Below are 71,749 nucleotides of genomic sequence, written 5' to 3' on the forward strand. Positions count from 1 at the left end.
GACGCGCCCCCGCTTCCTATACACAGAGACAGACGCTCCCCCGCTTCCTATACAGACAGACGCGCCCCCGCTTCCTATTACAGAGACAGACGTGCCCCCGCTTCCTATGCACAGAGGCAGACGTGCCCCCGCTTCCTATGCACAGAGACAGACGCACCCCCGCTTCCTATACACAGAGGCAGACGCGCCCCCGCTTCCTATACAGACAGACGCGCCCCCGCTTCCTATACACAGAGACAGATGCTCCCGCGCTTCCTATACAGACAGACGCGCCCCCGCTTCCTATACACAGAGACAGACGCACCCCCGCTTCCTATACACAGAGACAGACGTGCTCCGCTTCCTATACAGAGGCAGACGTGCCCCCACTTCCTATACAGAGGCAGACGCGCCCCCGCTTCCTATACACAGAGACAGACGCGCCCCCGCTTCCTATACAGAGACAGACGCGCCCCCGCTTCCTATACACAGAGGCAGACGCGCCCCCGCTTCCTATACAGACAGACGTGCCCCCGCTTCCTATACACAGAGGCAGACGCGGCCCCGCTTCCTATACAGAGGCAGACGCGCCCCCGCTTCCTATACAGAGGCAGACGCGCCCCCGCTTCCTATACAGAGGCAGACGCGCCCCCGCTTCCTATACAGAGGCAGACGCGCCCCCGCTTCCTATACAGAGACAGACGTGCCCCCGCTTCCTATACAGAGACAGACGCGCCCCCACTTCCTATACAGAGGCAGACGTGCCCCCGCTTCCTATACAGAGACAGACGCGCCCCCGCTTCCTATACACAGAGACAGACGCACCCCCGCTTCCTATACACAGAGACAGACGCGCCCCCGCTTCCTATACACAGAGACAGACGCGCCCCCGCTTCCTATACACAGAGGCAGACGCGCCCCCGCTTCCTATACACAGAGGCAGACTCGCCCCCGCTTCCTATACAGACAGACGCGCCCCCGCTTCCTATACACAGCGGCTGACGCGCCTCCGCTTCCTATAGAGACAGACGCGCCCCCGCTTCCTATGTACAGAGGCAGACGCGCCCCCGCTTCCTTTACACAGAGGCAGACGCGCCCCCGCTTCCTATACACAGCGGCAGACGTGCCCCCGCTTCCTATACAGACAGACGCGCCCCCGCTTCCTATACACAGAGACAGACGCTCCCCCGCTTCCTATACAGACAGACGCGCCCCCGCTTCCTATGCACAGAGGCAGACGTGCCCCCGCATCCTATACACAGAGACAGACGCGCCCCCGCTTCCTATGCACAGAGACAGACGCACCCCCGCTTCCTATACACAGAGGCAGACGCGCCCCCGCTTCCTATACAGACAGACGCGCCTCCGCTTCCTATACAGACAGACGCGCCCCCGCTTCCTATACACAGAGACAGACGCTCCCCCGCTTCCTATACAGACAGACGCGCCCCCGCTTCCTATGCACAGAGACAGACGCACCCCCGCTTCCTATACACAGAGACAGACGCGCCCCCGCTTCCTATACAGACAGACGCGCCCCCGCTTCCTATACACAGAGGCAGACGTGCCCCCGCTTCCTATGCACAGAGACAGACGCGCCCCCGCTTCCTATGCACAGAGACAGACGCACCCCCGCTTCCTATACACAGAGGCAGACGCGCCCCCGCTTCCTATACAGACAGACGCGCCTCCGCTTCCTATACAGACAGACGTGCCCCCGCTTCCTATACAGACAGACGCGCCCCCGCTTCCTATACACAGAGACAGACGCTCCCCCGCTTCCTATACAGACAGACGCGCCCCCGCTTCCTATACACAGAGACAGACGCACCCCCGCTTCCTATACACAGAGACAGACGCTCCCCCGCTTCCTATACAGACAGACGCGCCCCCGCTTCCTATGCACAGAGACAGACGCACCCCCGCTTCCTATACACAGAGACAGACGCGCCCCCGCTTCCTATACACAGAGACAGACGTGCCCCCGCTTCCTATACACAGAGACAGACGTGCCCCCGCTTCCTATACAGAGGCAGACGCGCCCCCGCTTCCTATACACAGAGACAGACGTGCCCCCGCTTGCTATACAGAGACAGACGCGCCCCCGCTTCCTATACACAGAGGCAGAAGCGCCCCCGCTTCCTATACAGACAGACGCGCCCCCGCTTCCTATACACAGAGGCAGACGTGCCCCGCTTCCTATACAGAGGCAGACGCGCCCCCGCTTCCTATACAGAGACAGACGCGCCCCAGCTTCCTATACAGAGACAGACGTGCCCCCGCTTCCTATACAGAGACAGACGCGCCCCCGCTTTCTATACACAGAGGCAGACGGCAGACGTGCTCCGCTTCCTATACAGAGGCAGACGCGCCCCCGCTTCCTATACAGAGGCAGACGCGCCCCCGCTTCCTATACAGAGGCAGACGCGCCCCCGCTTCCTATACAGAGGCAGACGCGCCCCCGCTTCCTATACAGAGACAGACGCGCCCCCGCTTCCTATATAGAGACAGACGCGCCCCCGCTTCTTATACAGAGACAGACGCGCCCCCGCTTCTTATACAGAGACAGACGCGCCCTCGCTTCCTATACAGAGACAGACGCTCTCCCGCTTCCTATACACAGAGACAGACGCACCCCCGCTTCCTATACACAGAGACAGACGCTCCCCCGCTTCCTATACAGCAGACGCGCCCCCGCTTCCTATGCACAGAGACAGACGCACCCCCGCTTCCTATACACAGAGACAGACGCGCCCCCGCTTCCTATACACAGAGACAGACGCGCCCCCGCTTCCTATTACAGAGACAGACGTGCCCCCGCTTCCTATGCACAGAGGCAGACATGCCCCCGCTTCCTATGCACAGAGACAGACGCACCCCCGCTTCCTATACACAGAGGCAGACGCGCCCCCGCTTCCTATACAGACAGACGCGCCCCCGCTTCCTATACACAGAGACAGATGCTCCCGCGCTTCCTATACAGACGCGCCCCCGCTTCCTATACACAGAGACAGACGCACCCCCGCTTCCTATACACAGAGACAGACGCTCCCCCTCTTCCTATACAGACAGACGCGCCCCCGCTTCCTATGCACAGAGACATACGCACCCCCGCTTCCTATACACAGAGACAGACGCTCCCCCGCTTCCTATACAGACAGACGCGCCCCCGCTTCCTATGCACAGAGACAGACGCACCCCCGCTTCCTATACAGAGACAGACGCGCCCCCGCTTCCTATACAGAGACAGACGCTCCCCCGCTTCCTATACACAGAGACAGACGCACCCCCGCTTCCTATACACAGAGACAGACGCTCCCCCGCTTCCTATACAGACAGACGCGCCCCTGCTTCCTATGCACAGAGACAGACGCACCCCCGCTTCCTATACACAGAGACAGACGCGCCCCCGCTTCCTATACACAGAGACAGACGCTCCCCCGCTTCCTATACAGACAGACGCGCCCCCGCTTCCTATTACAGAGACAGACGTGCCCCCGCTTCCTATGCACAGAGGCAGACGTGCCCCCGCTTCCTATGCACAGAGACAGACGCACCCCCGCTTCCTATACACAGAGGCAGACGCGCCCCCGCTTCCTATACAGACAGACGCGCCCCCGCTTCCTATACACAGAGACAGATGCTCCCGCGCTTCCTATACAGACAGACGCGCCCCCGCTTCCTATACACAGAGACAGACGCACCCCCGCTTCCTATACACAGAGACAGACGTGCTCCGCTTCCTATACAGAGGCAGACGTGCCCCCACTTCCTATACAGAGGCAGACGCGCCCCCGCTTCCTATACACAGAGACAGACGCGCCCCCGCTTCCTATACAGAGACAGACGCGCCCCCGCTTCCTATACACAGAGGCAGACGCGCCCCCGCTTCCTATACAGACAGACGTGCCCCCGCTTCCTATACACAGAGGCAGACGCGGCCCCGCTTCCTATACAGAGGCAGACGCGCCCCCGCTTCCTATACAGAGGCAGACGCGCCCCCGCTTCCTATACAGAGGCAGACGCGCCCCCGCTTCCTATACAGAGGCAGACGCGCCCCCGCTTCCTATACAGAGACAGACGTGCCCCCGCTTCCTATACAGAGACAGACGCGCCCCCACTTCCTATACAGAGGCAGACGTGCCCCCGCTTCCTATACAGAGACAGACGCGCCCCCGCTTCCTATACACAGAGACAGACGCGCCCCCGCTTCCTATACACAGAGACAGATGCGCCCCCGCTTCCTATACACAGAGACAGACGCGCCCCCGCTTCCTATACACAGAGGCAGACGCGCCCCCGCTTCCTATACACAGAGGCAGACTCGCCCCCGCTTCCTATACAGACAGACGCGCCCCCGCTTCCTATACACAGCGGCTGACGCGCCTCCGCTTCCTATAGAGACAGACGCGCCCCCGCTTCCTATGTACAGAGACAGACGCGCCCCCGCTTCCTTTACACAGAGGCAGACGCGCCCCCGCTTCCTATACACAGCGGCAGACGTGCCCCCGCTTCCTATACAGACAGACGCGCCCCCGCTTCCTATACACAGAGACAGACGCTCCCCCGCTTCCTATACAGACAGACGCGCCCCCGCTTCCTATGCACAGAGGCAGACGTGCCCCCGCATCCTATACACAGAGACAGACGCGCCCCCGCTTCCTATGCACAGAGACAGACGCACCCCCGCTTCCTATACACAGAGGCAGACGCGCCCCCGCTTCCTATACAGACAGACGCGCCTCCGCTTCCTATACAGACAGACGCGCCCCCGCTTCCTATACACAGAGACAGACGCTCCCCCGCTTCCTATACAGACAGACGCGCCCCCGCTTCCTATGCACAGAGACAGACGCACCCCCGCTTCCTATACACAGAGACAGACGCGCCCCCGCTTCCTATACAGACAGACGCACCCCCGCTTCCTATACAGACAGACGCGCCCCCGCTTCCTATACAGACAGACGCGCCCCCGCTTCCTATACACAGAGACAGACGCTCCCCCGCTTCCTATACAGACAGACGCGCCCCCGCTTCCTATACACAGAGGCAGACGTGCCCCCGCTTCCTATGCACAGAGACAGACGCGCCCCCGCTTCCTATGCACAGAGACAGACGCACCCCCGCTTCCTATACACAGAGGCAGACGCGCCCCCGCTTCCTATACAGACAGACGCGCCTCCGCTTCCTATACAGACAGACGTGCCCCCGCTTCCTATACAGACAGACGCGCCCCCGCTTCCTATACACAGAGACAGACGCTCCCCCGCTTCCTATACAGACAGACGCGCCCCCGCTTCCTATACACAGAGACAGACGCACCCCCGCTTCCTATACACAGAGACAGACGCTCCCCCGCTTCCTATACAGACAGACGCGCCCCCGCTTCCTATACACAGAGACAGATGCTCCCGCGCTTCCTATACAGACAGACGCGCCCCCGCTTCCTATACACAGAGACAGACGCACCCCCGCTTCCTATACACAGAGACAGACGTGCTCCGCTTCCTATACAGAGGCAGACGTGCCCCCACTTCCTATACAGAGGCAGACGCGCCCCCGCTTCCTATACACAGAGACAGACGTGCCCCCGCTTCCTATACAAAGCCAGACGCGCCCCCGCTTCCTATACACAGAGGCAGACGCGCCCCCGCTTCCTATACAGACAGACGTGCCCCCGCTTCCTATACACAGAGGCAGACGCGGCCCCGCTTCCTATACAGAGGCAGACGCGCCCCCGCTTCCTATACAGAGGCAGACGCGCCCCCGCTTCCTATACAGAGGCAGACGCGCCCCCGCTTCCTATACAGAGGCAGACGCGCCCCCGCTTCCTATACAGAGACAGACGTGCCCCCGCTTCCTATACAGAGACAGACGCGCCCCCACTTCCTATACAGAGGCAGACGTGCCCCCGCTTCCTATACAGAGACAGACGCGCCCCCGCTTCCTATACACAGAGACAGACGCACCCCCGCTTCCTATACACAGAGACAGACGCGCCCCCGCTTCCTATACACAGAGACAGACGCGCCCCCGCTTCCTATACACAGAGGCAGACGCGCCCCCGCTTCCTATACACAGAGGCAGACTCGCCCCCGCTTCCTATACAGACAGACGCGCCCCCGCTTCCTATACACAGCGGCTGACGCGCCTCCGCTTCCTATAGAGACAGACGCGCCCCCGCTTCCTATGTACAGAGGCAGACGCGCCCCCGCTTCCTTTACACAGAGGCAGACGCGCCCCCGCTTCCTATACACAGCGGCAGACGTGCCCCCGCTTCCTATACAGACAGACGCGCCCCCGCTTCCTATACACAGAGACAGACGCTCCCCCGCTTCCTATACAGACAGACGCGCCCCCGCTTCCTATGCACAGAGGCAGACGTGCCCCCGCATCCTATACACAGAGACAGACGCGCCCCCGCTTCCTATGCACAGAGACAGACGCACCCCCGCTTCCTATACACAGAGGCAGACGCGCCCCCGCTTCCTATACAGACAGACGCGCCTCCGCTTCCTATACAGACAGACGCGCCCCCGCTTCCTATACACAGAGACAGACGCTCCCCCGCTTCCTATACAGACAGACGCGCCCCGCTTCCTATGCACAGAGACAGACGCACCCCCGCTTCCTATACACAGAGACAGACGCGCCCCCGCTTCCTATACAGACAGACGCACCCCCGCTTCCTATACAGACAGACGCGCCCCCGCTTCCTATACAGACAGACGCGCCCCCGCTTCCTATACACAGAGACAGACGCTCCCCCGCTTCCTATACAGACAGACGCGCCCCCGCTTCCTATACACAGAGGCAGACGTGCCCCCGCTTCCTATGCACAGAGACAGACGCGCCCCCGCTTCCTATGCACAGAGACAGACGCACCCCCGCTTCCTATACACAGAGGCAGACGCGCCCCCGCTTCCTATACAGACAGACGCGCCTCCGCTTCCTATACAGACAGACGTGCCCCCGCTTCCTATACAGACAGACGCGCCCCCGCTTCCTATACACAGAGACAGACGCTCCCCCGCTTCCTATACAGACAGACGCGCCCCCGCTTCCTATACACAGAGACAGACGCACCCCCGCTTCCTATACACAGAGACAGACGCTCCCCCGCTTCCTATACAGACAGACGCGCCCCCGCTTCCTATGCACAGAGACAGACGCACCCCCGCTTCCTATACACAGAGACAGACGCGCCCCCGCTTCCTATACACAGAGACAGACGCTCCCCCGCTGCCTATACAGACAGACGCGCCCCCGCTTCCTACACAGACAGACGCGCCCCCGCTTCCTATGCACAGAGACAGATGCACCCCCGCTTCCTATACAGAGACAGACGTGCTCCGCTTCCTATACAGAGGCAGACGCGCCCCCGCTTCCTATAAACAGAGACAGACGCGCCCCCGCTTCCTATACAGAGACAGACGCGCCCCCGCTTCCTATACACAGAGACAGACGCGCCCCCGCTTCCTATACAGAGGCAGACGCGCCCCCGCTTCCTATACACAGAGACAGACGCGCCCCCGCTTCCTATACAGAAACAGACGTGCCCCCGCTTCCTATACACAGAGGCAGACGCGCCCCCGCTTCCTATACAGAGACAGACGCGCCCCCGCTTCCTATACACAGAGACAGACGTGCCCCCGCTTCCTATACAGAGGCAGACGCGCCCCCGCTTCCTATACACAGAGACAGACGCGCCCCCGCTTCCTATACAGAGACAGACGCGCCCCCGCTTCCTATACACAGAGGCAGACGCGCCCCCGCTTCCTATACAGACAGACGCGCCCCCGCTTCCTATACACAGAGGCAGACGTGCCCCGCTTCCTATACAGATGCAGACGCGCCCCCGCTTCCTATACAGAGTCAGACGCGCCCCAGCTTCCTATACAGAGACAGACGTGCCCCCGCTTCCTATACAGAGACAGACGCGCCCCCACTTCCTATACACAGAGGCAGACGTGCTCCGCTTCCTATACAGAGGTAGACGCGCCCCCGCTTCCTATACAGAGGCAGATGCGCCCCCGCTTCCTATACAGAGTCAGACGCGCCCCCGCTTCCTATACAGAGACAGACGCGCCCCCGCTTCTTATACAGAGACAGACGCGCCCTCGCTTCTTATACAGAGACAGACGCGCCCCCGCTTCCTATACAGAGACAGACGCTCCCCCGCTTCCTATACACAGAGACAGACGCACCCCCGCTTCCTATACACAGAGACAGACGCTCCCCCGCTTCCTATACAGACAGACGCGCCCCCGCTTCCTATGCACAGAGACAGACGCACCCCCGCTTCCTATACACAGAGACAGACGCGCCCCCGCTTCCTATACACAGAGACAGACGCTCCCCCGCTTCCTATACAGACAGACGCGCCCCCGCTTCCTATTACAGAGACAAACGTGCCCCCGCTTCCTATGCACAGAGGCAGACGTGCCCCCCTTCCTATGCACAGAGGCAGACGCGCCCCCGCTTCCTATACAGACAGACGCGCCCCCGCTTCCTATACACAGAGACAGATGCTCCCCCGCTTCCTATACACAGAGACAGACGCACCCCCACTTCCTATACACAGAGACAGACGCTCCCCCTCTTCCTATACAGACAGACGCGCCCCCGCTTCCTATGCACAGAGACATACGCACCCCCGCTTCCTATACACAGAGACAGACGCTCCCCCGCTTCCTATACAGACAGACGCGCCCCCGCTTCCTATGCACAGAGACATACGCACCCCCGCTTCCTATACACAGAGACATACGCACCCCCGCTTCCTATACACAGAGACAGACACGCCCCCGCTTCCTATACACAGAGACAGACGCTCCCCCGCTTCCTATACAGACAGACGCGCCCCCGCTTCCTATACAGACAGACGCGCCCCCGCTTCCTATGCACAGAGACAGACGCACCCCCGCTTCCTATACAGAGACAGACGCGCCCCCGCTTCCTATACAGAGACAGACGTGCTCCGCTTCCTATACAGAGGCAGACGTGCCCCCACTTCCTATACAGAGGCAGACGCGCCCCCGCTTCCTATACAGAGACAGACGCGCCCCCGCTTCCTATACACAGAGGCAGACGCGCCCCCGCTTCCTATACAGACAGACGTGCCCCCGCTTCCTATACACAGAGGCAGACGCGGCCCCGCTTCCTATACAGAGGCAGACGCGCCCCCGCTTCCTATACAGAGGCAGACGCGCCCCCGCTTCCTATACAGAGGCAGACGCGCCCCCGCTTCCTATACAGAGACAGACGTGCTCCCGCTTCCTATACAGAGACAGACGCGCCCCCACTTCCTATACAGAGACAGACGTGCTCCGCTTCCTATACAGAGGCAGACGTGCCCCCGCTTCCTATACAGAGGCAGACGCGCCCCGGCTTCCTATACAGACGCGCCCCCGCTTCCTATACACAGAGACAGACGCGCCCCCGCTTCCTATTACAGAGACAGACGTGCCCCCGCTTCCTATACAGACAGACGCGCCCCCGCTTCCTATGCACAGAGGCAGACGTGCCCCCGCTTCCTATACAGACAGACGCGCCCCCGCTTCCTATACACAGAGACAGACGCGCCCCCGCTTCCTATACACAGAGGCAGACGCGCCCCCGCTTCCTATACACAGAGGCAGACGCGCCCCCGCTTCCTATACACATTGACAGACGCTCCACCGCTTCCTATACACAGAGACAGACGCTCCCCCGCTTCCTATACATAGGCAGACGCGCCCCCGCTTCCTATACACAGAGACAGACGCGCCCCCGCTTCCTATACACAGAGGCAGACGCGCCCCCGCTTCCTATACAGACAGACGCGCCCCCGCTTCCTATACACAGAGGCAGACGTGCCCCGCTTCCTATACAGAGACAGACGCGCCCCAGCTTCCTATACAGAGACAGACGTGCCCCCGCTTCCTATACAGAGACAGATGCGCCCCCGCTTCCTAAACACAGAGGCAGACGTGCTCCGCTTCCTATACAGACAGACGCGCCCCCGCTTCCTATACACAGAGACAGACGCGCCCCCGCTTCCTGTACACAGAGACAGATGCTCCCGCGCTTCCTATACAGACAGACGCGCCCCCGCTTCCTATACACAGAGACAGACGCACCCCCGCTTCCTATACACAGAGACAGACGTGCTCCGCTTCCTATACAGAGGCAGACGTGCCCCCACTTCCTATACAGAGGCAGACGCGCCCCCGCTTCCTATACACAGAGACAGACGCGCCCCCGCTTCCTATACAGAGACAGACGCGCCCCCGCTTCCTATACAGAGGCAGACGCGCCCCCGCTTCCTATACAGAGACAGACGCGCCCCCACTTCCTATACAGAGACAGACGTGCTCCGCTTCCTATACAGAGACAGACGCGCCCCCACTTCCTATACAGAGGCAGACGCGCCCCCGCTTCCTATACAGAGGCAGACGCGCCCCCGCTTCCTATACAGAGGCAGACGCGCCCCCGCTTCCTATACAGAGACAGACGCGCCCCCTCTTCCTATACAGAGACAGACGCGCCCCCACTTCCTATACAGAGACAGACGTGCTCCGCTTCCTATACAGAGGCAGACGTGCCCCCGCTTCCTATACACAGAGACAGACGCGCCCCCGCTTCCTATACAGACAGACGCGCCCCCGCTTCCTATACACAGAGGCAGACGCGCCCCCGCTTCCTATTACAGAGACAGACGCGCCCCCGCTTCAGTGTCAGTGGTCAGAGCGCAGCAGCGTAATCTCATCCTGTGTGATACACAGTATCTCATCCCAGAGTAGGATACAGTCCATGTATCTAATGCCATCATGTGATACAGAGCAGCCCAGCGCTAACAGACTCCGCTGCCCCCCGTCCTGCAGTCACCAGTGATGTGTCTGCTCTGTGATTGGACACAGATACAGGTACAGATAGGGGGGCACCTAGGTAATAGCGATCATAATATTATCGACTTCAAAATGCCCTTCAGTAGGGTTATCAATAAGGGAACAACTAAAACATTAAACTTTAGGAGGGCGAAGTTTGATCAGCTGATAGAAAACCTTCAACTTATAGACTGGGACAAAGTTCTTAATCAAGGAAATACGAATAGTAAATGGGAAACCTTCAAAAGAATTCTGAATACTCAGTGCGAGAGGTATATACCGTATGGGAATAAAAGGGCCCGAAATAAGAGGAAACCAATATGGATGAATAAGAACGTAAAAGGGGCGTTAAATAGCAAAAAAGAGGCATTCAAGAGATTAAAACAGGAAAACAGTAAGGAGGCACTAATGTGTTACAAGGAAAAAACGAGAACCTGTAAAAAACAAATAAAAATAGCGAAGGAGGAAACAGAGAGACGTATTGCTAGGGAAAGTAGATCAAATCCCAAACTGTTCTTTACGTATATAAATAGTAAAAGGATTAAATCGGATAATATTGGACCGATAAAAAGTGAGGAAGGCAAAATCATAGAGAAAGATGAGGATAAAGCTAATCTATTAAATCATTTTTTTTCGTCAACTTTCACAAAGGAAAAAGAACTAACAGGAGAAATGAGAAATGACAAGCTTAATCCTCCACTAAGTATGACAAATCTAACCCAAGCTGGGGTACAGAAACGCCTCAGTAACATTAAAATAACCAAATCACCAGAACCTGATGGCATACACCCACGGGTACTAAGTCATGTGATAGACAGACCCTTATATCTTATATTTAAGGACTCTGTTGAGACTGGGTCTGTGCCACTTGATTGGCGACAGGCGAATGTAGTGCCAATATTCAAAAAGGGAGCGAAAAGTGACGCCGGAAACTATCGGCCGGTGAGTCTGACGTCCGTTGTGGGCAAAATTTTTGAAGGCTTTTATTTGAGGCAATTACGGAGCATCTTGATGCTAATAATCTATTAACCCCGAACCAACATGGATTCATGAGGAATCGCTCCTGCCAAACAAACCTGATTGACTTCTACGAGGAGGTGAGCTCTCGAGTAGATCAGGGGGAACCAGTGGATGTCGTGTATCTCGACTTCTCAAAAGCGTTCGATAGCGTGCCACATAATAGGTTGGTATACAAAATGAGAATGATGGGGCTGGGGGAAAATGTCTGCAAGTGGGTAGCTAACTGGCTAAAGGATAGAAGGCAGAGGGTGGTTATAAATGGAATATACTCAGATTGGGTAAGCGTCACTAGTGGGGTACCACAGGGGTCTGTACTAGGCCCAATGTTATTTAATATCTTTATTAACGACATAGTCAACGGGATAAATAGTAAAATATCAATATTTGCAGATGACACAAAGTTATGTAAAACAATTAATACAAAAGAGGACAGTGCAGACCTACAGAGGGATTTGGATAAGCTGGGTAGGTGGAGCATTAAATGGCAAATGAGGTTTAACGAGGAGAAATGTAAGGTCATACATATGGGAAGGAAAAATGGAAGTCACCAGTACTCACTGAATGGGAAACCATTGGGGAATTCAGAGATGGAGAAGGACTTGGGCATCTTGATTGATAGCAAACTAAATTGGAGTGCCCAAAGTCAGGCGGCTGCTGTAAGGGCAAACAGGGTAATGGGATGTATCAGAAGAGGTATAGCTGCAAAGGATGAGAACATTGTTCTTCCAGTGTACAAAGCTCTGGTCAGACCACACTTGGAATACTGTGCTCAGTTATGGGCCCCAATATATAGAAAGGATATAAATGAGCTTGAAAAGGTACAAAGGAGGGATATTACGGTAACAAGAGGGCACTCACTAAGACTGGAAGAGAAAAGGTTTCAGCACCAGCATAGGAAGGGGTTCTTTACGGTAAGAGCAGTGAGAATATGGAATTCACTGAGTGAGGAGACGGTAATGTCGGATTCACTACACCAGTTCAAGCGGGGACTGGATGCTTTTCTAGATACCAGGCAGATTTCAGCGTATACTCAAAAATAAAATAAAATAGTAGGTTGATACAGGGATTTATTCTGACTGCTGGTTTCAGAGTCGGGAGGGAATTTTTCCTCAGGTGAAGATTGGTCAAATCATTTGGGGTTTTTGCCTCCTCTGGATCAACTTTAGCAATTACAGAACTAACAGGTCGAACTTGATGGACGCAAGTCTTTATTCGGCTTTACAAACTATGTTACTACATCCTTCCCTTCCTCCTGCGAGCGCCCAGAGGGAGGGGGGGGGGGGGGGGGGAGAGGGGGGAGAGCCATCAGACGCTTGGGAGTAGACCACACCCACATTTACTGCAGTCATAAGGCGAGCTGGCAGGTTTTCATGGCTCATGTTAGCTGCTGCTCCCCCTGGTGTTTACAAGTGGAAAATAGCAAAAACTTTTTAAACCAGGAAATAAAAGTTAATATTTAAAAATGAAAAACATTAATTCTTTATATTTTATCGATTGTTGAAGATCAGTTTGACGCCTCTTCCCTTCAGCACATTGCTCTTTTTTACTTGTCTCGCGCGATCCTGAAGTTCTTTGCTCCTTGTGAATTGTTCTTTGCGAGTATTAAACTGGATACCTCACTATAACACAACCTGAAAATGAGTGCACCCCTGCTGTCTGGCGGCGGCGGCCCCCCGCTTGGTCCAGGCACCGGCGGCGGCACAAAGCTGACGAGAGCCAAAAATGTGCACAAAATGATACATTTATTTATTTATGGAAAGTTTTTTTTGTTTTTGTTTATTTTCTATAAAAGGATTTTCTCCTTCCTCCTATGTACAATCCTGTGATTGACTCCACAAACTCCCCCGGGAATCTCCCCGAAAACTCCAAGAAAAAGCAAAAGCACACGAGCACAACAAAAAGAGAAACTCCGAGTAACCGAGAAGCCAGAGGAGTGAAGCCACAACGGCACGTCCCCCGCCACGCTCCCTGCCCCGATCCTCTGGAGACGCCGGGGGTGCGCCAAGTCACGAGTGCACCAATCCTGGTGACCTCCTGAGACCCCGGATCCCACCCCCGGCGCTGGGCTTCACCCCAATGTCAGACATTCACAATTATTCTTCAGGGAACTGTACGATGCCCCCTCCGCTCTGCACTCCTCTACCAGAGAAGCATCTGGGCTCAGGCTGTCCCTGTGGAGACCCCAGAGAGGGCGACCGAAAGGAAATAAAGGGAGAAATTGAAAAAAAGCTCCCAGTCAGCTTCACCCCAGAGTCCCGCCATGATTGAAAGGGTGAAACACCATCTGCACCACCGGCATCATGGGAGAAAGCCAGCGGCTGCAATGGAAACCATCTTTGCTATTCTGTAGCCTCATGCGCTGGTTGTGGTCCTCTTCCAGGCCGCGAGCCCAGAGGCCCCAGCTCCAGGCCACGAGCCCAGGGGCCCCCGCTCCAGGCCGTGATTCTGGCAACTACCTGCGTTTTAACATTTTCATAATCTGAAATCATCCAAGTCAGAAGTAAAGACCCTAAACCCTGCAGTCTGCCCACCAATAACCGCAGTGCTGCGGACGCCACCATTGGGGCTGCACGCTAAACCTTAAGTGCACTTATCAAGATCCCGAGCTCCACATCCACCGCCAAGGAACCAGGATTAATAGACGCTGGTACCGTTGGGCCAGTGCTTGCGCTCTGCTGACACAATGTCCTCCCCTCTGTGTGGCCGACGACCCGACGCCGCAGAGTGCCTCCCGGCGACCCGACGCCGCAGAGCGCCAGCCGACGACCTGACGCCGCAGAGCGCCTCCCAGCAGCCGACGACCCAAAGCCGCAGAGCGCCTCCCAGCGGCCGACGACCCGAAGCCGCAAAGCGCCTCCCGGCGGCCGACGACCCGACGCCGCAGAGCGCCTCCCGGCGGCCGACGACCCGACGCCGCAGAGCGCCTCTGTCCCATCACTCCTATACAGGTTTTCAATATTCTCATATGATACAGCAGAAGTGGTGAGCTGGCAGAGCCCACCCTCAGGGTAAAAAGCGGTCCACCCACACCAGAGGCAGGCTAACCAGTGGTCTACCTTAAAGAAGTTGTCCAGTACTTATATTACCCCCACTGTATCCCCCCGAGGCCCCTAAGGATTTTTGTAACTACCTTCTGTTGCTGATAATGCCTGTGAGGGGCGCTATCGGTGGCCGCCCACAGGCAACACGTAACCCCCGCTGATGTCACAACAAGTGAGGCGTGAGTCAGCGCTGGGGTCCCCACGGTGGCTGCAGGGTTGTGGGCGGGGTTATTCTCCGCGTCACACCCAGCATCCACAGCGCACTTTCCCAATGAATGAGGAGAGGGAGAGCGCGCGGTGGATGCCGGGTGTGATGCAGGGGAATAACCCCACCCTCAACCCAGCAGCTACCGGTGGAACTCGGAAGAGGAAGACCCCCAGCTGCATCCGGAACACGACGTGACGTCAGTGGATGTCAGCGCCGGCGGTCACGTGATGCCTGTGAGCGGCAAGTGATAGCGCCCCTCACAGGCATTATCTGCAACACAAGGTATTTACAGAGATACTTAGGGGCTCCAGGAGGATACATGGGGGAGGGGGGGGGGGTAATTTAAAGTAGTGGACAACCCCTTTAAACTCAACTATCACCTCAGAGGAAGCACTGCCTCAGCCGTGGCCATTTCATTAGAGCTGAGCACTATGTGATAGTCTTTGAGACCCTGATGGCTGAGACCCCGATGGCTGAGACCTCGATGGTGCGCCCCTCTGGACAATAAGCAGAAAGGCAGGAGAATGGGATCAGAGTCTCAGAAGGAACAAAAAGCTTCAGCCGCCGCTGAGGATCAGTAGACCGCTCAGTACAGGCACAGGCTCGCACCGCCGCGCCCCTCCCTCACCTATAAAAAGGAGACCCCTCAGGTTTTGTACGTTACCCGCCGCAGAGCGCGGAGGAGTCTCCGGAGCAGCGGTTTGTTACCACTGTTTCTGGTAACTATTAGCAGACCGGAGCCACGGCGTGGATGACGCAATGGAAAAAATGGGCAGTGTGAATGCGGCCTAAAAAACCCCCGGACTCCTGGATCCCATCTCCGTGTCAGATCACGACTGCAGTCTGCGGAGCAGGCGGAATACAGCCACGCGTCCCCCTCAACACTAAACGTACGCGGGGCACGACAGACCACGGGCAGCAGGACTGGCATCAACACTGGCTGGAGAAGCCGGGGCAATGGTCACCCCCACCAAACAGAGGGACCCCCGTAACCTCCTCCGTATAATACCACTAAGACTTCTCACGCGGGAAATCTGCAACAGATGCAATAAAGCAAAACAGCGAAGACCTGAACAGAGCGGCTCCGACACCGCCGGGGGAGGGTTCACAGCTGGAAGACCGCACCGTCTACAGCTGGAAGACCGCACCATCTACAGCTGGAAGACCGCACCATCTACAGCAGGTCCAGCACCCGAGGGCTGACCACGCCACACATGGCCAGGCCGCTGGGAAGAGCTGACTGAGGCCCCCACCTGGCAGTCCCCCGAATTACAGTACACGTGATCAGAAAGGCTAAGAAATACTGACGGGTGCTAGAACGCAACTCCTGTAGTGCCACAACCTCAGAGAACTAAGGGTTAACCCTCTCCAGCGCAGCTCGGCTGCCACCAGGGGAGACTGCAGTCTGGGAAGGGTTAAATGATCACTGATCACACATTTTATATATTTTTTTTTCTTCAGATATAAAAGCAGATAAAAATGATCCCTGGAGCGCAGGCCAGACATCACCAGCAGGCCCCCACATCCCCTGCCCTCTGAACACAGGCCGGACCCCGCAACGCCCTTTAGCCTCTGAGTACAGCCCCCCCATGTCCTCCGCACAAAGGCCGGACCCCGCACCGCCCTCTTTACTTTCTGAGCACAGGCCCCCCGTCATGTCCTCCGCACAAAGGCCAGACCCCGCACCGCCCCCTATAGTTTCTGAGCACAGGCCCCCCGTCATGTCCTCCGCACAAAGGCCGGACCCCGCCCCGCCCCCTTTAGCTTCAGAGCACAGGCCCCCCGTCATGTCCTCCGCACAAAGGCCAGACCCCGCACCGCCCCCTTTAGTTTCTGAGCACAGGCCCCCCCTCATGTCCTCCACACAAAGGCCAGACCCCGCACCGCCCCCTTTAGTTTCTGAGCACAGGCCCCCCCTCATGTCCTCCGCACAAAGGCCAGACCCCGCACCGCCCCCTTTAGTTTCAGAGCACAGGCCCCCCGTCATGTCCTCCACACAAAGGCCAGACCCCGCACCGCCCCCTTTAGTTTCTGAGCACAGGCCCCCCCTCATGTCCTCCACACAAAGGCCAGACCCCGCACCGCCCCCTTTAGTTTCTGAGCACAGGCCCCCCCTCATGTCCTCCACACAAAGGCCGGACCCCGCCCCGCCCCCTTTAGTTTCTGAGCACAGGCCCCCCCTCATGTCCTCCACACAAAGGCCAGACCCCACACCGCCCCCTTTCGTTTCTGAGCACAGGTGTTCCCCCCCAAACACAGGCTGGACCCCTTTAGCCTCTGAGCGCAGGCCAGATACATGGCCGCCCCTGCCTGCACATCCTCTGGCCTCCGCACCCAGGTCGGACCCCATAAATACTGAGGATTTAGAAAAATAAAACAATCTGTCTTCAATTCCTTGATAAAATTCTGTGTCTCCGCCTGGTGGGAGATGGACCCCCGCCCCTGTATAACAGTATCAGAGTGAGCATGTCCTCTCATCAAATTAAGTGCAAAACGCTCTCCCCCAAGGGGCCACAACACAGGCCCCAGATACGAGGCTCTGAGCCCCGGGCAGGAGGAACACTGCACCCCCGCTCCTGCACACAAGCACGAGACGGTCGTGAGGGGGAAAGAACCGATATCAAATAACAAGTGAAAGGCATCAATAATAAATAAGTGGTGCAGTCTCTGGTGCAGCAGCAGCAGCCGCAGTCTCCTGTGCAGCAGTCTCTGGTGCAGCAGCAGCAGCCGCAGTCTCCTGTGCAGCAGTCTCTGGTGCAGCAGCAGCCGCAGTCTCCTGTGCAGCAGTCTCTGGTGCAGCAGCAGCCGCAGTCTCCTGTGCAGCAGTCTCTGGTGCAGCAGAAGCGGCGGCCGCAGTCTCCTGTGTAGCAGTCTCTGGCGCAGCAGCAGCAGCGGCGGCCACAGTCTCCTGTGCAGCAGCGGCCGCAGTCTCCTGTGCAGCAGGCTGTCGATCAGCGGCCGCAGTCTCCTGTGCAGCAGGCTGTCGAGCAGCGGCCGTCACTCGTTCTTGCTGTTGTGCGATGTCTCCAGGTTCACCACTTGGAGCTCCGTCAGGTTACTGCTGCTGCCAGACTGCTGCCCGATCAACGCCATCTGGTGGACAAAACAAAAACTACAGATCAGACGCAGCACTCAGCAAGCGGCTCTAGGGGGCAGCACAAGGCGGTAGACCAACCTGGTGAAGAGACACTGCAGAGACGGGAATCTGGACAGTGCCGGACGGCGCAGTGAGGAAAACCTGCTGCACGCCACCTGCGGAGAAAGAAGAGTCAGGGGCACACATGCACCACAAGTCCCACCAGAGCAGGTAACACCCCCCCCCCCCATCACATGGCAGTCCGCCTTACCCTGGTCCTGGGAGTGGGACACCTGCATCGGGGGGCCCGAGGAGAAGGCATTGAGCACGGCCAGGCTCCCATCTGCCAATCCCTGAGTGGGAGCGTACATGACGGCGTGCGGGCTGGGGTACATCATGTGGCCGCTGACGGTGGTGGGCACTGAGGAGGTCATGATGGCAGCAGGGAGGGTCACTGACGGAAGAGACGGTGGCATGAGATCAGAGGCCGTGGTATGGCACACAGCCGTGCCCGCAGGCGGCAGCCGCGCCCGCCGCTCACCTGTTCCGCTTGATGACGTCTGCACCAGGTCAGAGCTGCTGTCGCTGGACGGAGACGCCTGGGTGGCGGGGTGCACCTGGATGGCCTGCACCGGCACCTGCTGAGCGACGGCGCCCCCTGCTGGAGAGGAGATTTCATCACCTGATGACCACGATTGAAGGGTTAGAGGGTGATGGCAGAAGACTTACCAGACATCAGCGTAAAACCCGTGGGGAGCTGCATGAGACCCCCCGAGCTCATGGCCCCACCCTCCGTCTTCAGGATCGTCCCGTTGGCGCTGGTGACAGGTGCCAGGTAGTTGGTGATGGGGAAGGAGTGGCCGCTGGTGACCTGCATGGAGGTGGAGGTGGTCGGGGCGGTCTGGATGCTGGAAGTGCCGGGAAGGTTGGATACGGTGAACGCCGGCTTCAGAGAGTCCTGGGGGAGAGAAGCAGAATTGTAAGCATTGTTCAGTGCAGAGGTCACTGCAGGGGAGGAGGTGAGCTGTGGCCTCTATTACTGTGCGGGGGGGAAGACGAAGAGGGGGGGTGAGCTGGAACCTTCATCACTGTGCGGGGGGGGGGGGGGTGAGCTGGAACCTCTATCACTGTGCGGGGGGGAAGACGACGAGGGGGGGGGGGGTGAGCTGGAACCTTCATCACTGTGCGGGGGGGGGGGGGGGGTGAGCTGGAACCTCTATCACTGTGCGGGGGGGAGACGACGAGGGGGGGGGGGGTGAGCTGGAACCTTCATCACTGTGCGGGAGGAAGACGAAGAGGGGGGGGGTGAGCTGGAACCTCTATCACTGTGCGGGGGGGAAGAAGAAGAGGGGGGGGGGGTGAGCTGGAACCTCCATCACTGTGCGGGGGGAAGACGAAGAGGGGGGGGTGAGCTGGAACCTCTATCACTGTGCGGGGGGGGGGGGGGGGGGAGGGGGTGAGCTGGAACCTCCATCACTGTGCGGGGGGGGGAGACGAAGAGGGGGGTGAGCTGGAACCTCCATCACTGTGCGGGGAGGGAAGAGAGGTGAGCTGTGACCTCTATCACTGTGGAGGGAGGGGGGAGATGAGCTGTGACCTCTATCACTGTGCGGGGGGGGTAAGAGGTGAGCTGTGGCCTCTATCACTGTGCGGGGGTAAGACGAAGAGGGGGGGTGAGCTGGAACCTCTATCACTGTGCGGGGGGGGAGACGAAGAGGGGGGGTGAGCTGGAACCTCCATCACTGTGCGTGGGGGAGACTAAGAGGGGGGGTGAGCTGGAACCTCCATCACTTTGCGGGGGAAAGACGAAAAGGGGGGGTGAGCTGGAACCTCCATCACTGTGCGTGGGGGAGACTAAGGGGGGGGGGGGGGGTGAGCCGGAACCTCCATCACTGTGCGGGGGAAAGACGAAGAGGGGGGGTGAGCTGGAACCTCCATCACTGTGCGTGGGGGAGACTAAGAGGGGGGGTGAGCTGGAACCTCCATCACTGTGCGTGGGGGAGACTAAGAGGGGGGGTGAGCTGGAACCTCTATCACTGTGCGGTGGGGAGACGAAGGGGGGGGGGGGTGAGCTGGAACCTCTATCACTGTGCGGTGGGGAGACGAAGGGGGGGTGAGCCGGAACCTCCATCACTGTGCGTGGGGGAGACTAAGAGGGGGGGGGGGGGTGAGCCGGAACCTCCATCACTGTGCGTGGGGGAGCCGAAGAGGGGGCGGGGGTGTGAGCTGGAACCTCTATCACTGTGCGGTGGGGAGACGAAGGGGGGGGTGAGCTGGAACCTCTATCACTGTGCGGGGGAAAGACGAAGAGGGGGGGTGAGCTGGAACCTCCATCACTGTGCGTGGGGGAGACGAGGAGGGGGGGGGGTGAGCTGCAACCTCCATCACTGTGCGTGGGGGAGACGAAGGGGGGGGGGGGTGAGCTGGAACCTCCATTACTGTGCGGGGGAAAGACGAAGGGGGGGGGGGGGGGGGAGCTGGAACCTCCATCACTGTGCGTGGGGGAGACTAAGAGGGGGGGGGTGAGCTGTGGCCTCTATCACTGTGCGGGGGGGGGGTGAGCTGAAACCTCCATCACTGTGCGTGGGGGAGACTGGGGGGTGAGCTGGAACCTCTATCACTGTGCGGGGGGGGGAGACGAAGAGGGGGGGGGGGGTGAGCTGGAACCTCCATCACTGTGCGGGGAGGAGACGAAGAGGGGGGGTGAGCTGGAACCTCCATCACTGTGCGTGGGGGAGACTGGGGGGTGAGCTGGAACCTCCATCACTGTGCGGGGGGGGGGGGGGGGGAACGAAGAGGGGGGGGGGGTGAGCTGGAACCTCCATCACTGTGCGGGGAGGAGACGAAGAGGGGGGGTGAGCTGGAACCTCCATCACTGTGCGGGGGGGGGGGGAGGGGTGAGCTGTGACCTCTATCACTGTGCGGGGGGGGGGGGGAAGAGGTGAGCTGTGACCTCTATCACTGTGCGGGGGGGGGGGGGGGGGGGGGGGGGGGGAGAGGTGAGTTGTGACCTCTATCACTGTGCGCGGGGGAGGTGAGCCGTGACCTCTATTACTGTGCGGGGGGGGGTGAGCTGTGACCTTTAACACTGTGGGAAGGAGGTGAGTGGTGGCATCCATTAATGTGCGGAGGTCACTGTGCCACTCGTCTCCCGTGTGGTTCGGTCTCCATGTGACTATTAAACTGTTCTTCTATGAAGTGCGGCAGAGTGAAACATTCATGGCTGGAATCAATCACAGCCGGAGGAGGAGGCCCGAGACCGGAGTCACAGCTGCCAGGAGGAGGAGGCCCGAGACCGGAGTCACAGCTGCCAGGAGGAGGAGGCCCGAGACCGGAGTCACAGCTGCCAGGAGGAGGAGGCCCGAGACCGGAGTCACAGCTGCCAGGAGGAGGAGGCCCGAGACCGGAGTCACAGCTGCCAGGAGGAGGGGATGAGGGGTGAAGAGGGCTGTCTATAAACCCTCTGCCACGGTCCAACAACTACAGTATTGGAAAACGTGATGGCGATCACGTGAAGTCATTATCGGTCTTTACTCCTCTTTGGTCAGACCTCATCTGGAATACTGTGTACAGTTTTGGGCACATTTTAAAAAAAGACATCGACAAACTGGAGCAAGTTCAGAGAAGAGCGACCAGAATGGTGACTGGTCTGCAAACCATGTCCTATGAGGAACGGTTGCAGGATTTGGGAATGTTTAGCTGCAAAAAAGAAGACGGAGAGGAGACTTAATAGCTGTTTACAACTATCTGAAGGGCTGTCACATTGTAGAAGGATCATCTTTATTCTCATTTTCACAAGGAAAGACGAGAAGCAATGGGATGAAACTGAATGGGAGGAGACACAGATTAGATATTAGAAGACACTGTATGACAGTGAGGAGATCAATGAGTGGAACAGGCGGCCACGAGAGGTGGTGAGTTCTCCTTCAATGGACGTCTTCACACAGAGGCTGGACAGACATCTGTCTGAGATGGATTAGTGACTCCTGCATTGAGCCGGGGGTTGGACACGAGGACCCCGGAGGTCCCCTCCAACTATAACATAAAAAAAGAACGACCTGCCACAACATGCACGCTTGTGTGTGGTGTGGATGTTCAAGACTACAACCCCAGTAGGGGAGGACCCCACAATGATGGGTGTGGAGGCAGGTGGAGAGAACCACTACCAGCTCACACCTGTAATAAAGCCAGGGGGAGCCTGAGCAGTCAGAAGACTCCGCAGGACCCCTGGGGATGAGGCTGGAGCCCCTCAGGTGATATAAGCAGTGTGTGGGGGGCGATTCCCATCAGGAACAAGCCACGCCAGGTTAACTATTGCTGCGCCAACCTCCGGGGGGGGGCAGATATTTTGGTTTAGGCCACTTCCAGCAGCTGGAGGTGTGGGGCCTTTGTCTGATCAGTGCCGGGAAGCCCCCACAGCCCACCCTCAGTCACATGATCCGACATCACAAGGTCACACGTCCAGCACAACCTAAAAATAGAGGAGCAGAGCAGCAGCGAGAACAAGGGGGGGGGACGCACGTCAATAGGGAGCCTGGGGGAGCGCAAGAGCCCAGGTGGGGGGGGGAGGGGCACAAGAGCCCTGGGGGAGGGCACAAGAGCCCAGAGGAGCAAGGGGGGTGCAAGAGCCGGGCTTACTGGTAGGTCTGCACATCCCAACAGCTGCGGAGTGTGGGGGAGGGGCCATCACTGCAGGCTCCTCCCCTCGCTGGGGTGCACACATTCATACACTGGATGCCCTTCCTGACAGGAGGCTGATAGCAGAGAACACTCGCACCAGTCTCCAGCACAACTTCATTCCTGCCACAGAATGTAGAAGCGAACAGCTCAGTGATGTAATGGGGATCCACGCAGCGCCCCCTGCTGCAATCACAGTATCTGGGAGGGTAAAGTCAGCGAAGCAGCATGCAACATGCAACCACCCCCCCCCCACTGCCACACCAAGAACCATGCGACCCCTCACCTCCACTGTCCAAGCCAATCACTATGCGAGTCCCCCAGCAACAATGCCGTTACCCCCTGAATACTGTGGTAGCAGCGCGGGGTGGGCAGTGGACGCGGCGCCCGGGGTGGGCAGTGGACGCGGCGCCCGGGGTGGGCAGTGGACGCGGCGCCCGGGGTGGGCAGCAGTGCTTGCTGACAGCCTGCAGACCCTCCCCCTCCCATACAGAGACAGCTGCGTCTTATAAGGAATGCGGGCTCCTGCCAGCAGCGCTCGGCCGCTCCTTATAAGGCCACGAGGAAGAATCACAATTTTATCAATGAGAAGTGAGCAAGACGGAGCAGCTGAGACCGACAGGACGGAGGACGACCACCTGTCCCTTGTTTGTCCCGACACCATTCTTCACCAGTCACATGGAAGGGGAGGGGAGGCCACTGACCACCGGACGCCCCTCATTACTCACAGCAGCCTACATTATGGCTGAAAACATGCCTGTCCTCTCTGTTATCAGCCAGGCTGGAGGAAGCTACAGGGTCATCTCAGGTCACCGGTGAACAATTATTTCTGAAGACCCCCAGTGATACTGCCCAGCGAAGGGAAACTGTGGCCCGGTCACATGATCCCAGCACCCTCCGCTGGACGAATCGGGATGGGGACGTCCGCTCCTGCAGTCGGGGCACATGGCGGCCAGTCCTGTGATCAAGGCGGCCACGCCAGTCACCTGTGAGGTCAGGGGACATTACAGCTCAGGACCTCAGAGGACCCCGAGAAGTGCAAGACAGACCCCAGCAAGAGCCAATGCTGAGAGGACAGCCAGGGGCCGCAGGAGAGGCTGGGGAGGAAAGCGGGGCCCAACCCTTAACTGAGACCAGACGACAAAATGCACAGCAGCAAACATCACACCAGGAATCGGGATCCGGCCCGAGCCAGCATTGACCTGACAAGGGACTCAGGACTGGACCAACGGAGCGGCGCCAATCAGAAAACAAAGCAATAACAAGGCCAGACAGGAGCAAACCACAGCGCAGGAGCCCGCCCGCTCGCCGACAGGCCTGGCCACACAGCAGGAGCCCAACACTCACACCCATCTCCCCCTCCAAATAAAGGATGGCATGTAGAGATGCCGCCTCCATCAAGCACTTACCTTAGTTTCTCCGCTGCTGTCGGATTCAGACACCTGGTAGGTGAGGTCAGTCTCTTCGAATCCTGTGGCGCTCATGCGTTGGTCAGTGGAGGGGTCCGAGCGAGGGGGGGAGTCCGGAGAGTTCAGACAAGTTTGTATTAATGCTTTCCCCGTCTCGCTGGTTATCATTGGCTGCAGCTTTCTTGTAGCAAAGGTATAGACGTGCCCGGTCTCACTGGCCACCAGCAGCAGGACCTGCGTCCCCGTGAGTGTAGACAACTCATACGCCTGCAGGGAGGAGAAGGAAAGGATTAATCTAGATTGTGAGCCCCGATGGGGACAGCGACGATAATGTATGTAAAGCGCTGCGGAATATGTTAGCGCTATATAAAAATAAAGATTATTATTATTATTGAAGGACCACCCAGGAGAGGACTGCACTGCCCCTTCTACCGACACCACAGAACTGAAGGGCCATTTGCTCCAGGAACTACTGACCAGTGCCCAACCCCCACCCTAAAAGCAGAGAGCAAATAATGACCCCCCATGACCCATCTCAGCACCAGCAGTCAGACTGACCAGCTTAAAACATGGCCTCCCCCACCCAGCTGTTCTCACCTTAAGGCTGCATCTGTTTCTCATCTCAGGGGTCTCCTCACCCCCAGGAGACCAGACACAGAAAACACTAATTATTAAAAGGGACGGAAACTTCAGTGTGGAGGTTATTAGAGGTCAGCAGCAATTTAAGTCCCCCATATTACAGCTACACCAGGATCTCTGCACTGGACATGCAGGTAGTAGTCATGGGGGCAGGGAGGTGTCAAAACTTCTTGTCACTCATCCCATTAATGAACACTACAGTCAGCCTCTGATAACAGAGAGCAAGAGCGTGCACACCGCACTAGACGACTGAAATGGTCCCCCCCCGCAAGGGTCTACTACTCCAAAATCCATGCCCAGAAGAGGGCGCCACATAATAGAACACATATGGGTACCAGTCACAGACCACCACCCCGACTACGCGGATCCCCACCCGGAAAGCCATCCAAGGACAGATCTCCACTAGTGACCATAATTACCCGAGACAGCCTTTGCTTGGAGGACACTCTGAGCTTACTCTGCATTTGTTCCAGGCTCCTTGTGGTCAGAATAGTGATGTCTTGGTCACAGACAGTGGTCGACCCTGTGCTCCGCTCAGCCCAATGTCTGTTGCACTACGACGTCAGTCAAGATTCTCGTGGTACCAGACATTCTTGTAGACCGAGCCGGGACACTGCCGTCATGATGGGGGTCCTCATTGTATTTACTTTCTGAAGCCACCCCGTGTGTCATCTGACCAAAAACAGTCTGAAACCCAAGCAGTGCCAGAGAGATCCTGTGCCTTGAACAGACAACTGTATGGGGTCAAGTCCCTCAAACACCGGTAGGAAAACAAACCCCGCCACCGCAGCCCCCGGAAACACAAACCTAACTAGATACACCAACTCCCCAAATCCAGAGCTGCCGCCCTCTGGGCACATGGCAACTCCCTCCCTAAGGGTATGTGCACACAATCCTTTTTGGCAGCGCTTTGAACGCAGCATACTTGTGCTGCGTCCACAGTGCTGTAGGCAGGTGAATCCGCATGCATGCATTGAACCATTCACCGCATCTTATACATCACACTGATAGAATTTCTCTCCGAAAGGGAGATGAACATGCTGTGGTCTGTGAAGAGGAGCCACATATCAGTCTCCGCGGGTGGTCCGCAGGACCATAGTGGGCATTGGATTTCTACAAATCCATCCTCTATGCTGTAACATCTGGCCGCTGCAGATCTCACCACAGCACAAGTGCGCTGCGTCAATTCCGCAGCGTTTACTGGCCGTCAGCACGCACACTAACACTGTCGGCCCCCTGGGCACAATGTGGCCCTCTCCTCATGATGCAGGTCTTCCTCTTGCTGAAGATTGTGCACCTCTGCAGCCTGCTGGTCACTGCTCGGCCCTCTCCCCGGGTCACTACTCGGCCCTCATCCCGGCCCCCCTCGGACCTTCACCTTCTCCACGATGCCCGTCTTCCTCTTGCTGAACGTCGTGTACCTCCGCAGCCCCTCCTCGGCCCCCGGTTACCTCTCGGCCCTTTCCCCGGCCCCCCGGTCGCCCCTCACCTTCTTCATGATGCCCGTCTTTCTCTTGCTGAATGTCGTGTACCTCCGCAGCCCCTGGTTACCTCTCGGCCCTTTCCTCGGCCCCCCGGTCACCTCTGTCCTTTCCCCGGCCCCCCGGTCGCCCCTCACCTTCTTCATGATGCCCGTCTTCCTCTTGCTGAATGTCGTGTACCTCCGCAGCCCCTCCTCGGCCCCCGGTCACCTCACGGCCCTTTCCCCGGCCCCCCCCGGTCACCCCTCGGACCCTCACCTTCTTCATGATGCCCGTCTTCCTCTTGCTGAACGTCTTGTACCTCCGCAGCCCCTGCTCGGCCCCCGGTTACCTCTCGGCCCTTTCCTCGGCCCCCCGGTCACCTCTCTGTCCTTTCCCCGGCCCCCCCTCACCTTCTTCATGATGCCCGTCTTCCTCTTGCTGAATGTCGTGTACCTCCGCAGCCCCTCCTCAGCCCCCGGTCACCTAGCGGCTCTTTCCCCGACCCCCCGGTCGCCCCTCGGACCCTCACCTTCTTCATGATGCCCGTCTTCCTCTTGCAGAACGTCATGTACCTCCGCAGCCCCTCCTCGGCCCCCGGTCATCTCTCGGCCCTTTCCCCGGTCACCTCTCGGCCCTTTCCCCGGCCCCCCGGTCGCCCCTCACCTTCATGATGCCCGTCTTCCTCTTGCTGAACGTCGTGTACCTCCGCAGCCCCTCCTCGGCTCCCGGTTACCTCTCGGCCCTTTCCTCGGCCCCCCCGGTCACCTCTCGGCCCTTTCCCCGGCCCCCCCGGTCACCTCTCGGCCCTTTCCCCGGCCCCCCCGGTCACCTCTCGGCCCTTTCCCCGGCCCCCCCGGTCACCTCTCGGCCCTTTCCCCGGCCCCCCGGTCACCCCTCAGACCCTCACCTTCTTCATGATGCCCGTCTTCCTCTTGCTGAACGTCTTGTACCTCCGCAGCCCCTCCTCGGCTCCCGGTTACCTCTCGGCCCTTTCCTCGGCCCCCCGGTCACCTCTCGGCCCTTTCCCCGGCCCCCCCTCAGACCCTCACCTTCTTCATGATGCCCGTCTTCCTCTTGCTGAACGTCTTGTACCTCCGCAGCCCCTGCTCGGCCCCCGGTTACCTCTCGGCCCCCCGGTCACCTCTCTGTCCTTTCCCCGGCCCCCCCTCACCTTCTTCATGATGCCCGTCTTCCTCTTGCTGAATGTCGTGTACCTCCGCAGCCCCTCCTCAGCCCCCGGTCACCTAGCGGCTCTTTCCCCGGCCCCCCGGTCGCCCCTCGGACCCTCACCTTCTTCATGATGCCCGTCTTCCTCTTGCAGAACGTCATGTACCTCCGCAGCCCCTCCTCGGCCCCCGGTCATCTCTCGGCCCTTTCCCCGGTCACCTCTCGGCCCTTTCCCCGGCCCCCCGGTCACCCCTCACCTTCTTCATGATGCCCGTCTTCCTCTTGCTGAACGTCGTGTACCTCCGCAGCCCCTCCTCGGCTCCCGGTTACCTCTCGGCCCTTTCCTCGGCCCCCCCGGTCACCTCTCGGCCCTTTCCCCGGCCCCCCCGGTCACCCCTCAGACCCTCTTCTTCATGATGCCCGTCTTCCTCTTGCTGAACGTCTTGTACCTCCGCAGCCCCTCCTCGGCTCCCGGTTACCTCTCGGCCCTTTCCTCGGCCCCCCGGTCACCTCTCGGCCCTTTCCTCGGCCCCCCCTCAGACCCTCACCTTCTTCATGATGCCCATCTTCCTCTTGCTGAACGTCGTGTACCTCCGCAGCCCCTCCTCGGCCCCCCGGTCACCTCTCGGCCCTTTCCTCGGCCCCCCGGTCACCTCTCGGCCCTTTCCTCGGCCCCCCCTCAGACCCTCACCTTCTTCATGATGCCCGTCTTCCTCTTGCTGAACGTTGTGTACCTCCGCAGCCCCTGCTCGGCCCCCAGTTACCTCTCGGCCCTTTCCCCGGCCCCCCGGTCACCTCTCAGCCCTTTCCCCGGGCCCCCCGGACCCTTACCTTCTTCATGATGCCCGTCTTCCTCTTGCTGAACGTCGTGTACCTCCGCAGCCCCTCCTCGGCCCCCCGGTCACCTCTCGGCCCTTTCCTCGGCCCCCCGGTCACCTCTCGGCCCTTTCCTCGGCCCCCCGGTCCCCCCTCAGACCCTCACCTTCTTCATGATGCCCGTCTTCCTCTTGCTGAACGTTGTGTACCTCCGCAGCCCCTGCTCGGCCCCCAGTTACCTCTCGGCCCTTTCCTCGGCCCCCCGGTCACCTCTCGGCCATTTCCCCGGGCCCCCCGGTCGCCCCTCGGACCCTTACCTTCTTCATGATGCCAGTCTTCCTCTTGCTGAACGTTGTGTACCTCCGCAGCCCCTGCTCGGCCCCCAGTTACCTCTCGGCCCTTTCCCCGGCCCCCCGGTCACCTCTCGGCCATTTCCCCGGCCCCCCGGTCACCTCTCGGCCCCTTACCTTCTTCATGATGCCCGTCTTCCTCTTGCTGAACGTCGTGTACCTCCGCAGCTTGTTATCGATGAACTCCATCTTGATCTTGACGCGGCCCCGGGTCTTCTTGCCCGGCTTGGCCCCGGACACGGCTCCGCTGGCCCCCGGGTAGCCTCCAGCCCCTGCCCCGGGAAGCCCCGGCTCCGGGACCCCCAGCTCCAGATCCGTCAGTCCGCGCTTCACGCCCCGGGACACGGCCGGAGCCTCGTCGTCCTCCCCGGAGTCGGAGGTGGCCTCACTGCCGCTGTACACGGCGCCGCCCGGGGCCACCTCAAAGCGCGGCGCCCCCTGCGGCCGCCCCCGGCCCGGAGAGCCGCCGTTCCCTGCCCTGCGCGGCAGCGCCATCCCGGGGCTCCGGCCTAGAGTGGAGCCGTTCCCCGGGGAGGCCCCGGCCTGGCTGGGCAGCATGTCCCGCTCACCGACAGCAGCGGCCGGTGCCTGCGCCCATCAATGCCGGAGCGCGCTGCCGCGGTGTGTCAGGCGCCTACGCCGTCCCGGGCTCTGCAGCTCCCGGCTTCCCCGCGAAACCGCGCCGCGACCAATCACAGCCTGCGCCGCACACTGACAGCAGATCCTTGCGCCGTGCCCGGGACTATTTCCGCTTGTAATACGGCTGCTGCCGCGGCGCACGGATCCCGGGCCGAATAGCAGAACTATTTTCAGCCATATAAAGCGAATCAATGTTTCCTTTTATGGAAAAGCAATTCCTTATATGGTGAGTCACCGCGCGGCACGCTGATTGGCTGGAGCCCGGACACAGGAAACTATTGATTGGATGGCGAACGGATGGAGGCGGGGCATATAGATGTCAGGCATGACGTCAGAGAGCAACGAAACCAGCGGACGGCGAATGTCACAGGAGTCCGACCCGGAGGGGGAAACGTCACGGGGGTCCGGCCCGAGGGGGGAAACGTCACGGGGGTCCGGCCCGAGGGGGGGTAACGTCACGGGGGTCCGGCCCGAGGGGGGAAACGTCACGGGGGTCCGGCCCGAGGGGGGAAAACGTCACCGGGGTCCGACCCGAGGGGGGAAACGTCACGGGGGTCCGGCCCGAGGGGGGAAACGTCACGGGGGTCCGGCCCGAGGGGGGAAACGTCACGGGGGTCCGGCCCGAGGGGGGAAACGTCACGGGGGTCCGGCCCGAGGGGGTAAACGTCACGGGGGTCCGGCCCGAGGGGGGAAACGTCACGGGGGTCCGGCCCGAGGGGGGAAACGTCACGGGGGTCCGGCCCGAGGGGGGAAACGTCACGGGGTCCCGACCCAAGGGGGGGAAAACGTCACCGGGGTCCGACCCGAGGGGGAAACGTCACGGGGATCCGACCCAAGGGGGGAAACGTCACGGGGGTCCGGCCCGAGGGGGGAAACGTCACGGGGGTCCGGCCCGAGGGGGGAAACGTCACGGGGGTCCGGCCCGAGGGGGGAAACGTCACGGGGATCCGACCCGAGAGGGGGAAGCGTCACGGGGGTCCGACCCGAGGGGGGAAACGTCACGGGAGTCCGGCCCGAGGGGGGAAACGTCACGGGGGTCCGGCCCGAGGGGGGAAACGTCACGGGGGTCCGGCCCGAGGGGGGAAACGTCACGGGGGTCCGGCCTGAGGGGGGAAACGTCACGGGGTCCCGACCCAAGGGGGAGAAAACGTCACCGGGGTCCGACCCGAGGGGGAAACGTCACGGGGATCCGACCCGAGGGGGGAAACGTCACGGGGGTCCGGCCTGAGGGGGGAAACGTCACGGGGTCCCGACCCAAGGGGGGGAAAACGTCACCGGGGTCCGACCCGAGGGGGAAACGTCACGGGGATCCGACCCGAGGGGGGGAAACGTCACCGGGGTCCGACCCGAGGGGGAAACGTCACGGGGGTCCGGCCCGAGAGGGGAAACGTCACGGGGGTCCGACCCGAGGGGGGAAACGTCACGGGGGTCCGGCCCGAGGGGGGAAACGTCACGGGGGTCCGGCCTGAGGGGGGAAACGTCACGGGGTCCCGACCCAAGGGGGGGAAAACGTCACCGGGGTCCGACCCGAGGGGGAAACGTCACGGGGATCCGACCCGAGGGGGGGAAACGTCACCGGGGTCCGACCCGAGGGGGAAACGTCACGGGGGTCCGGCCCGAGAGGGGAAACGTCACGGGGGTCCGACCCGAGGGGGGAAACGTCACGGGAGTCCGACCCGAGGGGGGAAACGTCACGGGGATCCGACCCGAGGGGGGAAAACGTCACGGGGGTCCGGCCCGAGAGGGGAAACGTCACGGGGGTCCGGCCCGAGGGGGGAAACGTCACGGGAGTCCGACCCGAGGGGGGAAACGTCACGGGAGTCCGACCCGAGGGGGGAAACGTCACGGGAGTCCGACCCGAGGGGGGGGGAACGTCACGGGAGTCCGACCCGAGGGGGGGGGAACGTCACGGGAGTCCGACCCGAGGGGGGGGGGAAACGTCATGGGGGTCCGACCCGAGGGGGGAAACGTCAAGGGAGTCCGACCCGAGGGGGGAAACGTCACGGGAGTCCGACCCGAGGGGGGGGGAACGTCACGGGAGTCCGACCCGAGGGGGGGGGAACGTCACGGGAGTCCGACCCGAGGGGGGGGGGAAACGTCATGGGGGTCCGACCCGAGGGGGGAAACGTCAAGGGAGTCCGACCCGAGGGGGGAAATGTCACGGGGGTCCGACCCGAGGGGGGAAAATGTCACGGGGGTCCGGCCCGAGGGGGGAAACGTCACGGGAGTCCGACCCGAGGGGGGAAACGTCACGGGAGTCCGACCCGAGGGGGGAAACGTCACGGGAGTCCGACCCGAGGGGGGGGGAACGTCACGGGAGTCCGACCCGAGGGGGGGGGAACGTCACGGGAGTCCGACCCGAGGGGGGGGGGAAACGTCATGGGGGTCCGACCCGAGGGGGGAAACGTCACGGGAGTCCGACCCGAGGGGGGAAACGTCACGGGAGTCCGACCCGAGGGGGGGGGAACGTCACGGGAGTCCGACCCGAGGGGGGGGGAACGTCACGGGAGTCCGACCCGAGGGGGGGGGGAAACGTCATGGGGGTCCGACCCGAGGGGGGAAACGTCAAGGGAGTCCGACCCGAGGGGGGAAATGTCACGGGGGTCCGACCCGAGGGGGGAAAATGTCACGGGGGTGCGACCAGGGATTGAAGCTCGAGGGAGATAATTTGCATATTCCTGGTGCGTTCTTGCAAGAGTGAAGAGTCGCCGCAAGTCTGAAGATCTTCTGGGCGTAGCTCAGAGGCGTATCGGGGGGGCGCAGTCATGCCACCTAATGCGGCTGTCCGATGTGTCTCCCCCGGACTGGGACTTGGCTGTCATCGGAGCGAGCTGACAGCCGGCTCACAGTGTCTGTAACGGGTCTGGGAGGCGGAACCTCTGAGCTACTATACAAGGGGGCGGTCCTTGTAAGGGAGCGGGTGGCGACCAGGGAAGACGGGCTGGAAGTCTCAGCAGGTGAACGGGACAGTCTCTGAGTGAACGGGACAGTCTCTGAGTGAACGGGCTGGAGGTCACGGCAAGTGACCGGGGCAGTCTCTAGGTATAGGGTTGGTACGACCTGTGGCGGCTGAAGATAGACGTGAGCTCCCAGGTGAGCAGGCGAGAGTCTCTGGATGAACGGGTGGTCACAGCATGTGACGGCGGAGCCTCCAGGAAGACCAGCGGACAGGCGACAGATGAGCGCTCCCAGGTGAGCGGGCAGAAGTCTCTGGACAGGCGGGTGGTCACAGCACGTGACGGCAGAGCCTCCGGGTAGGCAAGCAGACTGGTAGCAGATGAGCGCTCCCAGGTGAGCGGGCAGGAGTCACTGGACAGGCAGGTGGTCACAGCACGTGACGGCGGAGCCTCCAGGTAGGCTAGCAGGCAGGTAGCAGATGTGCGCTCCCAGGTGAGCGGGCAAGCTGGTCCATAGACAGACTGACAGGAGTTGGAAGGCAGACCGTCGGACCTCAGACTAGCAGGCAGGTAGCAAGTAATCAGGCAGGAATCTGGCAGGTAACTGGCAACGGGACCTGAGGGCTGAAGCACAGGTGCAAACAACATTGCTTGGGCACCTCCATTTTGGAGGAGGTGCCTTATATATGGTAAAGTCCTCCGGCCATTGGCCGGGGACTCCTTAGGACGGCGCGCGCGGCCCCTTTAAGAGGGAGGGAGAGCGCGCGCGCCCTAAGCACAGTGGCCGGGAAGGAGCTCGCGCTGCCAGCAGAGCGGGAGAGGGACGCCGGGCACGGAGCAGAGCGGTGAGGGGAACAGCGTCCCTGCCTAGCAGAGGGCAGGGACGCCGGCACTACAGTGTCTTTCAGACGCAAGTACAATTGAAGCTCTGACCGCCAGGTTAGATTGACGCCAGCAGCGTGATCAGACTATGTGATCGCACCATGTGATCAGACTATGTGATCGCACCATGTGATCACGTTGCTGACGTCACTCGCTGGCGCTGCAGAGGCGGGAGCGGTGCTGAGTGCTCTGTGCTCCAGAGCTGAAGACACCCAAGATATATTGATAAGGAGGGAAGATTTAGAGCGGGTGGGGGATTTATTGTATGGCTGGAGGAAGATTTAGTGGGGGGATTTATTGTATGGCTGGAGGAAGATTTAGTGGGGGGATTTATTGTATGGCTGGAGGAAGATTTAGTGGGGGGATTTATTGTATGGCTGGAGGAAGATTTAGTGGGGGGATTTATTGTATGGCTGGGGGAAGATTTAGTGGGGGGATTTATTGTATGGCTGGGGGAAGATTTAGTGGGGGGATTTATTGTATGGCTGGGGGAAGATTTAGTGGGGGGATTTATTGTATGGCTGGGGGAAGATTTAGTGGGGGGATTTATTGTATGGCTGGAGGAAGATTTAGTGGGGGGATTTATTGTATGGCTGGAGGAAGATTTAGTGGGGGGATTTATTATATGGCTGGAGGAAGATTTAGTGGGGGGATTTATTGTATGGCTGGAGGAAGATTTAGTGGGGGGATTTATTGTATGGCTGGAGGAAGATTTAGTGGGGGGATTTATTGTATGGCTGGGGGAAGATTTAGTGGGGGGATTTATTGTATGGCTGGGGGAAGATTTAGTGGGGGGATTTATTGTATGGCTCGGGGAAGATTTAGTGGGGGGATTTATTGTATGGCTGGGGGAAGATTTAGTGGGGGGATTTATTGTATGGCTGGAGGAAGATTTAGTGGGGGATTTATTGTATGGCTGGGGGAAGATTTTGTGGGGGAGGTGGGTGCGGATACTGAATGGGGAGGGTGGGTGCGTACGCAATATGGAGAGCAAAGGAGGGGAATGGGTGCAGACACAGTATGGGGAGCGCTGGTGATGTGTGCAGACACAGTATGGGGAGCGCTGGTGATGTGTGCAGACACGGTATGGGGAATTGGGGGGATGTGTGAGGGGGTAAATATATGAGGAGACAGTATGGTTAGCAGGGGGATGTGAGAGAAGATATTATGAGGAGGGAGGGGGAAATGTGTGAGGAAATTATTGAGTGGAGTAGTGTGAGGAGACAGTATGGGGGGAGAAAAGTGTGAGTGGGCACAGAATAGAGACTGAGTAGCATTGGGGGGACAGTGTAAGGTCACAGCCAGGAGGAGACTGTATGCCAAGGAGGGGGAGTGTGGTGAGGGGGCACAGTATAGAGAATGGGCCCTATAGGGGGGACACAGTGTGAGGACAGTGTGAAGAGGGGGCCCAGTATGGTAAGGAGGGGCAGTGTGGAGGTCATGTACCATAAGAGGGACAGTATGGGGGTCATATTTTGTGCAGGGAATAAAGTGAGGGACAATTATTTATTCAGGGGCTCAGCGTAGGACAGATTTTATTATTCAGGAGCATTATAATGACACTGTATCTTTAAGGGCATCGTGTGGGGATGTGCTGTAGAAGACTGGAGAAGATGGAAGTCTGCAGAGACGAGCTGTAGATGAGAAAAGTCATCATGGAGTCTGGACAAGATGAAGAAGAAAGAGAACGACTCCAGAGACAGCGCCATCTATCGGATACCTGGATGTAAAGGTTTTTGTGATACTGACTAATTCTCATATTTTTATAGAAGCATTAAAGTGGTTGTCCAAGGTTGTGATGAGCCTGCAGTCATTCTGTGTGACTGCAGACTTCTGAATTCTCACAGTGCGCACTGCACACTGTCAGGATTCTCTGGTGCCGGCGATTTGCATACATGCGGTCACATGACGACTAGACGTATGGCCTTACTCAATGAAAATGAATTGAGCAAGGCCGGATACGTCTAGTCGGAATGTGGCCAGAAGTATACATATCACATGCTTGTCCTGACGTGACCGTCCACTCTTGCCACCGGTAAGAAAGCATCCAAAAAGTGTTCAGTGCATGCACTGTGAGAATTGAGAAGCCTGCAGTCACATAGAGTGACTACAGACTTTCATGTCAAATCTGGACATGCCCTTTAATTATAAAATAAAGCCCTATAGCCAATCCTAACAGCGTGTAATATCCTCACTGTCAGGATTCAGCTCTGCTTGCAGGTTCCAGCAGTCATCACATGGCCACTTTACGGTCACGTGATAACGAGCTTCTCTTCCTGCTTCTTTCAGTTTTTCACTGAACATTGAGAGAATTAGTGAGAGCAGCTCGTCGGCAAGTGACTAAATGTGCAAATCGCATATGTGCTGGGGGGGGGGGGGGCGCCAAACGGAATTCTTGACCCGGGTGTCAGAAAACCTAGATACACCTCTGGCGTAGCTGTATCGAGCTGCTTGAAGTAAATCGTCAAACCAGGAATTGAAGCTCAAGGGAGATAGTTTTGATATTTCTGGTGCATTCTGGGAAAAGTGAAGAGTCGCCGCGAGTCTGAAGATCTTTGGGTGTAGCTTGATCGAGCTGCTCGAAGGAAATCGTCAAACCGCATTTCACAGTTATTCCACAGAAATTTGTTTTGTTCAATAGGGGAGGAGTTCTGCGAAGATCCTTGGCATATTCCCACTGCATTCTGGGATAAGTGAAGAGTCCCCGCAAACTGAAGGAACACAGGATTTTGCCGTTGCCTTTTAGATTCATATTTTGCTTCTGTGTTCTCTTAAGAAAGTAAATATACTGTGGTGGCCAAAAGTATTGGCACCCCTGCAATTCTGTCAGATAATACTCAGTTTCTTCCTGAAAATGATTGCAATCACAAATTCTTTGGTCTTATTCTCTTCATTTAATTTGTCTTCAATGAAAAAACACAAAAAGAATTGTCCTAAAGCCAAATTGGATATAATTCCACACCAAACCTAAAAAAGGGGGTGGACAAAAGTATTGGCACCCTTTGAAAAATCATGTGATGCTTCTGTAATTCGTGTAATTAACAGCACCTGTAACTTACCTGTGGCACCTAACAGGTGTTGGCAATAACTAAATCACACTTGCAGCCAGTTAACATGGATTAAAGTTGACTCAACCTCTGTCCTGTGTCCTTGTGTGTACCACATTGAGCATGGAGAAAAGAAAGAAGACCAAAGAACTGTCTGAGGACTTGAGAAACCAAATTGTGAGGAAACATGAGCAATCTCAAGGCTACAAGTCCATCTCCAAAGACCTGAATGTTCCTGTGTCTTCCGTGCGCAGTGTCATCAAGAAGTTTAAAGCCCATGGCACTGTGGCTAACCTCCCTAGATGTGGACGGAAAAGAAAAATTGACGAGAGATTTCAACGCAAGATTGTGCGGATGGTGGATAAAGAACCTCGACTAACATCCAAACAAGTTGAAGCTGCCCTGCAGTCCGAGGGTACAACAGTGTCAACCCATACTATCCGTCGGCGTCTGAATGAAAAGGGACTGTATGGTAGGATACCCAGGAAGACCCCACTTCTTACCCCGAGACATAAAAAAGCCAGGCTGGAGTTTGCCAAAACTTACCTGACAAAAGCCTAAAACGTTTTGGAAGAATGTTCTCTGGTCAGATGAGACAAAAGTAGAGCTTTTTGGCAAAAAGCATCAACATAGAGTGTACAGGAAAAAAAAGAGGCATTCAAAGAAAAGAACACGGTCCCTACAGTCAAACATGGCGGAGGTTCCCTGATGTTTTGGGGTTGCTTTGCTGCCTCTGGCACTGGACTGCTTGACTGTGTGCATGGCATTATGAAGTCTGAAGACTACCAACAAATTTTGCACCATAATGTAGGGCCCAGTGTGAGAAAGCTGGGTATCCCCCAGAGGTCATGGGTCTTCCAGCAGGACAATGACCCAAAACACACTTCCAAAAGCACTATAAAATGGTTTGAGAGAAAGCACTGGAGACTTCTAAGGTGGCCAGTAGTGTTGAGCGAGTATGTTCTGTCCGAGTATGCTCGGGCCGAGCTCCGAGTATTTATAGCTGCTCGGTGATATGGTTGAATTGCTCCGGTGTGCATGATTTGCAACTGTTTGACAGCTTTATTACATGTGAGGAATGTGTAAGAAATAGACATTCCACCCATGTAATAAAACTGTCAAACAGTCGCAAATCATGCACACGGGAGCGATTCAACCATATCACCGAGTAGCTATAAATACTCGGAGCTCGGCCTGAGCGTACTCGCCGAAAGGGTTAATAGAACATACTCGCTCAACACTAGTGGCCAGCTATGAGTCCAGACCTGAATCCCATAGAAAACCTGTGGAGAGATCTCAAAATGGAAGTTTGGAGAAGGCACCCTTCAAATATCAGGGACCTGGAGCAGTTTGCCAAAGAAGAATGGTCTACAATTCCAGCAGAGCATTGTAAGAAACTCATTGATGGTTACCGGAAGCGGTTGTTCGCAGTTATTTTAGCTAAAGGTTGTGCAACCAAGTATTAGGCTGAGGGTGCCAATACTTTTGTCCGGCCCATTTTTGGAGTTTTGTGTGAAATGATCAGTGATTTGATTTTTGCTTCATTCTCTTTTGTGTTTTTTCCTTGCAAGCAAATTAAATGAAGATAATAAGACCAAAGAATTTGTGATTGCAATCATTTTCAGGAAGAAACTGAGTATTATCTGACAGAATTGCAGGGGTGCCAATACTTTTGGCCACCACTGTAACATCAACTGATCCTGACTGTACTATTGAAGGAATAGTGTGGATTCTTCTATCTATAAACAGAGAGATTTTGAGGGAATACTTGGCTAACATAAATTAATTCAAGTCTCCAGGTCGAGATGAATTACACCCCAGAGTACTGAAGGAGATCGTAGAGGAAATTATTGAACCACTCTCCATAATCTTTGAACATTTTTGGAGAACAGGAGAAGTCCCAGAAGACTGGAGAAGAGCAAATGGTGTCCCTATGTTCAAAAAGGGGAAGAAGGTGGACCCAGGGAACTATAGGCCAGTGAGCCTTACTTCTATACCAGGAACGATCTTTGAACAAATTATTAAACAACATGAATGCAAGTACCTTTATGAGAATGAAGTGATTAACCAGAGTCAGCATGGGTTTGTAACTAATAATTGTAACATACCTGGCGGCGTCCTTGCATAGTGGTCCATCTCCCACTGTGCAAGAGCGCGCACTTGATCTCCTGTCCAGGGTGTCTCTCTGGCTTCCCTCCTTGCTGTCTGTTTGTCTGTTTTGGCTGCATAGGGCGACGCCCGCTGAACTTCCTGTTTCTTGTACCTGCTGCGGACACGCCCCTGTTGCACCTTCAGCCTATTGCTGTCCATCTTTGGGTATTTATACCACCTTCTTCCTCAAGATGGCGCCTGAGCATAGTGTTTCATTCAGTGTGTGCTTGCACTCTGAAGGTGCCAGGTCCCGTTCTGTGTTCTCTTGTCTGCCTATCCTGGAGGCTGTATTTCCAGGCCTGTCTGAACACGCTCCTAGCCTGTTCCTCCTGCCTTCTAGGGGCCGATTACCTAGACCCGCTCCTGTATCTTGTCCGTCCTGTCTGAACACGCTCCTAGCCTGTTCCTCCTGCCTTCTAGGGGCCGATTACCTAGACCCGCTCCTGTATCTTGTCTGTCCTGTCTGAACACGCTCCTTGCCTGTTCGTCCCGCCTCTCTGGGGGCAGTATTCCCAGACCCGCTCCTGTATCCCGCTGCAGTGTCGGTCTCCTCCGTACACTCAGTTCCAGTCTGAACTCTCTCCTATCCTTTACCTGTTTTGCCTCTATGTCCGTTCCCTTCCTTTTTCTGCAGAGTCTGAACTCGTACCTAACTCCTGCTTGTTGTCTCTGTACTCCCGTTTGTGAGTTTGTGGTCCACTCGCTACTTCACTGCAAGTACCCTGTGGGTATCTGGCTCTGCCTTTCTCTTCCTGTCTGTTCCGTGTGAACAGAGCCCTGTCCCCCCTGCTCCGACTCCTTTGCTCACCGCTCCGGCGGTTCTAGCCTGCTCTGGCTCCTTTGCTCACCGCTCTGGCGGTTCTAGCCTGCTCTGGCTCCTTTGCTCACCGCTCCGGCGGTTCTAGCCTGCTCTGGCTCCTTTGCTCACCGCTCCGGCGGTTCTAGCCTGCTCTGGCTCCTTTGCTCACCGCTCCGGCGGTTCTAGCCTGCTCTGACTCCTTTGCTCACCGCTCCGGCGGTTCTAGCCTGCTCTGACTCCTTTGCTCACCGCTCTGGCGGTTCTAGCCTGCTCTGACTCCTTTGCTCACCGCTCTGGCGGTTCTAGCCTGCTCTGACTCCTTTGCTCACCGCTCCGGCGGTTCTAGCCTGCTCTGACTCCTTTGCTCACCGCTCCGGCGGTTCTAGCCTGCTCTGACTCCTTTGCTCACCGCTCCGGCGGTTCTAGCCTGCTCTGGCTCCTTTTGCTCGCTGCTCCGGCAGCCTTGCTCTGCTCTGACCCTTTTGCTCACTGCTCCGGCAGTCTCGCTCCGCTCTTATCCTTTTGCTCACTGCTCCGGCAGTCTTGCTCACCGCTCCAGGCGGCCTCGTCCTGCTTTACTCTTGCTCACTGCTCCGGCAGTCTCGCTCAGCTCTGACCCTTTGCTCACCGCTCCTGGCGGCCTTGTCCTGCTCTGCTCTCACTCACCTCTCTGGGCGGCCTCACTCTGCTGTGTTTGTCCGCCACATCTGTGGTTCTGTTCCTGAGTCACAATGTGTACTGGGTCCTATCCCGCCAGTGTCCCTACCTGCTAGTGCCTCCCTGTCTGCACTCTAGCTGTGCTTGCCTGTACCCCTCTGTCTGTATTGTTCCTGAGTCCCAGTGTGTACTAGGTCCTATCCCGCCTGTGTTCCTACCTGCTAGTGCCTCCCTGTCTGCACTCTAGCTGTGCTTGCCTGTACCCCCCTGCCTGCATACCCGCCTGCCTGCATCCCAGTCGAGCCAGCCTATACCCACCAGTCTGTATTCCAGCCTACCAGTCTGTTCCTGTATTCCCCTGTGTGGGTCAACAGCCGTGTCCGGGGTCTGTCCTGGAGTAGCACCTGGTCCCTCTGCTCGGTTCCTCCTTGGTGCACTGGCGTCGTATGCCGTCGTGCGACCCTGGTCGGATCGGGTGAATACCTAGTTACGCCCCTCCAGGCATTCACTCTCCGGTACGGTCCAGTGGAATCACTACAATCACACGCACACGCCGCTAAGCCCGGGCGTGTGCATTACAGCATGCTCAGGCCATGGTTCCCGTTGAGCCCCACGGCCTTCGCTCTCTGAGAAGTTTCCAGTGAATACATGCATTAAAAATAAATAAATAATTTTTTTTTTTTTCTCAGCTGAGTTCCAGGCTAATTACGCACCCGTCCAGATGGATCTATCCGCTCTCGTTCCTGCGGATCCGCCACGTTACTATGGGGATCCAAGACAAAGTCGTGCATTTGTGGAGCAATGCATGCTACACTTCAAGTTCTACCCTCTATGTTTTCCCACCGATCGGGTTAAGGTGGCATTCATTATGTCTTACCTGGCGGGTGATGCCTTGGAATGGATCAACCCCCTATATGAAACACAGGATCCGATCCTCCTGGACCTAATGGCCTTCCTGGTGGCCTTTCTAATGGTCTTCGATGATCCTAACCCGGAGGCTCCTGCTGAAGCTTCACCTCCCAATATCCCGGAGCAGCCCCGATGGGTAATGTGTGTGGGTAGCGCAATAGTCCTCCAGCCCAATGAGACTACTGCCCACCCAGAATCCTCACAGGGTGACTACGCTTTCCGGAATACTTCTCCCAACCTCAAGAGGCAGTCCAGACGTGCTAGACGTAGAGGCAAGCCGTCACGCCAGGGTCTGTCCTCCCTGAGACCTCCTGACCCCCACCTTGAAGTCCCTACTGAAGCTTCATCTCCCTGTATCCCGGAGAAGCCCCAACGGGTAATGTGCGTGGGTAGTGCTCCGGTTCTCCTGCCCGAAGAGACTTCTGCCCATCCAGACTCCACACAGGAGAACTTCCTGCACCCGGCATCAGATGCTTCACCCACTTTAACCGGTGTGCATGTCCAAGGATGCTCCAAAGCTGTGGTTACCTCTGAGTCTGTGCACCTCTACTACCTGGCGGAGGACCCCCTGTTGCCTCCTGAATCCTCCGGGATACCACTCGATGACAAATGGAGAGAGACTTCTCTACACTCGGTACTCGATACTTTGTCCGCTTCGTCCTGTGAGCCTGACAATGGGTACCCCAAAGTGGTAGTTACCCCCGAGTCTCTACACCCCTCCGACCAGGCGGAGGACCTCCAGTTGTCTCCAGAACCCTTCGGGGTGCTACCTGGTAGCGAAAGGACAGAGACTCTCCTATACTCTGTACCTGATACCTCGCTCGCTTCGTCCAGTGAGTCCAACCTAGTGTACTCCGAAGCAGAGGTTACTCCCGAGTCTCTACACCCCTCCGACCAGGCGGAGGACCTCCAGTTGTCTCCAGAACCCTTCGGGGTGCCACCTGGTGGTGAATGGACAGAGACTTTCCTATATCCTGGATCTGATACCTCGCTTGCTTCGTCCAGTGAGTCCGACCTTGTGTACTCTGAAGCAGAGGTTACCCTTGAGTCTCTACACCCCTCTGACCTGGCGGAGGACCTCCAGTTGTTTCCTGAATTCTCCAGGGTACCACCAGATAACAAAGAGACAGTGACTTTTCCTCATTATGTACCTGATAACCCGTCTATTTCTTCCTGTGAGCTTGACAAGATGTACCTCGAAGCAGAGATTACCCCCAAGTCTCTGTCCCCCTCCAACCCGGTGAAGGACTTCCAGTTGTCTCCTGTACCCTCTGGGGTGCCACCTGAAAATATGTGGAGAGAGACTAACTTGTGTGCTGTTCCTGGTACTCCACCCGTTTCGTCTGTAGCTAAGGATGGCTGGATAGGAGGTAGCATCCTAGCTAACCAGATGAGATCAATTTTTCCTGTGGACAGTGGAAGTGATCTCCTTGAAGTGAACGACTGGTCCTCGAATTCCCTGCGGAAGATTCTGGCAGGCCTGAAGAAGAGGGGGCGTAAGGGGGGGGGTACTGTAACATACCTGGCGGCGTCCTTGCATAGTGGTCCATCTCCCACTGTGCAAGAGCGCGCACTTGATCTCCTGTCCAGGGTGTCTCTCTGGCTTCCCTCCTTGCTGTCTGTTTGTCTGTTTTGGCTGCATAGGGCGACGCCCGCTGAACTTCCTGTTTCTTGTACCTGCTGCGGACACGCCCCTGTTGCACCTTCAGCCTATTGCTGTCCATCTTTGGGTATTTATACCACCTTCTTCCTCAAGATGGCGCCTGAGCATAGTGTTTCATTCAGTGTGTGCTTGCACTCTGAAGGTGCCAGGTCCCGTTCTGTGTTCTCTTGTCTGCCTATCCTGGAGGCTGTATTTCCAGGCCTGTCTGAACACGCTCCTAGCCTGTTCCTCCTGCCTTCTAGGGGCCGATTACCTAGACCCGCTCCTGTATCTTGTCCGTCCTGTCTGAACACGCTCCTAGCCTGTTCCTCCTGCCTTCTAGGGGCCGATTACCTAGACCCGCTCCTGTATCTTGTCTGTCCTGTCTGAACACGCTCCTTGCCTGTTCGTCCCGCCTCTCTGGGGGCAGTATTCCCAGACCCGCTCCTGTATCCCGCTGCAGTGTCGGTCTCCTCCGTACACTCAGTTCCAGTCTGAACTCTCTCCTATCCTTTACATGTTTTGCCTCTATGTCCGTTCCCTTCCTTTTTCTGCAGAGTCTGAACTCGTACCGAACTCCTGCTTGTTGTCTCTGTACTCCCGTTTGTGAGTTTGTGGTCCACTCGCTACTTCACTGCAAGTACCCTGTGGGTATCTGGCTCTGCCTTTCTCTTCCTGTCTGTTCCGTGTGAACAGAGCCCTGTCCCCCCTGCTCCGACTCCTTTGCTCACCGCTCCGGCGGTTCTAGCCTGCTCTGGCTCCTTTGCTCACCGCTCTGGCGGTTCTAGCCTGCTCTGGCTCCTTTGCTCACCGCTCCGGCGGTTCTAGCCTGCTCTGGCTCCTTTGCTCACCGCTCCGGCGGTTCTAGCCTGCTCTGGCTCCTTTGCTCACCGCTCCGGCGGTTCTAGCCTGCTCTGACTCCTTTGCTCACCGCTCCGGCGGTTCTAGCCTGCTCTGACTCCTTTGCTCACCGCTCTGGCGGTTCTAGCCTGCTCTGACTCCTTTGCTCACCGCTCTGGCGGTTCTAGCCTGCTCTGACTCCTTTGCTCACCGCTCCGGCGGTTCTAGCCTGCTCTGACTCCTTTGCTCACCGCTCCGGCGGTTCTAGCCTGCTCTGACTCCTTTGCTCACCGCTCCGGCGGTTCTAGCCTGCTCTGGCTCCTTTTGCTCGCTGCTCCGGCAGCCTTGCTCTGCTCTGACCCTTTTGCTCACTGCTCCGGCAGTCTCGCTCCGCTCTTATCCTTTTGCTCACTGCTCCGGCAGTCTTGCTCACCGCTCCAGGCGGCCTCGTCCTGCTTTACTCTTGCTCACTGCTCCGGCAGTCTCGCTCAGCTCTGACCCTTTGCTCACCGCTCCTGGCGGCCTTGTCCTGCTCTGCTCTCACTCACCTCTCTGGGCGGCCTCACTCTGCTGTGTTTGTCCGCCACATCTGTGGTTCTGTTCCTGAGTCACAATGTGTACTGGGTCCTATCCCGCCAGTGTCCCTACCTGCTAGTGCCTCCCTGTCTGCACTCTAGCTGTGCTTGCCTGTACCCCTCTGTCTGTATTGTTCCTGAGTCCCAGTGTGTACTGGGTCCTATCCCGCCTGTGTTCCTACCTGCTAGTGCCTCCCTGTCTGCACTCTAGCTGTGCTTGCCTGTACCCCCCTGCCTGCATACCCGCCTGCCTGCATCCCAGTCGAGCCAGCCTATACCCACCAGTCTGTATTCCAGCCTACCAGTCTGTTCCTGTATTCCCCTGTGTGGGTCAACAGCCGTGTCCGGGGTCTGTCCTGGAGTAGCACCTGGTCCCTCTGCTCGGTTCCTCCTTGGTGCACTGGCGTCGTATGCCGTCGTGCGACCCTGGTCGGATCGGGTGAATACCTAGTTACGCCCCTCCAGGCATTCACTCTCCGGCACGGTCCAGTGGAATCACTACAATCACACGCACACGCCGCTCAGCCCGGGCGTGTGCATTACAATAATTCATGTCAGACTAACTTAATTTCCTTCTATGACAGAATCACTGACTGGGTGGATCAGGGAAAGAGTAAATATAGTATATCTTGACTTCAGCAAAGTATTTGACAAAGTATCTCATACCATCCTTATTGAAAAAATGACCAACTATGGAATGGACAAAGCAACTGTTAGGTGGATTCATCACTGGCTTAGTGATCGGACCCGAAGAGTGGTCATAAATGGTTGCACATCCAGTTGGAAGAATGTCTTAAGTGGGGTACCACAAGGCTCTGTCCTGGGTCCTGTGTAGTTCAACATCTTTATCAATGATTTAGATGAAGGAATTGAGGGTAAACTGATTACATTTGCTGATGACACAAACTAGGAAGGATAATAATACTAGAGAAGACAGGATTCAACAAGATCTAAACAAACTGGAACTGTGGGCAGCAACTAACAATGGTTTTTAACAGAGAGAAATGCAAAGTCCTACATCTGCGCAAGAAAAATTAGAAAAGCATATACAGAATGGGAGGAATAGAGTTAAGCAACAGCACGTGTGAAAAAGAGTTAGGTATACTAATAGATCACAGACTGCACAGGAGTCAACAGTGTGATGCAGCAGCAAAAAGGCAAACACAGTTCTAGGATGTATTAACCCTCCGTCACATACAATAGGCCTGACAGGCACATCTCTTTTACTTTCATTTCTCCTTCCTCACCAGATTGTGAGGAAATCCCCTCCCTCCAGGTAGTCTCCTGTCTCTAGCAGCTCTGTGAAACCTCATACCACAGTTGGATTGCAGAGCTTCAGGAGGACAGATATAACTGCGCTAATCTCTCAGGCTCATTGTATGTGAACACGTCACACTCAATAAGGTTGGTATTTTATGTTTTTATTCATCACAATTGTTTATTTAGCTTGTTTTATGAATGTATAGCACAAAGTGTGAGGATATTTCATAGAAATAAGGCAGATTAAAAAAGAAAGTGTGCTGCTCAGGCATATACAGTAGTTCCCTAACACATATTCCTTCTCTTGCTTCAGATTATCTGCTGAAATGGAGAGGAAAATGTACAATTTATCAAAAAACCTTGATGTTGATGAAGTAACAAACATGCTGTTAGATGATGCAGACCCCACACTGAATGAGGATTTAGGAGAGGAAAGTGAGATTGATTCTCATGAGGTGGAAGTATGTGAAGTGGATTCTGAAACAGAGCAAGATGGTGACAGTGATGAGGATGAAGATGTAGAATCTTATTATATGGGAAAAGATAAAAAAAAAAAAACAATGGAACAAGAAGCCACTCCAGAAAAAACGTAGGGAACCTCAAAACATTATTACTCACCTTCCTGCAGTTATAGGAACTGCAAGTAATGCAAAAACTGCAGTTGAATGCTGCAATAGTTTATTCACAGATGACATTCTGGACTCTATTGTCACATATACCAACCAATATATAGACATTATAAAGGACAAGTTCATCTGCAACAGAACCATCAAGGCCACAGATGAAATAGAACTGCGTGCTTTTTTTGGATTATTATACCTTGCAGGAGCTTATAGGGCAAATAGACAAAGTTTGGAGGAACTTTGGAGTAAAGATGGGGATGGAGTTGAAAAATTTGGCCTTGTTATGTCCATAAACAGATTCAAGCTTCTAATTCGTTGCCTTCGGTTTGACGACAGAACTACCCGAACAGAACGTAAAACACATGACCGACTTGCTCCAATTCGTGATATATTCCAAAAATTTGTTGAAAACTGTAAAAAAAGCTATTGCCCTGGGGAGAATCTCACTATTGACGAAATGCTCCCTGGTTTTCGTGGTAAATGTGCCTTTCGTCAATATATTCCATCAAAGCCTAACAAATATGGAATAAAAATGTATGCCCTTGTTGATGCCAGTAAGACCTACACTTACAACCTGGAAGTTTATGCAGGAAAACAACGAGAAGGTCCTTACTGTGTCAGCAACAAACCCAGTGATGTTGTAAAAAGACTGGCTGAGCCCTTATTTGTATCGGGTCGCAATATAACAGCTGACAATTGGTTTTCAAATTGTGATCTGATTTATTATCTGAAAATGCAGAAGCTTTCATATGTCGGAACTGTAAGAAAAGATAAAAAAAGAATTGCCTACACAGTTTGTAAGTGTGAGAGGGAGATAACAGTACAGCAGTATGTTTGCATTCCATAATGGAAAGGTTTTGGTTTCCTATGTACCACAAGCAAAAAAAATTGTACTTCTTCTATCAACACTTCATGATGATGATGCCATCGATCCTGGAACTGAGGCACAAAAAAACCCGGAGATAATTACATTTTATAATGCAACCAAAGGGGGTGTTGATACAGCTGATCAGATGTGCTCAACTTTCAACGTCAGCAGAAACACCAAACGCTGGCCAATGGTCATATTTTTTGCCATGTTAAATTTGGGTGGTATAAATTCACAAGTCATTTACCTTGAAAACAAGCTTGAACCACTCCGTAGACGATTCTATCTGAAAAAATTGGCCCATGAACTAGTGCTTGGAGAGCTACGCAGGAGAAGTATGAAAACAATCGGTATCCCCTCTCGCCTTCAAGTTCAGCTCAAAAGATACCGCCCAGAAGATGATAGTGAAAATGCACCACCTCCCAAAAGAAGGAGATGCACCACCTGCACCACGGAAAGCTGAATCAGAAGGCTTTCTAATTCTGAATGTCACAAATGTCATAATGCAATCTGCCTGACACATGCAAAAATGATGTGTAATTCTTGCTCTTTGCTCTGCAAGTGTAATTTTTCTGGGGAAACTTCAGGATCTAATTCTGATTGAATATGTGTTTAATAGTACTTAAGGTACCTTAAAATTAAGTTTGTTTCCATAAATTTTCTTTGTAGAGTTTTTTGACAGAGTCGAACTGGGGACTATTTGGCGGGAGTTTTGAAATGTTTGTATTTCAGAGTTATTAGTTTTATGTTAAGTAAATGGGGTTTTTTTTGCACCTGATTATGTGTAGTCTCTTTTATTACATCCCTATGAAGGTCACTGATCACTTTTAGAGCACTGAAATTGCAAACATTAGATATTATAGGTATTTTTCTAGCCTGCGCCTGACAGTCACATTGTATGTGAACTCGTTAGAACCGATATTGTATGTGACGGAGGGTTAAGAGAAGCATACAGTCTAGATCACGTGAAGTAATGTTCCCCCTCTACTCCTCTTTGGTCAGACCTCATCTGGATACTGTGTCCAGTTTTGGATACCACATTTTAAAAAAGACATCGACAAACTGGAGCAAGTTCAGAGAAGAGCGACCAGATTGTGAGTGGTCGGCAAACAATGTCCTATGAGGAACGGTTAGAGGATTTGGGAATGTTTAGCTTGCAAAAGACAAGACTGAGAGAAGACTTAATAAAACTTTTTGACAGTAAGGCCATGTGCCCACGATGCAGAAATGCTCAGGATTTTTTCCTGAGCGTTTCTGCATCTCCCTGGCAGAAAAAAACGCATGCGGATTGTACATGCGTTTTCCTGCCAGGGACATGCGGAAATGGAGCGTTATTCACTGACATTTCCGCATGCGGATTGACAAGCGCTTTCCAAGCGATTAGCATCACTTGGAAAGTGCTTCTGACAACTAGGTCACACTATATAAATCCATGCAAACAGCATGGATTTATATAGTGTGACCCGAGAGAATGTCAAAAAATAAAAAAATAAATATATACTTACCCTCCGATGGCCCGCGCTGTCTTGCTTCGCTCGGTGCCGGCAGCGGTGGATTGAAACACCTGCCGACGTCAGCGTCGCGTGACCCGTCACATGACTCTGACGTCAGCGCAGGTCCTTCAATCCACTGAAAAGTGCTGGGAAGCAAGGAGGAGCACATGGCGGGCCGCCGGAAGGTAAATATACATTTATTTTTATTTATTTATTTTTTTTACAGATTTTTTTAATGGTACTTGGGTGTGTATGAGACTTTCCTCTCCTCTACACCCGGGTACCATCCGCACATTAGAACGCACCAATTACGCAAGTACAGATGCAGTCTTGCGGAATTGGTGCGTTCCAATGCAAGTCAATGGCGGCGAAAAAGCAGCATTTCCGCAAAATAATTGGTAGTGCTGCGTTTTTTTCCGCAATGATAATCCGCAGCGGAAATCTCCGCAGCATGTGCACAGCACTGCGGATTATCATTGGGGGACATGGCAGGCCTTCTATCATGCGTTTTTAATGCGTTTCTGCAGCTGCAGAAACGCATTAAAAACGCATCGTGGGCACACAGCCTTAGGGTGATCAATGAGGGGAACAAGCTGCCACGAGAGGTGGTGAGTTCTCTTTCAATGGAAGTGTTCAAACAGAGGCTGGAAAGACATTTGTCTGAGATGGTTTAGTGAATCCTGCATTGAGCAGGAGGTTGGACACGAGGACCCTGGATGTTCCTTCCAACCTTTCTTTGATTTCTATGACCCGAGGGGGAAAACGCCACAGGGGTCTGACCCCAGGGGGAAAACTGCAATACTCTGCATACTGATTGAACCCCATTCAAGACTGTGTCTCTCTTTTATGCTTGGTATGTTCTTTTCCTATTCAATTCCCTCCTGTGTTGGTAGCAAACTTCTCTCATCTACTGTCTGTTAATTTTTCACCTTTGTTTAATTCTTACTAGTGTTGAGCAAGCTCTAAAATGCTCGGGTGCTCGAAGCTCGGGCCGAGCTCGCCGTGATACTCGGGTGCTCGACCTGAGCAACAAGCCCAATGTTAGTCTATGGGAGACCCGAGCATTTTTGCGGCGGCACCCCCGGCAGTCTGTAGAAAGCCTAAAAAGTGCCCAAAACGATAGTGACAGTGCCCAAAAGACATGGGGATCGCCCCTGGAAGCATTTCTGACCCTCAGGTCACTGCTGTCAACAACGTGGTCAGAGGTATTAAGCCACTTTTACGGGCTCACAATAAAATGTTCAAAAACTAAACTGAAACGGTTTTCCTGTGAAATATGTTAAGGAACTTCCTTTCCAGGGTAAAGACTTGTGTATAAGGTAAAATAAATAACCAAAAACAAAAATACTCCTCCACACCTTGGGCTATGTTCACAAGTAGCATTTTTTATGCGTTTTTGTACTTTTGTATTGCTTTCAACTGTGACAAATGCATTCACCGGGAAATGTCATTTTAACATTTTACAACCTTATCTGGCCATGTGCTGTGTGACACATGCATACAGTGCTGAAAAGACATGGGAACAGCATGGGGAAGACCCCTGCGAGCATCTCTGACACCCAGGTCACTGTCTAAAAGTGTGCCCATCAGAAGTGATCCTTGCCGCATCAGAAGATGGAGACTTGCAACTATCCCCGTGCAAGTCCTTGTCCCAGGGCAGTGTTCAATTGTACCTCCCCCATTCCTTGCAATGCAAGCGCAAATATGCAGCCAGCCACCCACCCACCCGCAGGCTGCAATACCATACTACTTGCTTGCACTTGAAATGGTGCCTTTTAGTTTGGAGGAGGCCGAAGCTGGCCATTACATCATGGCTGCTTCGGCAGCGAGGTATCCATACTCAGTCCCCGGCGGCCGGGTGTCCACGCTCGGTCCCCAGCCGCCAGGGGGCGGCCGGGTGTCCATACTCGGTCCCCAGCCGCCCCGCGGCCGGGTGTCCACACACGGTCCCCAGCCCCCTGGGGGCGGCCGGGTGTCCATAAACGGTCCCCAGCCGCCCCTATTTCTCCAGTGACCTTCCCCCACACTTTTTTTAGCCTGGCCTGCTTTAGGGCAGCATTGGACGAGCCCACCAGAGAACCAGACTCCGGTGGGCCCTGGCTTCTCCATCAGGGGAGTTGAGAGTGCCAAGGTGAGGAGCATGATGATGATAGAAGTTAGCATCTGCTTTGTTTTCTTGGCATGCAAGCGCATGTATGTAGTAGCGGCTAGGCCTGAGGTGGTCAGCGTTTTGGTGCATATCCTACCTCCTCCGAGGATTGCTGGATGTTTTCCTGCTACTATCCCAGTTCTATGACTCCCGTTAAAACAAAGCTTCAGGTGATAAATGATGGATGAGGTGGTGGCAAAGGAGAAAGAGCAGGAGGAACAAGGACCATTCACATCAATATCAGGCCAACCATGTCTTGTAGGATATGTTTCTGTACCAAAAGGAGCGGTTCGGCTACACAGTTATAGGGCATACAGTGAGTGCAATGCCTACCAAAAATTTCGAGGCACTCCAATGCCCCTTGGAAGTGACATGGAGGTCAGAGGGCCTTAACTAAACGGTTTTTTCCATGTATAGCAACTGGGTCTCCTGTACACTGTTGGCCTAAGCAGTGAATGGAAGGCTTTCCAAAAATTATGAGGAAATGCCCCTTGAAACAGACGTGGATTACAGCGTACTAAAAACCTTCTACCCTTTATTGGGGAGTGGGTCTCCCTTAGTTTTCGCCTTTGCATTGAAAAGCAAAAGCTGACTAAAATTAGGAGGAAATGCAATGCCCGTTGGAAGAGTCGTGGAGGTTAGAGGTAATTAAAAACAACATTTCAATGCCCCTTGGAAGAGCTGTGGAGTTCAGAGTGGTTTAACAAGACGGTTTTAATGCCCCTTTGAAGAGAAGTGGAGGTCACAGTAGCTTAAGAAGACGGTTTTAATGCCCCTTGGAAAAGTGGTGGAGGTCACAGTAGCTTAACAAGATGGTTTTAATGGCCCTTGGAAAAGCGGTGGAGGTCGTAGTAGCTTAACAAGACGGTTTTAATGCCCCTTGGAAAAGTGGTGGAGGTCACAGTAGCTTAACAAGACGGTTTTAATGCCCCTTCCAAGAGCCATACAGTACAGCATCTTAAAAACATTATTCCCATTATTGGGGAGTGGGTCTCCCATAGTCTTTGCTTATGCCTTCCAAGCAAAAGCTGCCAAAAGTTAGGACAGAGAAACTTGCAATGCCCCTTACAAGAGCCATGCAGTACAGCATATTAAAAACATTATTTCCATTATTGGGGAGTGGGTCTCCCATAGTCTTTGCTTATGCCTTCCAAGCAAAAGCTGCCAAAAATTAGGACGGAGGAACTTGCAATGCCCCTTACAAGAGCCATGCAGTACAGCATATTACAAACATTATTCCCATTATTGGGGAGAGGGTCTCCCATAGTCTTTGCTTATGCCTTCCAAGCAAAAGCTGCCAAAAATTAGGACGGAGGAACTTGCAATGCCCCTTACAAGAGCCATGCAGTACAGCATATTAAAAACATTATTTCCATTATTGGGGAGTGGGTCTCCCATAGTCTTTGCTTATGCCTTCCAAGCAAAAGCTGCCAAAAATTAGGACAGAGGAACTTGCAATGCCCCTTACAAGAGCCATGCAGTACAGCATATTACAAACATTATTCCCATTATTGGGGAATGGGTCTCCCATAGTCTTTGCTTATGCCTTCCAAGCAAAACTGCCAAAAATTAGGACGGAGGAACTTGCAATGCCCCTTACAAGAGCCATGCAGTACAGCATATTACAAACATTATTCCCATTATTGGGGAGTGGGTCTCCCATAGTCTTTGCTTATGCCTTCCAAGCAAAAGCTGCCAAAAATTAGGACGGAGGAACTTGCAATGCCCCTTACAAGAGCCATGCAATACAGCATATTACAAACATTATTCCCATTATTGGGGAGTGGGTCTCCCATAGTCTTTGCTTATGCCTTCCAAGCAAAAGCTGCCAAAAATTAGGAAATGCAATGGCCGCTGGAAGAGTCGTGGAGGTTAGAGTTAATTAAAAACAACATTTCAATGCCCCTTGGAAGAGCTGTGGAGTTCAGAGTAGTTTAACAAGACGCTTTTAATGCCCCTTGGAAGAGACGTGGAGGTCACAGTAGCTTAGCAAGACGGTTTTAATGTCCCTTGGAAGAGACGTGGAGGTCACAGTAGTTTAACAAGACTGTTTTAATGTCCCTTGGAAGAGACGTGGAGGTCACAGTAGCTTAACAAGACGGTTTTATTGCCCCATGGAAGAGACGTGGAGGTCGCAGTAGCTTAACAAGACTGTTTAAATGCCCCTTGGAAAAGTGGTGGAGGTCGCAGTAGCTTAACAAGACGGTTTTAATGACCCTTACAAGAGCCATACAGTACAACATCTTAAAAACATTATTCCAATTATTGGGGAGTGGGTTTCCCGTAATCTTTGCCTATGCCTTCCAAGCAAAAGCTGCCAAAAATAAGGACGGAGGAACTTGCAATGCCCCTTACAAGAGCCATGCAGTACAGCATATTACAAACATTATTCCCATTATTGGGGAATGGGTCTCCCATAGTCTTTGCTTATGCCTTCCAAGCAAAACTGCCAAAAATTAGGATGGAGGAACTTGCAATGCCCCTTACAAGAGCCATGCAGTACAGCATATTACAAACATTATTCCCATTATTGGGGAGTGGGTCTCCCATAGTCTTTGCTTATGCCTTCCAAGCAAAAGCTGCCAAAAATTAGGACGGAGGAACTTGCAATGCCCCTTACAAGAGCCATGCAATACAGCATATTACAAACATTATTCCCATTATTGGGGAGTGGGTCTCCCATAGTCTTTGCTTATGCCTTCCAAGCAAAAGCTGCCAAAAATTAGGAAATGCAATGGCCGCTGGAAGAGTCGTGGAGGTTAGAGTTAATTAAAAACAACATTTCAATGCCCCTTGGAAGAGCTGTGGAGTTCAGAGTAGTTTAACAAGACGCTTTTAATGCCCCTTGGAAGAGACGTGGAGGTCACAGTAGCTTAGCAAGACGGTTTTAATGTCCCTTGGAAGAGACGTGGAGGTCACAGTAGTTTAACAAGACTGTTTTAATGTCCCTTGGAAGAGACGTGGTGGTCACAGTAGCTTAACAAGACGGTTTTATTGCCCCATGGAAGAGACGTGGAGGTCGCAGTAGCTTAACAAGACTGTTTAAATGCCCCTTGGAAAAGTGGTGGAGGTCGCAGTAGCTTAACAAGACGGTTTTAATGACCCTTACAAGAGCCATACAGTACAACATCTTAAAAACATTATTCCAATTATTGGGGAGTGGGTTTCCCGTAATCTTTGCCTATGCCTTCCAAGCAAAAGCTGCCAAAAATAAGGACGGAGGAACTTGCAATAATGGCAACATGGACCACGGTCACCCTGGTGGTATAGTGGTGGTGGAGGCTGAGGATAAGGAGAAGAGCAAAAAACAGCCGAAATGAGGAAGCATATACCCATGTGTGGGTGTGAAGCGGTTCATGTAAATACACCTCCCGAAATAACACAGTGGATTTGACTTTATGTTACTCTGCTGTCATTTGGTGGTGATGAGAAGTCTGGCCCAATCCAGCCCTTGTTCATTTTGATAAGGGTCAGCTTGTCAGCATTGTCAGTTGACAGGCGAGTGCGCTTATCAGTTATAATTCCCCGAGCGGCACTAAAAACACGCTCCGATAACACGCTAGCGGCAGGGCAAGCCAGGACCTCCAAGGCGTACAGAGCGAGTTCATTCCAAGTGTCCTGCTTGGATGCCCAAAAATTAAAAGGCACAGAGGAATCACGGAGGACGCTGGTACGGTCGGCAAGGTACTCCCTCACCATCTTTTGAACTTTCCACTTCTTGTGAGAGTACCCCGCGCCTCAGGGCCTGTAAGCTGGGCGGGTCTCAGAAAACTGTCCCAGAACGTTGACAGTGTTCCCCTGCCTCTGCTGGATTGGAGTTGCGTCTCTCTCGCATGTACGCCTTGGTTGGGCAACGAACTGTGACCTCTACCGCTAGCGTGTTCAGATGGGAATTTTTTTAAGAGTTCTGCAGCAAGGGCCTTCTGGTGCTGCCCCATTTTTGTACACCTCTCCACCTCAGGAATAAGAGAGTGAAAGTTCTCCTTATAGCGGGGGTTTAAAAGTGTCACCAACCAGTAATGACTGTCACCCAACATTTTGACAACGCGAGGGTCACGGTTAAGGCAGCGTAACATAAAGTCAGCCATGTGTGCCAGACTGGTAACGGGCAAGACTTCCGTGTCCTCACCAAGATGACGACTGACCATGCTCTCCTCTTCCTCCTCCTCCCCTCTGTCCTCAGGCCACCCACGCTGAACCGACGGTATGACAGTTGTAAAAGTACTACCGTCTACAGCGCATGATACCAGCTCCTGTTCTTCCTCCTCCTCCTCCTCCTCTCCCTCATTGTCCCCCAATGCACGTTGGGATGAGATGAGGCTGGGCTGTGTGTAATCGCCCGCTACGGCTTCTTGATCCATCTCATCATACTCTGGCTGCAATGCCTCCTCTTTAATTCTCTGCAGAGAGCGTTGCAAAAGACAGACAAGTGGAATGCTGACGCTAATGATGGCGTCATCGCCACTCACCATCTTGGTGGACTCCTCAAAGTTCGTCAAGATGGTACATATGTCAGACATCCAGGTCCACTCCTGAGGTCTTATGTGTGGAGTCTGACCTGAATATCGACGGCCTTGTTGCAGCTGGTACTCCACAACTGCTCTCTTCTGCTCACAAATCCTTTGCAACATGTGTAGGGTAGAGTTTCAACATGTGGGGTCATCACCAACCAGTCGGTGTGACGGAAGCTGCAAACGCTGCTGCAACACAGCAAGGGCGGCGGAAGCTGTAGCCTACTTGCGAAAATGAGCTGACAGGTGGCGTACTTTGACGAACAGATCTGGCAACTAGGGGTACGATTTAAGAAACCGCTGAACCACGCGGTTAAGCACATGAGCCAGGCATGGTACGTGTGTGATCTCGCCTCGCCTCACAGCCACCACCAGGTTATGGCCATTGTCACACACGACCATGCCTGGATGTTGGTTCAGCGGTCTCATCCACAGATCTGCCTGCTCTTTCACAGCTGTCCACAACTCACAAGCAGTGTGAGGTTTATCACCTAAGCTTATGAGTTTCAGCACAGCCTGTTGCCGCTCGGCGGAGGCAGTACTGCAGTGCTTCCAGCTTGTAACTGATGTGGTGACATCTGAGATGGAGGCTGAACATGAGGAGGAGTACGATGATGCGCAGGAGCTGTACACTGTAGGGGCAACTCTGACTGACATAGGGCCCGCAATCCTCGGTGTGGAGAGGATGTGTTCCGTCCCAAGGTCCGACTGGGTCGCGGCTTCCACTATGTTTACCCAGTGTGCCGTCAGGGAGATGTACTGTCCCTGGCCACAAGCACTTGTCCACGTGTCCGTTGTCAGGTGGACTCTCCCAGTAACTGCGTTGTTGAGGGCATGGCAGATGTTTTGGGACACGTGCTTGTGTAGTGCGGGGATGGCACACCGGGCAAAATAGTGTCGGCTGGGGACCGAGTACCGAGGGACGGCCACCGCCATAAGGTTGCGGAAGGATTTTGTCTCCACCAGCCTAAAAGGCAGCATTTCCAACGCAAGCAGTCGTGAAATGAGCGAATTTAGGACTGTGGCCTGTGGGGCGTTGGCTGCGAATTTCCGCTTTCGTTCAAAGGTCTGGGATATGGACAATTGAACGCTGCGGTGGGACGTGGACGTTGATGCTGTTTCTTGAGAAACTGCCATAACAAGTGAAGATTGAGAGGAGGGGGCATCTTTGCATGCAGTATGGACAGGGGATTGCCTTGCACACACAACAGGGGGTTCTATTACACGCACAACAGCGGAAGAAGCAGTGGTGACACCCGCTGACACTGGTCGTGGACCCTGGGGTTCGCCCCACAAAGTCGGATGCTTTGCTGCCATGTGCCTGATCATGCTGGTGGTGGTCAGGCTGGTAGTTTTGTCACCCCTGCTGATGCTGGCATGGCAGGTGGTACAAATGGCCTTGTTGGGGTTATCAGCAGTGTCTTTAAAAAAATTCCAGACTCTGGAAGACCTACCGCTTGTACTGGCAACGTCCCTCGTGTTGGTGTTATGGGGAACAGTTGCCTGCCTTCTGTGTGCGGCCACCACACTGCTTCTTCCTGCCTGTTGGGGTACTCTGCCTCCCTCCCCCTGTGTGCTGCTGGCCTCGCTCTGCGTGTCCTCCTGCCATGTTGGGTCAGTTACTAGATCATCCACCACCTCCTCCTCTTCCACTTCCACACCACGATCCTCCTCACTTCCTGGCAATTGTGTCTCGTCATCGTCCTCCTCTTGTGACAAATTGCCAGCGTCGACTTCCTGTGGCCGTGGCTGTTAAAATATTTGGGCATCGCTACATGGGATCTCCTCTCCCACCACTTCAAGCGGAGCAGGCGAGGGGCACAAATATGGAAATTGACCAGTGAACAGCTCTTCAGAGTGTCCAAATGTGGGATCAGTTGCTGTCTGACGACACTTGGCATGGTGGGAGGAAGGAGCATCAGGGTGAGGAGGAGTATGCGGTCGAGACTCACGGCTACTAATATTTGACTGTGTGGAAGACAGACCAGAGGTGGTGGTGCCCAGGTAACTGGAAGTATTATCTGCTATCCAATTAATAACCTGTTCACACTGATCAGTTCGCAATACTGGTGTTGTTCTGTGCTTCCCTAGTAATTCGGTCAAGAAGTGGGAGCGAGAAGATGTGGCTGTTGGTTGTGGCACATTTTCACCTTGGCCACGGCCCCGTCCTCTGCACGCACCATCACCAGAACGTCCAGTTTCACGTCCCTCCCCACGGGCCTTGCCCATTGTAAAGGAAGTAAAATATCTTACACTCGCACTATCAATGGAAAAGGGTAATAAAAAGGAGATTAGAACCGTGGAAGAGGAAAACCACAGTTCTATTTCTCTTGCCTACACCCGAATCTTTTAAACAATCTGAACAATCAGGGAGAAACTATTACTGTTTTTCTTTACGGAAAAAATACCAAAAGCTGAATAATAGAGATTTTTTAACGTGGAACGGCAAAACCACAGTTATTGTTTACTGGGATATACCAGACTTTTTTAAATAGATATATTTGCGGCTGAACAGTGAGCGACACACTCAAACTGGTTTTTTTTAGGTAAAAATAACCCAAAAGTGGATAATACAGAGGTTTGACCCGTGGAACTGCAAAACCACACTTCTGTTTCTCTGGCCTTCACAAGACTATTTTCAACAGATATATTTGTGTCTGAACTGTCACAGACACACTTTTTTTTTGGGGGGGGGGGGACACCAATAGGTTAAAGACGCGTATTTGTACAGTGTGAAGGAGGAAAAAAAAAAAAAAAGAGGATGTAGATGAAAAAAAAAGGATTTTTCCTGGCCCCCGAGACCTGGAGCTAATTCTAGCAATTTGAGCAACAGGAGCACACAGGACTGTAATGCAGCGTTTGCTGGTATAACCACTGTGTCTCCTATACAGCCTGCCTGCCTGATATCTGGGATGGATATTAGTCCTGAGAAGGACTGTTTGTTTGATCTGGCAGCCTTTACAGACCCTACACTAACTATTTTGCAGGATATATCTCTCCCTAGCTCAGCAGCACTGTCCCTACAATGTCTAATCCAGAGCGACTGTGTCCAAGATGGCGGCGCCCAGTTTTAAATACTCGAGGTGACGCTGTTCGGCCAGCCAATCACTGTAATGCCCACAAACAACATGGCTGCGGCATTACAGTGACTGGCTGGCAATCCCTGCATGTTCATTGGCTCTGTAAAGAGCACCAAACATGCAGGGCGGAGACCCGAGCTCCCGCCCGAGTAACCCGGAAATGCTCGGTGCTCGCCGAACATCCCGAGTAGCGTGATGCTCGGGCGAGTACCGAGCAGTGTCGAGCATGCTCGCTCAACACTAATTCTTACCTGTCTCCTTGTCCCTCCTTTCTTCTATTCACACCTGGCTTTTTTCATGTGTAATTAGCTAAGAGGTATAAATTTAGAGGGCCTGGTCTATGACCATGCATGGTTTCTGAGCAGTTATCCTAAGTAGCAGTTTCCAAAGTAGCTAACGGAAATGTCCCAGAAGTGACCAGAAGGGATTATTAATAAAAATAATTATTTTTATTTTCCTAGCGCCAACATATTCCGCAGCACTTTACAATTTTAGGGGGGACTTATACAAACAATACAGAATAAGCATTTCTCATATCGAAAGGAGTGAGGGTCCTGCTCGCAAGCTTACAGTCTATGAGAAAATGGGGGGAGACACAAAAGGTAAAGTGTACATATATTGTATAATGCAGCCTTGATATACTATATAGGATAAATAATACATGGACTGGTTGCCTGCCAGTATGTGTACAGTCCTGACCGAGGCTATTAAGTGCATGGATGGTATGAACCTGAAATTGAAGATTTTAATATGGGGGAAAACTGGGACGGACAGATAGTGTGTGGAGGTGATACGCCAGTCTAAAGAAATGTGTTTTTAGGGTTCACTTGAATCTGTGGTTATTGGGAATTAATCGAACTGTCCTGGGTAGTGCATTCCTAAGAATTGGCGCAGCACGCGAGAAATCTTGGAGACGGGAGTGGGAAGTTCGGATTATGGAGGATTTTAGTTTTAAGTCACTGGCAGAACGGAGGGCACTTGTAGGGTGGTAGACTGAGACAAGGGAGGAGATGTAGGGGGGTACTGAAGCATGGAGCGCTTTGTGGGTAAGCGTGATAAGTTTAAATTGAACTCTATATTGGATGGGCAACCAATGCAATGACTGGCACAGGGAAGAGGCATCTGTGTAGCGGTTGACGAGGAATATGATCTTTGCTGCTGCGTTAAGGACGGATTGGAGAGGGGAGAGTTTATTCACTGAGGTGCTTACTTTACTTCTTTTCTGTTTTAGTTCACTTGATGATTTGTGGTCTGTCTGTCCAGTGTGGATGTTTGTATGTCTTGCATAGTAATGCCTGCTGCGGTCTCTTGCTAATTGCTTATTCAAGAAGGCAAACTAGTCCTACATCCCAGCACACACTTCCAATATATCCAGATCTGGCTTAAAGAGAACACGTGTGCTGAGGCACTTGTGAAATTGATTCTATGTCCAAAATATTCAAGGTGTCTTGCCAGTTAAACATGGCAAGAGGACAGACGGACCAGCTATGCCAGATATTAAAACAAGCATGCTCTTTGTTCAGTTTCACTACAACATCTAATTTCCATATCTCTTTGCTTCTTCTATGTCCTAACTGCTGTTTCCTATCATCTCTACCACCCTTTGACATATTCTGCACATTCTCTCTACATCAGTCCCTCTCTCCTCCCCTCTCCCATGTACAACACTGAGGCCTTACTGACTTTTCTCAGTCATTCCAAACCATCCACTACCACCATACAGCGCACAAAACGCTCACACAAATCATTGAACCACCTGCTCTTTCTCTTCTGTCTCCTCCTCCTATTTCCTGGCGACATCTCTCCCAACCCTGGGCCTCCACACACTAGTATACATAACTCTCATCCTGCTGCACATAGAAGCCCTGCCTATCTTATAAACATTCGTTGCTCGCCTTCTTCTGACTCTTTTAACTGTGCCCTTTGGAACTCGCGCTCAGCCCGCAATAAACTCCTCTACATCCAAGATTTCTTCCTTTCAAATTCCGTTAACCTTCTGGCTATCACAGAAACATGGATCGAGCAGTCTGACACAACCACCACAGCTGCTCTCTCGTATGAGGGGCTTCAATTTTCACATATCCCCAGACCTGAGAGCAGACAAGGTGGAGGTGTTGGTTTGCTCCTTTCACCACAATGTGCTTTCCAGGTCATCCACCCGGTTCCCTCACTTATGTTTCCTTCCTTCGAAGTCTACACTGTTAGACTCTTTAAACCCTTCTCCCTGCGAGTGGCGGTTGTGTATCGCCCTCCAGGCCTCTCCCATCAGTTTCTGGATCACTTTGCCACCTGGCTTCCACACTTCCTATCCTGTGATATTCCCACTCTCATCATGGGGAATTTTAACAAACCCATTGATAAGCCGCTTTCCCCATCTGCCTCTCATCTTCTTTCTCTAACCGCCTCATTCGGCCTCTCACAGCTTACTAACTCTCCTACACATGAAGACGGGAATACTCTGGACCTGGTCTTCTCATGACTCTGCTCACTGCATGACTTTACTAACTCCCCTCTACCACTCCCTGACCACAACCTTCTTTCGTTTTCTGTCAAGGATGGTCTCCTCACCGGGACACCCCCACTTACCATACACACAGAAATCTATCTTCCATTAATACCCAGCAGCTTATGAATAATCTACAGTCATCTTTAGCTCCCATCCTCTCCCTCTCCTGTCCAGACTCAGTATTGTCTCTCTATAACGACACATTGCGGAGCGCCCTGGATGAAACAACACCTGCTACACACAGAATAACCCGGCATAGACAGCAGCCCAGGCACACGATGCAGACACGTTTTCTCCAGTGCTGCTCAAGTTGTGCTGAGCGTCTGTGGAGAAAATCACTTTTGGCAGAAGACTTCATCCACTATAAGTCCATGCTTAAAACTTATAACACTGCTCTCCATCTGGCTAAACCAGTCTACTTTACCACTCTCATCACATCTCTAGCCAACAATCCTAAACAACTCTTTGAAACCTTCCACTCCCTCCTGAGCCCTAAAGTACAGGCCCCCGTCACCAACCTAAGCGCTGACGATCTGGCCATTAATTTCCTACAAAAAATTAATCATCCGTCAAGACATTTTTGCACAATCCCCTCAGAGTCTGGATCCCCTTCCCTTCCGCAACTCAAGTTCATTTTCCGTCTTCGAGCCGGTCACAGAAGAAGAAGTGACCAGACTCCCCGCTTCTTCTTGCCCTACAACCTGTAACAGTGACCCTATTCCCTCACATCTCCTTCAGTCCCTTTCCCCAGCTGTCACTACCCACCTAACTAAAATATTTAACCTCTCTTTCTTCGGGTATCTTTCCCTATTCATTCAAACATGTCATCATAACCCCTTTACTTAAAAAGCCATCCCTGGACCAGAACTGCGCTAACTACAGACCAGTCTATAATCTTCCCTTCATCTCTAAACTCCTGGAATGCTTGGTCCACTCCTTCTAATCCGCTATCTCTCAGATAACTCTCTCCTTGACCCTCTATAATCTGGTTTCCGCTCCTCACACTCTACTGAAACTGCCTTCACTAAAGTCTGTAATGATCTACTAACAGCTAAATCCAAAGGTCACTGCTCCCTGCTGTTTCTCTGGATCTCTCTGCCGCTTTTGACACTGTGGATCACCAGCTCCTCCTCACTATGTTCCGCTTTATCGGCCTCAAGGACACTGTTCTCTCCTGGTTCTCCTCCTACCTCTCTGACCGCTCCTTCACAGTATCTTTTGCCGGCTCCTCTTCCTCTCCTCGTCCTCTTACTGTCGGGGTTCCTCTAGGATCAGTCCTAGGCCCCCTCCTCTTCTCTCTATACACTGCCCCTATTGGATAAACCATCAGCAGATTTGGGTTCCAGTATCATCTCTATGCTGATGACACCCAACTATACATCTCTTCACCTGACATCACCCCCACTCTAATACAAAATACCTGTGATTGTCTGTCCGCTGTCTCTAACATCATGTCCTCCCTCTATCTGACACTGAATCTCTCCAAAACTGAACTCCTTGTTTTTCCTCCCTCTACTAACTTACCTATACCTGACATTTCAATTTCCTTGGGTGGTTCCATCATAACTCCCAAGCAGCAAGCTCGCTGTCTTTGAGTCATATTTGACACACAACTTTTCTTTATTCCACATATAAAATCACTCACTCGCTCTTGTCACCTGCACCTTAAAAACATCTCCAGAATCCGATCTTTTCTCACCTTTGATACTGCAAAAACTCTTACTGTCGCTCTTATTCACTCTCGTCTGGACTACTGCAACTCTCTTCTAATCAGTCTCCCTCTAAACAAACTCTCTCCTCTCCAATCTCTTCTCAATGTAGCAGCCAGGGTCGTATTTCTGTCCAGCCGCTTCACTGACGCCTCTACCCTGTGCCAGTCATTGCACTGGTTACCCATTCACCACAGAATACAATACAGACTCATCTCTCTCACCCACCAAGCTCTCCACGGTTCTGCACCGCCCTACATCTCATCCCTCATTTCTGTCTATCACCTCTCCCGTGTCCTCCGTTCTGCAACTGATCTAAGACTAACATCCTCCTTAATCCGAACCTCACACTTCCGTCTCCAAGACTTCTCTGGTGCCGTGCCAGTTTTCTGGAATGCACTGCCTCAAACGATCCGACTGATATCTAACCCCCATGTCTTCAATCGTGCTTTAAAAACCCATCTGTTTAGACAAGCCGATCACCTCAACTCACCAACCTAACTCTCCCCTGTTCCCTCCTAAAAGTTAATCTTAATCTGCTCCTGACTATCCATCTGTCTCCACATCCTCCATGCACCAAATACCACACGGTATCGGCCCATAGACAGATCCTGGCTGATGACCATGTTCTACCTATTGTGTCCCCCTATGTCCATGTAGATTGTAAACTTGCGAGCAGCCGGACCCTCACTCCTCCTGTAACTGTTAAAATGTGATACATTGTATTGTTTATATTGTCCGTACACGTCCTTACTTAATTGTAAAGTGCTGTGGAATATGTTGGCGCTATATAAATAAAAATGTTATATTAATTATTATTACTACAGGGGTCCGACCCGAGGGGGAAAACGTCACAAGGGTAGGACCCGAGGGGGAAACTTCACAGGGGTCTGACCCGAGGGGGAAAACGTCACAAGGGTAGGACCCGAGGGTGAAACGTCACAGGGGTCTGACCCGAGGGGGAAAAAGCCACTGGTCCGAACCCGAGGGAAGAAAAGTCACAATAAATTACAGATACTGAGAATTAGACCCAATATACAGGACAGGAGGAGTGGTACTGTGCAGTGTATATATACAGGACAGGAGGAGTGGTACTGTGCAGTGTATATATACAGGACAGGAGGAGTGGCACTGTGCAGTGTATATATACAGGACAGGAGGAGTGGTACTGTGCAGTGTATATATACAGGACAGGAGGAGTGGTACTGTGCAGTATATATATACAGGACAGGAGGAGTGGTACTGTGCAGTGTATATATACAGGACAGGAGGAGTGGCACTGTGCAGTGTATATATACAGGACAGGAGGAGTGGTACTGTGCAGTGTATATATACAGGACAGGAGGAGTGGTACTGTGCAGTGTATATATACAGGACAGGAGGAGTGGTACTGTGCAGTGTATATATACAGGACAGGAGGAGTGGTACTGTGCAGTGTATATATACAGGAGGAGTGGTACAGTGCAGTGTATATATACAGGACAGGAGGAGTGGTACTGTGCAGTGTATATATACAGGAGGAGAGGTACTGTGCAGTGTATATATACAGGACAGGAGGAGTGGTACTGTGCAGTGTATATATACAGGACAGGAGGAGTGGTACTGTGCAGTGTATATATACAGGACAGGAGGAGTGGTACTGTGCAGTGTATATATACAGGACAGGAGGAGTGGTACTGTGCAGTGTATATATACAGGACAGGAGGAGTGGTACTATGCAGTGTATATATACAGGACAGGAGGAGTGGTACTGTGCAGTGTATATATACAGGAGGAGTGGTACTGTGCAGTGTATATATACAGGACAGGAGGAGTGGTACTGTGCAGTGTATATATACAGGACAGGAGGAGTGGTACTGTGCAGTGTATATATACAGGACAGGAGGAGTGGTACTGTGCACTGTATATATACAGGAGGAGTGGTACTGTGCAGTGTATATATACAGGAGAGGAGGAGTGGTACTGTGCAGTGTATATATACAGGACAGGAGGAGTGGTACTGTGCAGTGTATATATACAGGACAGGAGGAGTGGCACTGTGCAGTGTATATATACAGGACAGGAGGAGTGGCACTGTGCAGTGTATATATACAGGCCAGGAGGAGTGGCACTGTGCAGTGTATATATACAGGACAGGAGGAGTGGTACTGTGCAGTGTATATATACAGGAGGAGCTGTACTGTGCAGTGTATATATTCAGGAGGAGCTGTACTGTGCAGTGTATATATATAGGAGGAGTGGCACTGTGCAGTGTATATATACAGGACAGGAGGAGTGGCACTGTGCAGTGTATATATACAGGCCAGGAGGAGTGGCACTGTGCAGTGTATATATACAGGACAGGAGGAGTGGTACTGTGCAGTGTATATATACAGGACAGGAGGAGTGGTACTGTGCACTGTATATATACAGGAGGAGTGGTACTGTGCAGTGTATATATACAGGAGGAGTGGTACTGTGCAGTGTATATATACAGGACAGGAGGAGTGGTAATGTGCAGTGTATATATACAGGACAGGAGAAGTGGTACTGTGCAGTGTATATATACAGGACAGGAGGAGTGGTACTGTGCAGTGTATATATACAGGACAGGAGGAGTGGTACTGTGCAGTGTATATATACAGGACAGGAGGAGTGGTACTGTGCAGTGTATATATACAGGACAGGAGGAATGGTACTGTGCAGTGTATATATACAGGAGGAGTGGAACTGTGCAGTGTATATATACAGGACTGGAGGAGTGGTACTGTGCAGTGTATATATACAGTACAGGAGGAGTGGTACTGTGCAGTGTATATATACACAGGATGAGTGGAACTGTGCAGTGTATATATACAGGACAGGAGGAGTGGTACTGTGCAGTGTATATATACAGGGCAGGAGGAGTGGTACTGTGCAGTGTATATATACAGGACAGGAGGAGTGGTACTGTGCAGTGTAAATATACAGAACAGGAGGAGTGGTACTGTGCAGTGTATATATACAGGCCAGGAGGAGTGGTACTGTGCAGTGTATATATACAGGACAGGAGGAGTGGTACTGTGCAGTGTATATATACAGGAGGAGTGGTACTGTGCAGTGTATATATACAGGACAGGAGGAGTGGTACTGTGCAGTGTATATATACAGGAGGAGAGGTACTGTGCAGTGTATATATACAGGACAGGAGGAGTGGTACTGTGCAGTGTATATATACAGGACAGGAGGAGTGGTACTGTGCAGTGTATATATACAGGACAGGAGGAGTGGTACTGTGCAGTGTATATATACAGGACAGGAGGAGTGGTACTGTGCAGTGTATATATACAGGACAGGAGGAGTGGTACTGTGCAGTGTATATATACAGGACAGGAGGAGTGGTACTATGCAGTGTATATATACAGGACAGGAGGAGTGGTACTGTGCAGTGTATATATACAGGAGAAGTGGTACTGTGCAGTGTATATATACAGGACAGGAGGAGTGGTACTGTGCAGTGTATATATACAGGACAGGAGGAGTGGTACTGTGCAGTGTATATATACAGGACAGGAGGAGTGGTACTGTGCACTGTATATATACAGGAGGAGTGGTACTGTGCAGTGTATATATACAGGAGAGGAGGAGTGGTACTGTGCAGTGTATATATACAGGACAGGAGGAGTGGTACTGTGCAGTGTATATATACAGGACAGGAGGAGTGGCACTGTGCAGTGTATATATACAGGACAGGAGGAGTGGCACTGTGCAGTGTATATATACAGGCCAGGAGGAGTGGCACTGTGCAGTGTATATATACAGGACAGGAGGAGTGGTACTGTGCAGTGTATATATACAGGAGGAGCTGTACTGTGCAGTGTATATATACAGGAGGAGCTGTACTGTGCAGTGTATATATATAGGAGGAGTGGCACTGTGCAGTGTATATATACAGGACAGGAGGAGTGGCACTGTGCAGTGTATATATACAGGCCAGGAGGAGTGGCACTGTGCAGTGTATATATACAGGACAGGAGGAGTGGTACTGTGCAGTGTATATATACAGGACAGGAGGAGTGGTACTGTGCACTGTATATATACAGGAGGAGTGGTACTGTGCAGTGTATATATACAGGAGGAGTGGTACTGTGCAGTGTATATATACAGGACAGGAGGAGTGGTAATGTGCAGTGTATATATACAGGACAGGAGAAGTGGTACTGTGCAGTGTATATATACAGGACAGGAGGAGTGGTACTGTGCAGTGTATATATACAGGACAGGAGGAGTGGTACTGTGCAGTGTATATATACAGGACAGGAGGAGTGGTACTGTGCAGTGTATATATACAGGACAGGAGGAATGGTACTGTGCAGTGTATATATACAGGAGGAGTGGAACTGTGCAGTGTATATATACAGGACTGGAGGAGTGGTACTGTGCAGTGTATATATACAGTACAGGAGGAGTGGTACTGTGCAGTGTATATATACACAGGATGAGTGGAACTGTGCAGTGTATATATACAGGACAGGAGGAGTGGTACTGTGCAGTGTATATATACAGGGCAGGAGGAGTGGTACTGTGCAGTGTATATATACAGGACAGGAGGAGTGGTACTGTGCAGTGTAAATATACAGAACAGGAGGAGTGGTACTGTGCAGTGTATATATACAGGCCAGGAGGAGTGGTACTGTGCAGTGTATATATACAGGACAGGAGGAGTGGTACTGTGCAGTGTAAATATACAGGACAGGAGGAGTGGTACTGTGCAGTGTATATATACAGGACAGGAGGAGTGGTACTGTGCAGTGTATATATAGGCCAGGAGGACTGGAACTGTGCAGTGTATATATACAGGACATTTGGAGTGGAACTGTGCAGTGTATATATACAGGACAGGAGGAGTGGTACTGTGCAGTGTATATATACAGGACAGGAGGAGTGGAACTGTGCAGTGTATATATACAGGCCAGGAGGACTGGAACTGTGCAGTGTATATTGTTAGGTGGCTGTTAGACCCATAGTGGATGGGAGATAAACTTGAAGTAATGCTTTAGTGCATAAAGGTCAAAAAGGGGCTGATCATCCGTGACAGGTTGATTATGAACAACTGAACGGCTGCTCACCATATCTCCACCCTTGGGTGTGGATCACTTGGTAAAATGAGACCTGTTTGTCTCCCACAGGTCTTTGTGAATGGAGGTGTGCAGATCTTCTGGATTGAATGCCTTTGCTAAAGGACTAAAAAGCTGGACTCTAAGCCAGGTGGGCTAACCACCACTATTGTATGGATTTGTTACTTTGTTTTACTTGGGGCTGGACAAGGGCTGTATTTAAGTTTTCCTGTGATTGGTTTATGAGGAGTGAAATAAACCTGCTAAACTTTAAATAGAAACAGTTCCTGTGATATCTCATATCGCTCCCAAGTGAGTAGCATTGATACATTTGGTGTTAGACGTGCGGGCAGCGTTCCCAGGGAACATGTGTGACTGTCATGGTTGAAGGCGGCTATAAACCAGGTAGCAACATCAGACAGCATGGAGGACCTGATTAAACACCTGGTGCAAGCCCAGCAGCAACAGCTCCAGCAGCAACAGCTCCAGCAGCAACAGCTCCAGCAGCAACAGCTAGCACAACAGAATACAAGCAACAGATTCAGCAGCAACAGCACTGACAACAGCAGCAGCTGATTGAATTACTCACAGAGGCGGTTCGTGGCACGGCGGAAGTCGAAAATTCAGTCCCCTATATTAATGCAGACCCTACCTTTTACATACAGATGCTATGTGTACAAATTTTGAACGAGATGCTCAAAATACAGACCCTGGACCAGACCCCTAAAAAAGAAAAAAATACAGACTACCCACTCCCTAGATACAGATCCCAGACATTGTCAGGTTTTCCATGTTCCCTATCACTGACAAAGTAGTGGGAAGGTGGAACTCCTTAATGGTACTCTGAAATTAAAAATCCAGAAGTATATGGAGGAAACACTTGTCCTGGGTGGATTTTTTGCCCATTGCATTGTACTCAGTGAGGACCACCCCAAAAGGTAGAGAGAAGCCGTATGAAATACTGTTTGGTAGTGTCCCTAAGACAAGGTTGTATTTCCCGCAGCAGCTGCAGCCTCCTACAGTTCCCTCACTGAATAAGTCTTGGAGTTGCACAAACATTTGACTGTCACTCAATCGTGTTCTTTCCTCCATCCCAGACCCCAACTGTATAAGCGGCACACACACTGGTACCAGGAGACTGGGTCGTGGTCAAGAGACATATGAGGAGACCACGGGAACCCAGGTACAGTGAGCCATTTCAAGTGCTACTGACCACTGCCACTTCTGTCAAGCTCCAAGCCAAAGATACTTGGATCAACGCCAGCCACTGAAAAAGATCCTGATCCCCGGCAGCAGCAAAGATGATGACCCTGCCCCTCTGAACCATGCTGATGGCAATTGCATCCCTTGCGCTAAATCTCAATGGCGTGCTAAAGGAATGAGGTTTCCAAAACAACCGAACTTGTGCCAAACCTCCGATGCAAGGACTTCTGACTTATATACGTTGTGTTGGGAGACTCCCTGACATCATACCCTGCATATTGCCCAAGGATTCATATGTAGTATGTGGTCACCAGGCCTATAAATGGCTTCTCCTGGGTGCAGAGGGAACCTGCACTTTAGCACGCCTTACACCTGCTACCTTCATGCTTCCACATTCATTATACAAATGAGCTGCAGACAATCACTCCAGACTGAATGGCAGACCTCATATAGTGGAAATGGGGATAAGGAATATGAATATATTCATTTACCCTTTCATTACATAGATGTTGGTATTACTAGTGTATGTAACCGCTAGAACTGGTGTATTTGTTATGTAAAGAGAAGCGTAAGATCAGACATCATAGACCGTCAGTTATCATGTAACGGGTCTGGGAGGCGGAATCTCTGAGCAACTTATACAAGGGGGCGGTCCTTGTAAGGAAGCGGGTGGCGACCAGGGAAGACAGGCAGGTAGTCACAGCAGGTGACTGGGACAGTCTCTGGGTAAACGGGCAGGAGGTCACAGCAAGTGACCGGGGCAGTCTCTGGGTGAACGGGCAGGAGGTCACGGCAAGTGACCGGGGCAGTCTCTGGGTGAACGGGCAGAAGGTCACGGCAAGTGACCGGGACAGTCTCTGGGTAAAGGGTAGGTACGACCTGTGACGGCTGAGCCTCCAGGTAGGCTAGCAGGCAGATGGCAGATGTGTGCTCCCAGGTGAGCAGGCGAGAGTCTCTGAATAAGCAGGTGGTCACAGCATGTGACGGCGGAGCCTCCAGGTAGGCAAACAGGCAGGTAGCAGATGAGCGCTCCCAGGTGAGCGGGCAAGAGTCTCTGGACTGGCAGGTGGTCACAGCATGTGACGGCGGAGCCTCCAGGTAGGCAAACAGGCAGGTAGCAGATGAGCGCTCCCAGGTGAGCGGGCAAGAGTCTCTGGACTGGCAGGTGGTCACAGCACGTGACGGCGGAGCCTCCAGGTAGGCTAGCAGACAGGTAGCCGATGAGCGCTCCCAGGTGAGCGGGCAAGAGTCTCTGGACTGGCAGGTGGTCACAGCACGTGACGGCGGAACCTCCAGGTAGGCTAGCAGGCGGGTAGCAGGTGGGCGCTCCCAGGTGAGCGGGCAAGCTGGTCCATAGACAGACTGACAGGTGTCGGAAGGCAGACCGTCGGACCTCAGGCTAGCAAGCAGGTAAGCGGATAACAGGCAGGAATCAGACAGCAATCTGGCAGGAAACTGGCAGGTAACTGGCAGGTAACTGGTAACGGGACCTGAGGGCTGAAGCAGAGTAGTGAACAGTGCAACAACATTGCTCGGGCACCTCCATTTTGGAGGAGGTGCCTTATATATGGTGAAGTCCTCCGGCCATTGGCCGGGGACTCCTTAGGACGGCGCGCGCGGCCCCTTTAAGAGGGGGGGAGCGCGCGCACGCGCGCCCTAAGCACCGTGGCCGGGAAGGAGCGCGCGCTGCCAGCAGAGCGGGAGGAGGACGCCGGGCTCGGAGCGGAGAGGTGAGGGGAACAGCGTCCCTGCCTAGCAGAGGGCAGGGACGCCGACGCTACAGTACCCCCCCCTTTAGGCCCCCCCTTTTTTAGGCCAGACAGAAATTTAGCAAGGATGAGAGGGGCATGGATGTTCTCCCGGGGCTCCCACGTTCTCTCTTCAGGACCAAACCCCCTCCAATCTACTAGAAAAAAGGTCTTTCCTCTTACCCTTTTTGTGGCCAGAATGTTCTCTACCTCAAACTCGTTTTCAGCGGAAACCGGAGCAGGAGGCGTACCTGTAGACTTGGAAAAAGAGTTAAGTACCACGGGTTTGAGGAGAGATACATGGAAGGAGTTAGGGATCCGCCAGTTGGCCGGGAGTTTCAATTTATAGGCCACCGGGTTGATCTGACTGATGACCTCCAGAGGACCGATGAACCGAGGCCCTAACTTATAGGAAGGAATCTTGAGCCGGACATACTTGGACGAGAGCCAGACCTTATCCCCTGGATGGAATTGAGGAGGATCCAGACGTTTTTTGTCAGCATGTCTTTTCATACGCTCGGACGACTGAAGAAGTGCGGACCGGGTACTCTCCCACAAGGAGGAAAATTTGCTAACGAGAGATTCCGCAGCCGGATTATCCACCGAGGTGGAGACGGGAAATGGGATCCGAGGATGCTGACCGAAGACTACAAAAAACGGGGATTTGGAGGAAGATTCGCTCTCGTGATTATTGTAAGAGAATTCGGCCCATGGCAGGAGATCCACCCAGTCAGAATGGTGGGCATTAACGAAGTGCCGGAGGTAACTGGTCAGGATCTGATTGATCCGCTCCACTTGACCATTAGACTGTGGGTGGTAAGCGGAGGAGAAGTCCAGGGTGACGTCTAGCAATTTACAAGTGGCTCTCCAGAAACGTGAGGTGAACTGTACCCCACGATCCGACACGATGTGGAGGGGCAGGCCATGAAGACGGAAGATGTGGCGGATAAAGTCTTTAGCCAGCTCGGGTGCAGACGGGAGGCCTGGCAGGGGAATAAAGTGAGCCATCTTGGAAAAGCGGTCAGCGACCACCCAAATGACCGTACAACCGGCAGAGACGGGGAGATCAGTTATGAAGTCCATAGCAATATGCTGCCAGGGGGCAGCAGGCACAGGAAGCGGAAGGAGGCGACTGGCTGGCAGGTGTCTCGGGACTTTGTTGCGGGCGCAGGACACACAGGCAGAAACAAAGTCTATTACGTCCTTGTGCAGGGTAGGCCACCAGTAGTGCCGGGTGATAAGCTGGAGGGTCTTTTTCTGACCGGCGTGGCCAGCTAATTTAGACGAATGGCCCCAGTGTAGGATCTTCTCCCGATCAGGTACTGAAACGAACGTCTTACCGGGAGGGAGACGATTTAGACTCACGGGAGCCACTTGCATTACTCTGGCGGGATCGATGATATGTTTGGGTTCTTCCTCGAGATCGGACACCAGAAAGGATCGGGACAAGGCGTCTGCTTTGATGTTTTTGTCAGCCGGGCAAAAATGAAGAACAAAATCAAAGCGAGCAAAAAACAAGGACCACCGGGCTTGGCGCGGGTTAAGTCTCTGGGCATGCTGGAGGTAAGCCAAGTTCTTGTGGTCAGTGTAGATTATTACCGGGTGAAGAGACCCCTCGAGTAGGTAACGCCACTCCTCCAATGCCAGCTTGATGGCCAATAACTCTCAGTCTCCTATGGAATAGTTGCGCTCAGAAGAGGAGAAGAGTTTGGAGAAGAAGCCACAAGTTACCATTCTCCCGGAAGATGATTTTTGGGTAAGTACCGCTCCGGC

General features: G+C 53.7%; 1 protein-coding gene and 1 long non-coding RNA gene across 7 annotated transcripts; one reads left to right on the forward strand and one right to left on the reverse strand.

Annotated features, from left to right (window-relative positions):
• Positions 1–17,288: 17,288 nt before the first annotated feature.
• Positions 17,289–29,533, reverse strand: SRF (serum response factor). 6 transcript variants are annotated; one of them, XM_073671582.1, is made up of 7 exons: positions 27,805–27,890; positions 24,279–24,545; positions 18,922–19,150; positions 18,734–18,853; positions 18,464–18,646; positions 18,292–18,368; positions 17,289–18,209 (listed from the first exon to the last, which is right to left on the reverse strand). In XM_073671582.1, the coding sequence occupies exons 1-7, from the start codon at positions 27,811–27,813 to the stop codon at positions 18,114–18,116; spliced, it is 981 nt and encodes a 326-aa protein (XP_073527683.1). In that variant the 5' UTR covers positions 27,814–27,890; the 3' UTR covers positions 17,289–18,113. The 6 variants fall into 6 exon arrangements, with proteins under 6 accessions (XP_073527683.1, XP_073527685.1, XP_073527684.1 ...); XM_073671584.1 differs by lacking the exon at positions 27,805–27,890 and adding an exon at positions 26,657–26,718; XM_073671583.1 differs by lacking the exon at positions 27,805–27,890 and adding an exon at positions 26,536–26,573.
• Positions 29,534–31,882: 2,349 nt separating this feature from the next.
• On the forward strand, positions 31,883–47,271 carry LOC141257248 (uncharacterized). The gene is made up of 4 exons (XR_012318042.1): positions 31,883–32,544; positions 34,707–34,863; positions 45,002–45,155; positions 45,325–47,271. It is a non-coding gene; the product is annotated as an uncharacterized lncRNA (long non-coding RNA).
• Positions 47,272–71,749: the final 24,478 nt, after the last annotated feature.

This window comes from Phyllobates terribilis, unplaced genomic scaffold, assembly GCF_046119375.1.
Source record: "Phyllobates terribilis strain yellow unplaced genomic scaffold, ASM4611937v1 Scaffold_3__8_contigs__length_932513732, whole genome shotgun sequence".
Taxonomy (NCBI): domain Eukaryota; kingdom Metazoa; phylum Chordata; class Amphibia; order Anura; family Dendrobatidae; genus Phyllobates; species Phyllobates terribilis.

Bases quoted from the DNA above. Each gene is read 5' to 3' on its own strand.
- SRF (XM_073671580.1), bottom strand. From the start codon at position 29,271: ATGCTGCCCAGCCAGGCCGGGGCCTCCCCGGGGAACGGCTCCACTCTA. The intron at 18,647-18,733 runs GTGAGCGGCGGG...CTCTTCCGTCAG, and splicing joins GACGTCATCAAGCGGAACAG to TGACCCTCCCTGCTGCCATC. The intron at 18,210-18,291 runs GTTGGTCTACCG...TTTGTCCACCAG, and splicing joins CTGCAGTGTCTCTTCACCAG to ATGGCGTTGATCGGGCAGCA.